We start from the raw sequence: 72,089 nt of genomic DNA, 5'->3' as shown, positions 1-72,089 counted from the left end.
TTTAACTCTGACTTTCAAATAAAATAAATATTTTAAAAAAAGAAGCTTCTATGTAGCAAAGGAAACTCTCAACAGTGAAGAGGCAACCAACATAATGGGAGAAAATATTTACAAGACACGCATCTGATGAAGGATTAATATCCAGAATATACAAGGAGTTCAAGGAATTCAAGAACAACCCAGTTAAGAAATGAGCAAAAGATATGCATGGGCATTTTTAAAGGATGAAATGCAATAGGCCAACAGACATATGAAAAACAGCTCAGGATCACTAGCCATCATGGAAATGCAAAAGAAAAAAAAAAAAGAAAATACATAGCACTTCTCTCCAGTTAGAATGGCAATCATCCAAAAATCAATGCATAACAAATGCTGGTAATCTCAGAGAGGAAAAGGCACCCTAATACGCTACTGGTAGGAATAGAAATTGGCACTACTATTTTAGAAAACAGAATGGAGTTTCCTCAGAAAACTAAAAATAGATCTACTAAATTACTCAGCTATGCTGATCCTGGGGATTTATCCAAAGGAATTAAAATCAGCACATGAAAGGATTACCTGCACTCCCATATTTATAAAGATCAGTTGACAATAGGTAAAATATGGAATCCACTGGATACAGAAAATGTGGCATACATACAGAATGCAATACTACTCAGCCATCAAATGAATGAAATTCTGAGATTTGCAACAAAATGGATGGAAATGGAGATCATTATGCTAAGTAAAATAAGCAAAGCCCAGAAAGACAAGTAACACATATTTTCTCCAATTCGTGAAAGTTAATATATTTAGAGTGTTAAGAATATATGAGTGTCCTATCATTTGGAAAAGCAATTCTCTGCAAATTATTGAAAAAGACTTCCAAACTCATTTCACAAAGCTAACACTACTCTGATACCAAAGGAAAACATGGGTTTCACAAGAAAAAAAATAGACAAGTATAGTTTTGATGCACATTTTGATGCAAAATTCCTGATAAACATGTATATATAATTTTTCCATAAAATAATCGCAAGCCAAAGCCATTAGTACATTGAAAATATCACTTATCATGATCAAGTATGATTTACCCCTGGTATGCAAAGATAGTTCAACTTTTGTAAAAGCAGTAAATGTTATGTCACAACAACAAAATGAAAAAAAAAATCATATGATTAAGTCACTAGATGCAGAAAAATAATTTCAAAGAATCCAAAATTTTCCTGATGAAAAATGTCAATCAATTAGGTGTGGAAGGAATATACCTCAATGAGATAAACACTATATAGGACAAACCCATACTGAAACCCAAACTTCATACTGAATGGTGATAAATTCAAACTTTCCCCTTTAAGATCTGGAACAAGACAAAGATGCCCACTCTTACCATTTATGTTCAATAGGATACTAGAAGTTCTATCAACAGAAATCAAACAGGAGAAATAAAGAAAAGATACGTAAACTGGAAAGGAACTAGTGAAATTCTCCATGCTTAAGATGACATGATCCTGACTGGTGCCGCGGCTCAATAGGCTAATCCTCCGCCTTGCGGTGCCGGCACACCGGGTTCTAGTCCCGGTTGGGGCATCGGATTTTGTCCCGGTTGCCCCTCTTCCAGTCCAGCTCTCTGCTGTGGCCCGGGAGTGCAGTGAAGGATGGCCCAGGTCCTTGGGGCCTGCACCTGCATGGGAGACCAGGTGGAAGCACCTGGCTCCTGGCTTCAGATCAGCGCAGTGCACTGGCTGCAGCGGCCATTGGAGGGTGAACCAACAGCAAAGGAAGACCTTTCTATCTCTCTCTCTCACTGTCCACTCTGCCTGTCAAAACTAAAAATTTAAAAAAAAAATTAAAAAAGATAGGATCCTAACAAATACAAAAATCAGGATTTTTTAATCAAAAATTGTAATTTATATATGTATCCATAAAGGTTGCAAATAGAAAGTAAACACAATATACTGGAAGCATTTTTCTACATTAAAACCAAATTTTTGGTCCAGCGCTTTGGTGCAGCAGATTAAAGCCTGGCCTGAAGTGCCGGCATCCCATATGGATGCTTGTTCTATTCCTGGCTGCTTCTCTTCCAATCCAGCTCTCTGCTATGGCCTGGGAAAGCAGCAGAAGATGGCCCAAGTCCTTGGGCCCCTGCATCACATGGGAGAATAAGATTAAAGACAGCACAAATAAATGGAAAGCTATTCTATGTTCATGAATTAAAAACAAATTGTTAAATTTCCATACTACCCAAAGTGATACACAGGCTCAGTGCAAAATCTATACAATTTTAATGCAATTTCTTTGTATCTAAAAACAATATTAAAAAACAGTATTAAATGCATATGAAAATTAAAAAAATACTAAATATTTGATGACAAAGTAGAGGAGCACGGAGTGGTCCTGTCGCAGACTGTGGGAGTAGTGCCTGGTGGCGCCAGCACGTCAGTTGTGACCAGTAGTGAGACACCGGAGAGAGGAAGGGGACCCATCACCTCATTCAGGAGGCGTTTGCAAACCAAAGCTGATTAGCAAGTCAAACAGTAGGAAATCAAAATCTCCCATCCCTGGGCAGGCCTACCTGGGAAGTGAACGGCCCTCTTCGGTCTCCTCTGTGCATTCCGAGGGGGACTACCACAGGCAGACGCCAGGGTGGGCCTGGGAAGACAGGCCATCTTCAACAGGCTCAACACAGTTCCCTTATAACCCCCTGACACTGCGGATGCTCAGCAGCACACCACCAACACCTATCGCATGTGCCCCCTCTGCTGTGAACCAGGCAGCTCCTCACCAACAGAACAGGATCTGGGAGCGAGAGACCGCCCCGCTGCTCTCAGCACAGTACGAGACACTGTCGGACCTTGACAACTGAACCACACAGACGGGGGACACGGCATGGGGAGGGGCTCGTTCTCGGGTATTTTAATTGCAGGTCAAAAACCTGCCCATATGATTTGTGCCCAGAGACTTTTCAGGAGAGCCAGGGCCATAGATGGTGGAGAAATGATGGAAATTCATTTGGAGCATCAAACGGGAAGAAACAGAAAATAGCCTTTGATACGCCGCAATTCAGTGGATTCTAATAGTGGAGGGTTGAAATGTAGAGTTTTTAAAAGTGGACAATTCCTGTTCCTACATCTGTTTGTAAAGAAAACCATAATGTCTTTAAATCACTCATGTAAATAGATGACCTTTAAAATTAAAGAAAAAAAAATACTAAATAGTGAGGCAAACATGAACAAAAAGGACAAAGCTGGAGGCAACTGATTTCAAATTATACTACCAAGTGGTAGTAACTGAAAAATATTGGTACTGGCATAAATGTTAGTGCATTCACCAATGACCCCGAATAAAGAGTGACAATAAGAAGAGTAAACAGAAAGTAAATAGAACAGAGACATCTGTTGTCCATGGCTCTTTTTCAAAAGTATCAAGAATGTATGGTTGGCAAAGGACAATGTCATCAATAAATGGTATTGCTAAAATGCCATATGAAAATCCATACGCAATAAGAATGACACTGGATCCCTATCTCTGATCATACACAAAAATCACCTCAAAATTAATTAAAGACTTAAAGTTGGAGGAAGGGTAGGGTGGAAAATCTCACTGTGTTCCTAAATCTATACATTTGAATTACATGAAATCTGTTTACCTTAAATTAAAAAAATAAAAATAAGCTATGAAAATACTAGCAGAAAACATAGGAAGAAAAGTGTAAGACATTGCTCTGACAATGACAGGATCAGCCCTTGTCTAGACTGTTGAGGAACAACTTACTATTTTATTCCTTTTAGTATTTTTGTTGTGGTGGTGGTTGTTGTTGCTCTGTTTATTCTACATAAGACCACTGGTTGAACTCTGTAATTAATGCACAATCATTCTTAGGCATTTAAAATTAACAGAAAAGTGATCTTTGTTAAACATAGGTTTTCCACTCCCCATCCAGTTCCCTGCTGACGGCCTGGGAAAGTAATGGAAGATGGTCCAGGTACTTGCATACCTGCACACATATGGGAGACCCCAAAGAGGCTCCTGGATACTGACATCTGATGGGCACAGCTATGGCCATTGTGGCCATTTGGGAATGCACCAATAGATGGAATACCTCTTTCCCTCACTTGCTCTAATAAATAAATATTTTAAAAAATACTCCAGACTTCTATATCAGGGTGCCTGAGTTTGATTCCTGGCTCTGTTCTCAATTCCGAATTCCTACTAAAGCAGTCCTTGGGAGGCAGGTGATGCCTTGGGTACTTTAGTCCCAGCTACCTGTATGAGAGACCCAAAGGCAGTTCTAGACTCCAGGTATAGCCCTGGCTGTTGAAGACATGTAGAGAGTGAATCAGTGGCTAGGAGACAGCAGCATCACAGGATACTGTTAACCAAAAGAGGATTTGTGCTTTGGATAACATAGTGACATTTAGTCATGGATGTTTCAATACCTTCTTTAATCTCCTACTTGAATTTCAATAATAGTAATGCTGTGAGAATGTATGTCAACATTGAGTCTTTAAGTCCTGATATTATTCCTTTAAAAAGCAGCTCATATAGTACAACCTCTAGGCTACCTCCATTCCTTTACTGACTTTGTCTTTGGAGTGGTGGAGAAGTCTTTCCGTTAAACCCTGCTAGAGTAATCAAGAATATCCCATTCTTCCTTCTCTATTTAGGGAGCTCCAAACTTGACTTGCTCCTCCACATCCTCTATATTACCAGCAAGTCCCCTTTAAAGGGAGATTTGAACAATCATAGCCAACACTGGAAAGACTGCCCCTGCAAGCCTACTCGGTGACCAAACCCAAGACCTCATTCTCTAACTTAGCCTCTATCAATAAATGAGATGATGCTATGGTCTCTAGTTATTTTTTTGTTTGTCAACCTATTCAAAATAGTGGAGGAAGGGGACTCCAGGGATCTTCATTAATAGCCATCCAGGATCCAGGCTCAGAGCTATACATTCCTTGTTTAATTTAACACTTCTTCTAAGCATGCACTGTTATTCCCATAGGGCTAATTGAGGTAATTCATGTTCATGGAATTTACCCAGGTATACCAGCTAGTGAGTGGCATTAGGAATTGTTATTGAGAGTGTGTGATGCCACCAATTTCTATGTTGATGCTGTAGCTCCTGGTGTGATAGTATATGGAGAGGGAATCTTTGGGAAGTCATTAGGCTTAGCTGAGGTTATTTTGAAAACAAGCTATCACGAGGAGATTAATGTCATTATAAGAAATCAAGAAGCTTGGTTCTCCTCTGTCCCTACCACATGGGGATAAGGCAGCCTTCAACAAATTAGGAAAAGGGCCCTCGTCAGGAACCCTATTCATTGGCACTCTGTTCTTGAGTTCTCAGGCTATACAACTTTGAGAACTATATAAGCCTCCCAGTGGGTAGCGTTTTGTTACAGCAGCCTACACAAGAGTCCACCTCAAGAGTCTATAAATCTGAAGCCTGCACACTTAGATGAATTATCTACATACAGATTATTCATGGATATAATTTCATAGTTCCTACTTAACAGCCAAGATCCTCAGAGAACCAAAGCTATGACCAATGTTCAGGAATCTTAATTCTTTTTTGACCCTTGCCTTCTATGTGACTTCTGAATTTTCATTTTCTTACTGGTCAGATAGAAATAATATTAATTTTGCGATTTCTTTAGGTAGCTTGCTATTGTACTGAGCACAGGAGAGGGTAGATGGACAGATCCTTTGGAGACCTGATGATTTGACAACTAGTTAAGGTGGTCAAAGTAACCATTACTTCTGTAAGAAGCAAACTTGTTTTGGGAATTGAATATTGAAGTTGTAATTATATTCTGTAAAAGTTATTTTTAAAATTGTTTTCCACTTATTTATTTTCATTTTATTTGAGAGTGGGAGAGAGGGAGGGGGAGAAAGAGTAGGTGAGAGATCGAGAGTAAGAAGAAAAATGAAAAGTGGATTTGAGACAGGACTTGAACCCAGGTGCTTCTATATGGAAAGTGAATGAACCAACTAAGTTTTAATTATTATGCCAAATTCTTGACCAGGTATTTTGACCCAACAACCTGACTACTGTTCTGTCACTTACTTCACCAACCTCAGCCCCATCAGTATCAATCTTTCTCTGTGATCAAAAAAGTGATGCTTTAGATGTGCCCTGAAAGCAACTGGAAGTCTGGACTTCGTGCCTTACAACTCTGCAACCTCCATTCAGATTCAGAAATCTATCTCATTTGTAAACTATAGATTTTTCAGTAACACAGGGAGTTCCATAGATGCTCAAAGAGAATTCTTATGTAACTAGTGCAGGATTTTAAAGAAGTCTCCATATATTCATTTTAAAAAGATTCATAAAACCAGAATACTCATCTTGATCATTATAATGAAGCCTGAAATTAGATTCTGAAATTGCAGATGGGTTATATGTCATGACTGAGGCTTCTGTATGTCACCAGAGAATAAAATACTGAATTAATTAAGGAGCAAAAATTAATATTAAGGCTAAATAGTCTGTTGATTTATTTAATTTTATCATCTTTGCTTGAAAAACCAAGTGGAAAAAAACTACACCCATGATGAAGACAAATTAATACTTAAACACAGTAAAATGACTCAAGGCACATTTTGAATAAGACACAAATTGCTCTTTAATTTGAACAAGGGGAAATATGTTACAAAAATATAACTGGCACATTTTGGTTTTGCACCTTTTAAGACTAAACTATTAACTTTTCATAAGCTGATTGCTTGTCATTTAATGCGATTTCACACATCTGATGACATTACCAATGGGCTACTCTTTCCAATGGAGCCTATGACACTCACTTTCCACAAGTTATCAGAAATGGAAGCATCAGAAATGGAAGTTTCCATTGCCTCAAGGGTGAGTTGAGGCCTACTTGCCCAAAACTATGACTTTGGGTGGGTGTTTTCTCTGACTTGAGAAAAGTGGCTCTGTGCCAGTTCCTTGGAGAGCCTTTAAGATACATCCTGTGGTCTTAGCCCAGTTGCAGCAGGTTCTGCCCTCTACCCTGAGTATAGCATGCCCCAGCACTGACTGTTTACTAAGAATTTGAGACATTGATTGTGGCATTGCAGGTTAAAATGTCACTTGGGATGCCCACATCCCCTAATGAAGTGCTTGGGATGGAGTCTCCTGCTGCATCTGAACAAACTCCCTCTTAATATTAATCCTGGGAAGCAGCCTTGGTGGATCAAGCTCTTCAGTTCCTGCCACCCATGTGGGAGACTCAGAGCTCTGAGCTCCTGCCTTTGGAGTGATCAGGCCCTGGCTGTTGCAGGTATTAGTGGCAGTGAACCAGTGGATGCAAGATCTATCTTTCTCCATGCTCCTCCCCTCATTCCTCACCCTCTCCTGCCACTCTTTTTTAAAAAAATAAATAAAACAAAAATTTCAAAAATTAATCATTTTAAATAATAACAGTGGAACATCAAACAAATACCAAACACAAGACCCTTTGTGACTATTCAGTTCATATACCTCTGAAAATCAGCCCACTTGAGCCGCTGACCTAATGCAATGTGAGCAGAAATAAAAGCTCATTGTTGCAAGTCACTAAAACTGTGGTATTACTGTCTGCAGCAGATTGTACCTAATAGAGCAGTCATCTAAAAGGAGTAAAGTCATCAGTTTTAAATGTTTGCTATCATGGTAAGCTGGAGAGCCCATGTGCCATTCAAGGAAAGGAGTACTACTTAGGTCCTGCTCATTGTGGTCCTGTGGGACTTGTATCACATGCAAGCTGTACCATTAGTGTGCCAAACTCTGTTTTCAACACTATGTAAAATTTCACATTTATGTGAAATCTCTCCATTTTTTATATAGGTAACTTATTTTTTAAAAAGTTATATAGACAAAATTATGTATGCCTTCTACATCTTCATTTTCATCATATTATGTTATTTTTTATGGTATTGATTATTGGTGTAAATACAAGGTAGCTCATATCTAGGAGCAACTACAGTTATTACTGTATCATATTCTCCCAGTCCACAATTGTGTTTCTCAAAACTCAGAGCTTACTATTCAGATACTGAAGTCATAGCGTATGAAGAGAGAATTGCCAAGGAAAATGCCATCTAGCAGATTTTTCCCTTAAATCCTGAACTTATGATAAAAGAGGCTTTCATGTAGTTTAAGAAATGCCAAGAGAACATAATAAAAAATGCCCTTCAAATGAGAACAAAGTCAGAGAAATCACTATTCCACTAAGTCCCCTCATCTCATTGTGGCTCTCACATAAACACAGCTGTGAATACACAAACACACACACACACACACAATTTCTAACGGATTTAAATTTGGCTTGAATTTTACCTTTGTCAAGATTCTTAATTTTCACTGTTTATCAGAAAATGATTGTTATAAAGCTATCCTTTAAGGTAATTTGAAGATTGTGCAGCTTCAGCATTCTGTCAGAGTAACTTCAATTATTATTTTTATAGTAAGGGTTCTATATTGTTTCAACCACAACTATTTATCTACCCTCTAGAACAGTGTTTATCACAGAATAGATATTTAATATTTGTTGAACAAAATAATGAATTCTGCCTAAAAAATAATTCTGCCTAATTGAGATCTTACCATTGTAAAAAATGCAGAGACAGCAAAGTTAAAGCTGTAGCAAATATTATTTCACCTTCTGAATATAGATTCAATATATTCAAATATTCTTGACTCTGTGTAATGGAACCATTTCCTCCTTGATTGCTAATAGAACTCCAATTTTATCCAGCAGTCGGGCAGATGGCAATGTGCCCTACAGAGATGTGCTCTCTCCCTCAGCCCTAGAGGGTGCATGTTGATTGGCTTAAACTTTGATTGCTCTACAACACTGGGTGATGATCTCATCATTCCACTTTACTAGCAATTAGTTTGGGGCAGGCATATGAATCAGTTGTTGCTAATGAGATTTTAGAGGGAATCTATGGATTAACATTCGGAAGAGAGTTTCTTCCTGTATAAAACACACATTTATACAGACAACAGATGTGCTTCTGTCCTAAGCTCTTCAAATTCTGACCTCTAGGGGCCAGCATTGCGGTGTAGCACATTAAGCCACTGCTTGCAAAGCCAGCAACCTCTCAGTGCCTGTTGGAATCTTGGCTGCCCTGCTTCTGATCCAGTTCCCTGCTAATGTACCTAGGAAAGCAGCAGAGGATGGCCTAAGCACTTGGGCTCCCCCACCCACACTGCTGGCTTCAGTCTGACCCAGACCTGGCCATCACAGCCATTTGGGAAACAAACAAGCAGATCCAAGAGTGCTTGTGCTAGTGTGCACTCTCCCTCTGGCACATTCTCTCTCTGCTTTTCAAATAAATCATCGTTTTTAAAAATGACCTCTAAGGAGGGGTTATTTGTAGCCGTGGTAACCATCCTTGGTCAGAGAGAAGGAAACCAAGAAAGCAAAACGAAACAAAATGCCAGGTTCAACATTGTAGAGCAGTTGGATTAAGTAACATAGGACCTCTGTTACCTCAAAAACTCTATTACATCAAGGGCTTGCAATACTGATTCAAGTCCCAGTCACTTCACTTTCAATCCAGCTCACCTGCCACCCATGGGGGAGACATGGATGGATTCTCCAGCTCCTGGCTTCAACTTGGCCCAGTCCCAGCTACTGCCACCATTTGGTGAGTGAATCAGTAACTCCAAGATCTCTCACTGTGTCTCTCACTCTCCTTCTCTCACTCTGCCTTTCAAATGAACCATTTTTTTTAGAAGTTCTACTAAATGAGATTGAAATGTTTTACTGTATATATCAATTTTATTTGGCCACTCTATTTCTTAAAAACTCAAAGCATCCTAACGTAATAATTGATGTTTTGCTAGAGCTGCGGCAATAGACATGGAGAAAAATATACCATAAGGTATCAAGAATTCTCACAGGAGGGCAAGGCTAAAATGGTGTGGCTGTTCAGAAGCACGTGCAGTTTTTCCCCCATTGCTTTGTCTTTGGTGCAGAAGTGGTAGAGGGCAGGGTCAAATGAAAGATTATGAGGGTTGTATGCTCAAGCTGCCTTCTGAGAGAAATCTGAATGATAGATAAAATTTCAATAGAGAAAGATTATGTCCTCCTTGTAGATGGAGATGACAGATGAAGAGCAAGATGTAGAGATCATAAAATATAAGTCCTGTGAAATAAATCCAAGGCTGCCATAGATATAATGAATAACAAGGGAATACAATAACATTTCACAAATGAAAAGTTAGTCTCTACCTTTCCAAAGGGATGATCTACTTCATATATGAGTAAAATTATAACATACAGAAAAGATGCTCTCTTTGTAGTTAGATGATACATGAGCAAGATGTAGAGACCATAAAATGCACATCTATTATATAAATTCAAGGATGGCATAGATAAAATGGATTACCAAATACAACAGTTTTTTTTTTAAATGAACAGGTAGTAACTAGAGTTGCCCTAAAAGATGATTTACTTCATGAGGAAGGAATAATCAATATATTTATACAGAAAGCATGGCATACTTGCACTGATGAGAGAATTCCTGTTTATTGGAATCACTTATATGAACTTAGGATTTAGACAACTTGGAATACATTATTAGCATTGAATTTCATGTCAAGGGAAACAGTTGCTATTGAACATTATTTCCACATGACAGGCAGAATCTAGGAACAACTTTCCTATTTGCATGATTTGGAAATTAAAAGTCAAGAGATGACAGGTTTTCTCAAGTTCTAATGGGCTTCTTTGGGTAAGGGCACAGTAGCCATGTTAAGCTTAGGTGCCCTCTATTGACTCTTCTCCTGCACCCAAACCACAAAAGGATTTGTAATCTATGTGATAAAACAAAGAACTGTATCAATAGAATGATGACACATTATTGACCACTATTGGCCTTATGGCCCAGTGGGTACATATTGTGCTTGGAGTTAAACTAAATTTCAAATCTTGGCTATATGTCTTTTTTTTTTTTAAACACAGGCAGAGTTAGAGAGAGATAGAGATAGAGATAGAGATAGAGAGAGAGAGAGAGAGAGAGAGGTCTTCCTTCTGATGGTTCACCCCCAAATGGCCGCTACGGCTGGCGCGCTGCTCCAATCCGAAGCCAGGAGCCAGGTGCTTCCTCCTGGTCACTCATGCGGGTGCAGGGCCCAAGAACTTGGGCCATCCTCCACTGCCTTCCTGGGCCACAGCAGAGAGCTGGCCTGGAAGAGGAGCAACCGGGACAGAATCCAGCACCCCAACTGGGTCTAGAACCCGGGTGCCGGCACCGCAGGCAGAGGATTAGCCACGTGAGCTGCGGCGCCGGCCGTCTATACGTCTTTTAAGTCATAGGACTTTGAATAATTTCCTTATCCTCTTAATAAATATTCAGCTGAAGAACTGAGAATGTTGACCCTAGCTTTTTCATGTAAAATAAAAATAATTTCTCTATCCATCCATCCATCCATCCATCCAATGCTCAGTGAGTAAACTCTAGAAAACACCCTAGGTCCTTACAAGAAGAATAGAAAATAATTCTGATATTTTCATGAATATCCAGATAATTAAGTTTTGTTTGAAAATGAAGAAGAAAAATGGTATCAGGACCTAGAAAAGAAAAAAATATTTACTTATTTCTGAAATAAAAAGTAACATTCTATGCACTGAGAAAATAGTATGGAAATCTTCAAGGCTTCAAAATTTGCACCACTCAATGTTCAACAGTAACACAGAAAAACAATGGGTTGAGGAGGAGGGAGAGGGGGAGGAAGAAGAGGAGGGGGAATGAGAGGGCTGCAGCTGACACAGTGTGAGCACACATAGCCCAGGCACTATGATGGATGACTCATGTACAAAACTACCAACCTCTGGAGTGAACACTATTACTGCCCACCTTTTATAAATGAAGGGAAATTAGGCTTAGAAATTAGCACTACCCCCGTGCCAAATAAACTACGATTCACAACTTATCACACAACATCTCCCCTACAAAGCCATCATAGAGTAGAGTGAGACCTGCATTTGTTATTTACAGCTCCCAACTGCATCCCTTCCCTTTGTAACATTCCATGATTCCCCGTATTTTAAAAGATAGCTCTCTGCTGCAAGTGCAGCTTCAGGTGCCAGATATTCTTCCATCTCCACGGAAACAGACTGAAAAGAAAATGTGTATGAAAACACATTTCCCATTTCAAATTTAGTCACTTGTGTTGTGCTTACAAATTGTACCCATCCATTATTTTAAGCCTAAATGAAAGCAAACCTCCAAAAACCGGGGAAAAGAGTAACAGCACTCATGTGCACTAAGACAATTTGTAAGCCAAAGTTACTCTGTAGGTGGTTACATTGCTATTTTAAAAATCAGTTAGTACCAGGCAGCCCAAGAAGAAAAAATAGGAAAGTGTGGTATACATAGATTCTTCTCTCCTCCCTATGGAAACAATCCTCTGAGCTGCATCTACTAATACAATTATTTATTTAAGCAGTAGATATGGACAAAGTCATTAAAAGGGCTAATAAGTTTGGGGACTTATTTGTAAAGTAATTTCACTTAAGTGTGCCAGTACTCGTAGTAAAATAAGCTTTAGAGTCAATCAGATGTAGATTTGAACCTGGCTCCGTTTGAACCAAAACTGTATGGCTTTGGCCCTAACTGCAAAGTGGGAATAGTCAGGGTAGTCCTGTGTTAGAGTCAATGCAGAGATTAAAGGAGCTAACGCATTTGAAGTTCCCACTCGACAGGGGGACTTGATGCAGGTTAACAGGCAGAAATGGGAGACCAGCGACTCAACGTTCCTGAAGAATATGTAGAAATCGGGGGTAAAGAGATAAAATGTACAAGAAGGGATTGCAGCAGTAAGGATGCCTCCTTCTTCAAGACTGGCAGGAGGGAAGTGCCAAAGGGTAGAGGTGCAGATAAGTCTGAAGGGAGAGGGCAACACCGCACACTTCTGAGGGCTTCATCTTCCTGACAATCATTAGACAATGAAGGGAATGAGGACTGAATGGGGACCTGCACTAAGAGGTCAACGTCTGCAGTAGTTGTTGAAATTAGTCAAAGAACAAGAAGTGCTAAGATTGGCTAGCAGAACTTGGGACTGATATGGAAAGGGAGACTTAGTTTGCCTATGGGTCAGTATCCACAAACAAGTGTTTCCACATAGCAAACCTTTGCTGGCTGGAGATGCAGACAGAAGTAGATACAAACATTGCTCCAAGACTAAGATACTCTGGGAAAAATTACTGAAGTAGGTATCAGCAATAAGACCCAGTAGGGTCAGAGTTAAACTGAGCCTTTTTTTTTAAAGATGTATTTATTCATCTGGAAGTGAGAGCTAGAGAGAGAGAGAGAGAGAGAGACAGAGACAGAGACAGAGACAGAGACAGAGACCCTCCATCTGCTGGTGTACTCCATAGATAGCCACAATGGCAAGAGTTGGGTCAAGTTGAAACCAGCAGCCTGGAACTCTACCAAGTGTCACATGAGGGTGCAGGGACCAAAAAACTCAGGCCATCATCCACTGCTTGTTCAGGCCATTAGTAGGGAGCTAGGTCAGAAGTGGAGCAAAATGGATCTCAAACTGGTGTCCATATGGGTTGCCAGTTTCACAGGTGGTGTCCTAACTTGCTATACCACAGCTCCAACCCCCAAATATTTATTTTTTTTTTTTGACAGGCAGAGTGGATAGTGAGAGAGAGAGAGACAGAGAGAAAGGTCTTACTTTTGCCATTGGTTCACCCTCCAATGGCCGCTGCGGCCGGCGCATCATGCTGATCCGAAGCCAGGAGCCAGGTTCTTTTCCTGGTCTCCCATGTGGGTGCAGGGCCCAAGGACTTGGGCCATCTTCCACTGCCTTCCTGGGCTGTAGCAGAGAGCTGGCCTGGAAGAGGGGCAACCGGGATAGAATCCGGCACCGCAACCGGGACTAGAACCCGGTGTGCCGGCACCACAAGGCGGATGATTAGCCTGTTAAGCTATGGTGCCGGCCATCCCCCAAATATTTTTATAATATGGACACAGAGATAAAGGTTCTACTGCGGCAGTGGAAAATTTTATTAGATGAAGAATCCGAAAAGTGACTAACACACCTAATGGCATACCTGAGCCTGTGAAGGAAGAAAAGCCTGCTCTGAAGAATGGTATTTATGAATCAACACCGCTGATAAGGAGTTCTCCATGGAAAGGTTTGTGAGAAGAACACCTTAGACTGAAGAGGCAGCAACTCCACAGGTCCCGAGATAGGGTTAAACTTAGCTGTATCTCAAAAGCAGGAAGAAGGAGCCAGAACTGTGGTGTAGCAGGTAAAGCTACTGCCTGCAGTGCTGGAATCCCATATGGGCGCCGTTTCGAGTCCCAGCTGCTCCACTTTCGATCCAGCTCCCTGCTATGGCCTGGGAAAACAGTAGAAGTCCTCAGGCCCCTGTACCCATGTGGGAGACCTGGAGGAAGCTCCTGGCTCCTGATTGGTGCATCTCTGGTCATTGCAGCCATCTGAGGAGTAAATCAGCAGATGGAAGACCCCTCTAACTTTGCCTTTCAAATATATATATATATATTTAAAGTAGAAAGAAGGCCAGAGAGGACTGAGACCAATAAAGTAAAGGAGTATGTGTTATATGACGAGATCAGATCTAGAGGAAAGTAGGAATTAACCGAACCTAAGACATGGAAAGAGATAATACAGAAATTGAGTATAATTCCAAATTCATTGAAACACTGATTAAGTTTTAAGAATAGGAATGCCATGCTATTCTGACAGATGAGTAGGGAATAGTCTTGGGTTAGGTCCAGGATTGTAATCAGAGATGAAAGTTTACAAAACGATTACTAAATAATCTTGGAAAAGATTAGAGAGATATGAACTAGAAATCAGTCACAGAGAACAAGTTAGGTGGACGGACACTGGAGATAATTTATAGGTTATGCTACAAGAACTTGATCATTTGATGGATGCAGAATGGAAGGGGATGAAGAATAGAAATGGAATTCTAGATATTAACATAGAGCAGCTGAGTGAATTGTTGTGCCCTTTATTGAGGCAGAGAGAAGCAAGGTTGCAACAGAAAAATTAAGGGTCCTCCTTTTTCATTGCTTAATTCAAGGTTTCCACTAGATTGTGGAGATGAATGTTAAGAAAGTGAACTTACATATAGGCCTTGAGTTCCAGGAAGAGTTCCATGGTTAGAGATGCAAACTCGGGAGGCAGCACTCAAGCGTTTTAAGAAAACAGTTTTAGGAACCAGTTTGAGTTTCAGTGCCAGCATTAGCTCCTGACTGCAACTTCCTGGCAGTGTAGACCCTGGGAAGTGATGGTGATGGATCCAGTAATTGGGTCCCTTGACACTCATGTAAAAGACTTGAATTGGGTTCGCTACTTTTTCCTTCCCCAGCTCTTGGGTTCCCTGCTCTAGCCCAACCCCAGCATGGCCCTCCCTCCAGGGAACATTGGAAATGAACCAAAAGATGGTGTCTGCCTCTTCCTCCTCCCAAATGTTATAGTAAATAAATGAAATAAAAAGCACTGTCCAGCATCCATCTCCCTGAATGCCTATAACTCAAGTTATTTCCTGCAGTTGAGTAACCCCTTTCCAGCCTGCATGGGGGTGGTGGATGGGGAGACAGAGTAGAAATGAGAGCTTCTATCTGCACATTCACTTCATAAATGCACTGCAACATCCTGGACTGAACTGAGCCAAAGCTGTGAGCCAGGAACTCAATCCTCTTTAAGTCCTACCTCTCGCCCAGCTCTCAGTTGAGAAGACCTGTCCTCCAGGAAATGTCCACTCATTGTCCAAGTTGGGCAAGGAAGCCCTCTGAGCTCCCTCATGGGACTTTACAGTCATCCCCACCAAGGCGAGGTTGTCACTTTGTACTTAATCTTCTGTATTTGACGCTGGACTGGAAGGTCCTTGAGGGAAGATTTTGTACTATGTTCATGTCTGGAGTTAGATAATTTCTTTCACATAGAAGTTCCAGGGTGAGAGGAAGGGAAACTCAAGGTCAAATAAATCAGGTCTACCTTTCTAATTCATGTTAAATTTGCTGACTCTGAAGGTTGGATATTTTCTCCCTCTATTTTTGAGGTCTCAGGACTAAGTTATTTGAAATTAGAAGGGTATAAATGTCGGATGAATCACAGCTGGCCATTCTTGTGGATCTATTTGCTTTCTTCATTCTTAATAGATATAAGGAGACCTCAATTACAATATATGCACACTGAGATAACTCCGTTATCATTGGCATACGTCTGTTCCCATTCAGTTGCAATGGAATACAATTCCAGCTTCCTAATTCACACACACATAATTGTACATGCACATCCACACACATAAACCCGGAAGGATATATGCCAAAGTGTCCACAGTGGTTAATTGGTTGGTAAGAGTTGATGTATTTCTAATTTTTTAGTCTTTCTTATTTTCTCTGTATTTTTGATAATGAGCATGTTGTTTTTATAATCAAGAAAAATAAACTCACCGTGGCCTAGGACTCAGAACAGATGGATCTATGAATCCAACTTTATTTCTACCACCAGTAGAATCTGAAGCAAGCCCCTTAATTTCTCTGAGAGTCAACACATTGACTGTACAATGGGAAGGCTGATGTTTAAAGACCTTCAAATAATGGTATGCAAGGCTTTCAAGGATAATGTATACTCAAGTACTTGTTCAACTGTCTCTAAACTTGTGGCTACACTATTGTTATATAACAGTCAATCACTTGGAAGCAAGAACAGTTTGGAAGCTCCATCCCGCTGCTGAATACAGCAGAGATTTGAGAAACAGTTTTCCTGAAAACAAATGAATACTTAAATTCAAGATTTTAAAATGATATGGCTTCCTCTGGGAGGTTACATAAGACTTTCATTACCCTAGATGTTTATTATCAGATGGATATCCCTAGAGACTTTAATGGGTATAACTATTATTGAGGTAAGGAGGGGTAGGAGAAAGGAATATGATGTACTTGGTTAAAACATCCTATTTTTGTCTAGATATAAAAATCACAAGACGTTGAACTAGCTTACAGAGGTAGAATGCCCCCCAAAGGGAAATATTAGACTTTAGAAGTGCTTTGTTAGGTCTATTTTTTTCTGATTCAAAATGTACATTTCAACCTCTTAATGTGCTGGGTTTTAGGAAAAGTAATGAATGATGGAAGAAGCCAAGCACATAAAGCCGAGGAGGGAGTGTTAAGGGGTTGGTTAGAAAGCATAGACCATCTTTTACGATACCCCATCTTTTTATCTAGAGAACAAAGTAAAATTTTTCTATTTTTCCCCTAAGAATAACATGTAGTAACAGTGAATCAGCAGCAAATAAGATCAAATTAATGGTTTACATGATAAATAAGCAAAATTAATAGTTTTCATAAAAGCTGAAAGTTATGTTAAGAATAAACATAGGCGTATGCATTTGCTGTGTGGTTAAGATTGCAGTTAGGACTCCTGCACCCCATAGTTGGGTATCTGTTTTAAGGTGGGTTCTAGTGGTTAATTTCAAGTTCCTGCTATTTGCAGACCCTGGGAGGCAGTGACAATGGCTGAAGCAACGGGTTCCTGTCACCCACATAGGAGACCTGGACTGAGTTCCTGGCTCACAGTTTCAGCCCAATTCAGTACAGTTTGTTGCAGCTCATTTATGAAGTGAATGCACAGATAGAAGTTCTCATTTCTTCTCTGTTTTACCCATTTCCCAACCTCATTTCCCAAACAAATAAATGATCAATTTTTGAAAAGTCAGTTTAATGATTCTTAGGGTTTTTCTCATGTTAGTGTCATAAATGGAGTTCACAGAAGCAATTCTAAGGATATGATATTCCTACCCTTCCTTTGTCTCCCTCCCCTTCCCTTTTTTCCTTCCTTCTCCTTCCTTGTTTTCTTTCCATTTTTTCTTTAAAATTTTTTGAGATAGAATATTTTTATTCAATATTATAGTCAATGTAATATAACGTAATATGGGAATATAGACTGGGCTATAAATATGATCGTAACAAAGGAAGTGAGTAACGAGTTCTGATACATGCTCATCCAATTATAGTCACAGGATTTACCACACTTTCAAGAGTCAAGGTCCACAGGGTGCCTGGAGATTAGGTTGGATTCCCCCAGGGCTGCTTGTCTGCTGACTGGCTTAGAAGCCATAGCCTATTATAAACAGGTGAACCACAGGAGACATTTCTCAGGACCAAAACAACACATGACCACTGCCTTCTAGAATTTTACAGATGGCCCTAAGTTTGGGTCCATTCTGAGGGCAGACCAGCTGGAGGCAGATGATTTGCCCAGCAATAAAACACATAGATTTCCCTGCTCCTACTGGTCTTTCTTCTGCAGAGTCCGATTCTCAAGGATAGGAAATCAAGATTGGGGAATCTCAAAATAAAGCACACAAGAAAAGACTCAAGTTTAAGATAAATGTGGCTATCTAAGTAATTGAAAATGAAAACATACTTCTGACCCTGGAATATACCACTGCATTTTAAGTTACTTTTACTACAGAGATAATCCCCAGGTTATAGAAATCTATAACCACATGCTATAGTTACAGTGTAATTCATAGACTTGAGAAAACAAAGTTGATTTTCCAAGACCCTGTGAAATATCTCTATATTTAGCAGAAAGATAAATAGAAGGAATATAAAATCATTCCTTATACACAAATGCATTTTCTGGTGGGATAAATCCACAAAATAATGTATGTTCATGACTACTTTTATACCCCAAGCCTCTACTTAATATCAACCACAACAAAAACATTTAATCACAATGGTGACTATACCAAAGAGAGAGAGCATTCACTATGTGCAAAAGCTATCAAGAGAAAAGCTATCACTGTTCTTTACATTTTTATCAAGTAATAAGAATTTTATAGTCAAGTGTTCTATCTATAACATTGTATTAAAATATAGAGAGGCAATTGAGGTATTAGTTCTTTTTATGAATCTTTCATTGGGTGTAAAATACACATAAAATAAAATTTTAAATTTTAACCATTTTAAAATATGCAACTCAGTGGCATTAAGTACATTATTGTGAAACCATTACCATTATCCACCTCCAGATTTTTCCATCACCCCGAACTGAAATTTTACATTCAGTTAATGACTCCCTGCCTCTGCTAACCAGGATTCTTCTCCTGTTCCTATGAAAGTAACTACGTCCAGGACATCATGTAAGGAGGCTGGTAGAATATTTGCCTTTTGGTGTCTAGCGTATTTTGCTTAACCTAATGTTTTCCAGATCCATCCATGTTGTAGCATGCATTCAAGTTCCATTCCTTTATATGACTAATAGATGTATTTCACTGTATCTACTTCCACAAATTATTCATCTGTAGATGGGTTTGAGTTGTTTGACAGTTTGGCTATTGTGGATGATGATGTAAACATGGATGTACAATATCTACTCAAGTCCCTCTTGCTTTATTCTCTTGGCTACACACAAAAAATGGAATTGTGGGTCATATAGTAATTTTATGGTTAGTTTTTCAAGGAATTGCTTTAGCATTTTTCATAGTGACTGCATTATTTTATATTCCCACTAGCAGTGCACAATGGTCCAAATTTCTCCTCATCCTCATCACTGATTATTTTCTTTTTTTCTCAGTGATAACCATCCTAACATGTATTAAGTTCATATATTGATCAAAGAATTCTGTTATGCCGAGTCTGTACCTGCAAGAAAATTTTCTGAGTTTTCACACTCATTTAAGATCCTGGACCAATTGCAATGGCCCAAACACTATTAAATATCAGAAGCTTCCTTCACAGGGCACCTCAGAGTCAGAGGAATGAGTCCTGAACCTAGTTTTGTCAAGGAGGGTTATACAATGTTAGAAAAATTTATCTTCTGAGATTTGTGATTATAATATGAAGACGTGATTACATGGCTTTTCTCTTAAACATCAACTATCCCAAAGCCATGTAGGATCTTCCCTTTTTCTCTCCAGGCATCAGCTCCAAAATACCTCCTTGTTCTGTTTCCAGTCCTTGTTTGTGTTTCTGTTACCTTCTATCACAAGGCATGTGCATCACATCTTCTCCTACCTGTGCATTTTCTTCTTTGTAATTCTTTTTCTCTTTGTGTGGACCTACTTAATTCCTATTATTCTCTAGATTTCAGTTCAAGCATCACTTCCAGGGAAGCCTTCTTTCTTTCCTCTAATCCATTATATATTATTGAGTACTGTACTATATTTAGAGTATATCTTTTAAAAACATATACTTACTACTGTACTTCCCCAGTCAATGCATTTGCTCTCTAAACCACCCATTTCATGGGGACAGGCATCAACAGTTGCTACCCAAGGAATACTCAGAGCCTTGCTCAGGGCCCAACAGATAGATGGCACCTTTAGCAATTAGACAAACATAGTTCCAAGTAATGAAAAATGCCACCCTAACTTGCTTATGGGAAGGAGTAATTTGAAGCTTACAGGTGATGCTGAGCTGGGTTATCTTAAAATGAAGGACACATTCAAGGGCTGTTTGCTCCCATGGAAGAATCCTCGTAAGCCTGGACACAGGGTTCCTCTGTGCCTCCTTAGCAACATACTGAAGGTCCTAGAATTAACTCCAGGAACTCAAGAGTAAGGCTCCAGAAAGATGTCAGTCCCAGCTTTATTTTATTAGCATTGGTGTAAGCACCATTGCACTTGAGAGCAAAACATGAACCCAACTGTGCAAATGTACACCACTGGAAAAATCAGAGAGTTCCTCTGCTGGGGATTAATGTGCATTGGCAGAGAAAAGTGAGGCCAATTTGCTCTGCAGAGAGCCTGCTTCTTTTCCTTCCTGCAGCTTGTAAAGTTAAAGAGGGAAAATGCTGTTACCTTTGAGATAAAGGAAAGGAAATCACAGGCTCTTTCATCTCCTGACTTCTGTATGTTTTCAGTTACTTAAACTAATATTTAAAAAATTAAGGGAACTTAGATTTACAGTTACTTTCATTCTCATATTTAGAAGGGGTTTCAACTGGGAACTAGCAACATGCTCTGAGAAACTTTTTACTCATTCATACATTGTTTTCACTACAATCATGTTGCCATCATACAATCCAAAATCTTGCTCCAACACTGTCTTCTAATGTCAAACCAAGCTCAATTTCATTGCCAAAGCATATGAGTTCCAGAGACCTATTGCTGTCCTTCGAAGTTACTCAACATGGTTAAATTAAGCTGATTTCTACCCAACAGACCGCGGTGAGATAGTCATGATCTGGATTCAAAGCTAAGAAAGGAGTTTTGAGATCTCATAGTTGATGCAAAATGAATATCAGACTCAAGTAATTTTGAGTTGGGCTAAATTATTTCCAAATTATCTTTCTTCTGCAGGTTTTTCATCTTCTAAAGGATGTCTTTAAGATTTGTGAGGCATTGAGCATTAGAATCTCTAAGTCATAATGGATGAGCTAAGAACTAATTAAATGTCACCAGACACAGTTACAGGTTCAGAGGGATACAAAAAAATACATCTAGTCAGTGATGGGCAAAGCACATCTTCTACCAGCTGCTCTTAAGTGGGGAGATTATGCGATATGTATGGCATAGTGCTATATGCATCAAATAATCTTCGTATGTCCTTCAGTCTTCACATTAACTCTGTGAAGTAGGTATCACATTCCCCATTTTACATACAGGACAGGGAGACTCAAAGAATTACCTAATTTTCTCATAGTCGTCATTGTCACAAGAGTTTCTACCCCACTCCAAAGGCTACAGCTTTCACAAATTTGATATATTCTCCCATTTGTATGGACAGCTACTCTTGTGGTGAAATTTTCCCCCATGTATGTGCTACAATACCACCAAACGATATTTATTGTGGAGTGCATTTTTGAGCTCTAGGGAGACCAAAAATAAAAGGAGCTAGGAAAGAGCTTCCTTGCTGCAAGAAGACCAGGCAATGGAAATAATGTAGACAAAAACAGATATAATGTCTATGTCTTATTTACACAAGCATTCATTGTTTTAAGTAGCGAAACCAATAAAACTCTAGAGAAGGAAACAGAACAGGAATTCCCTCCATTTCTCCATGCTAGCATACCCATATCTCACTCTGGGGTGCCTATAGCCACGTTATCAACATTTCTAACCAGCAAACCTAACATGTTCATGCAACAACATTGTGTTGCATACACTGACTCACAATTCACTGAACTGGACACATGCTTGTCTAACTCTGTGAGCCATTCTGTCAGTCAAAAACAAGTGACTAATCCCTTTGAGGCACTGGCCGGCTGCTGTCTACCTGGCATCAATGCTGGTGCTGCCACACAGTGCTCACTTTCCCACCTTGCTTTCTATCCCCAGCAACGTTCCCAAACCAGGGCTCAGGAAAGCCATAAAATCATGCCAACTTGTCACACCACTGAAGTGTCTTCTCAGCTACTCAATCACTGTGCGAGAAGGAAAATGCAAGGGTAAAAGCAGCAGCGAATGCTTCCACAGGTTCCAGGGAGATGAAGTACGCAGGCAGGTCCAGAAAATCATTCACTTTCCAATATGGGCTGCAAGGTTTAACCGAAAAAGGATAGTGAAATTTTTTCACCCTTCCCCCAACTTGCAAATTATTGGGAAGGCTGCGTTTATGTTTAATCATCCCCAATCACTGAAGCAGAACATGGATCTCAAAGTTTTGCTATAGACAAACCATGTCTTTGAAGGCAAGGGCCTGCACTTTCCAGGATTATGGGTACCCAAGAGAGGAGCATACAAACTCAGGACAACTCACCATCGCATTATTTCCCTAAGTAAATATGAGAGACAGGTTATCACGTTTTGTGAATATTATATGCCATGTGAAAAATTAATGTATTCAATTGATTTATGAATCTACAAATTAAGAAACTACTAAGACTGACACTAAATGCTAATATTAAAGATGCTCACGCCTTTGGCTGATTGTTTATGCCTGCTTTGTTTCACAAGGACCCTGTGAGTTAGGTGCTATTATCATGCTCATTTTACAGTCAGGAAATTAGGGCAAAGAGATGGAAACGGGCCAAAGTCGTTCAAGCCTATGTTATGAGCCACTTTTATGGGTTCTGTCTGTCCCCAGGAGCTCCACACTGATTATAGAAATAGGATGAAACAGAGTGTTATTTTAAAAGGATGAGCAGAGGTTCAGCACAACCCAAAGTAAGATAAAGAATTAGATGCTGGGGCCAGCACCATGGCACACTAGGTTAATCCTCCACCTGTGGTGCCAGCATCCCAAATGGACGCCAGTTCCAGTCCCGGCTGCTCCACTTCCAATCCAGCTCTCTGTTATGGCCTGGAAAATCAGTGGAGGATGGCCCAAGTGCTTGGGCCCCTGCACCCACATGGGAGACTGGGAGAAGCTCCTAGCTCCTGGCTCCTGGCTTTAGATCGGCGCAGCTCCGGCTGTTGTGGCCATTTGGAGAGTGAACCAATGGAAGGAAGACTTTTTTCTCTGTCTCTCCCTCTCACTGTCTGAAACTCTACCTGTCAAACAAATAAATAAAGTCTTTAAAAAATAAAAAAGAATTAGATGCTAAGGTAGTTCCAGGGATACAAATCATCTCCACAGGAAAATACAGGCCATGGGCATTCTGATGGGGCTACTGGCTGTGCCAGACAAACACCTCAGGACTGTCTTCCTCCCAGTGAGTGGGACACGGTGGAGCAGCTCGAAGTACTTAAAAGACTGCACATATGCAATGCTCAGCTCCCAGCATGAGTAGGTACCCAGTCAATTAGTTCACCCTGAATCTGAAGGGGTAGATGTGGCAATTCCTTCTAATACCTGAAGAGACAGAAAAGCAACAATACGTGCATTGGGCAGAAGGTCATATCAAGTAATTCCATTGCTTTTTGTTCCCATCCTTTTCTCTTTGCTTTTGTATAGAACACCAAACAAATCAACCAGGTAGAATCTATTGGTATGCAATCTCAGGTTCTACAGGAATGTGCATTCATCCACAACTCTGTTTTGAGGTTACTTGTAGATTCATTTTTGAGTTTTGTTTTTCCTACAGTAACACACTGCTTGGGAGACATGACACATTCCTAGCAGTAGTTCATAGTCATGAGTCTTTATAGGATATAAAGAGATGGGATGGAAAGGTAACAGCAGGGGGCCAGTGCTATGGCGCAGCAGGTTAATGCCCTGGCCTGCAGTGCCAGCATCCTATATGGGCACCAATTCTAGTCCCGGCTGCTCCTTTTCTGATCCAGCTCTCTGCTATGGCCTGGGAAAACAGTAGAAGACGGCCCAAGTCTTTGGGCCTCTACACCCACTTGGGAAACCCAGAAGAAGCTCCTGGCTCCTGGCTTCAGATCAGTGCAGCTGCAGCCATTGTGGACATCTGGGGAGTGAACCAGCGGATGGAAGACCTCTCTCTCTGTCTCTAGTTCTCTCTGTAACTCTTTCAAATAAAAATATTTAAAAAAAGAAAGGTAACAGAAGAATGGAGAAAGTAAAGAGGAAGGAAGAGAAGTCCACACAGTAGGACTAGTGCTGGAGGAGCATGCATGTTTGGAGAAAAACTTGACCAGGTTACTGCAGTCCTCCCCCTCAGGGTGGGAGTGTGCAACCCTCTTAATCAAAGTCTGCTTTAAGGATTCTGATTATAGTGTAGTAGTTCCTAAAATCTGGTCAGGCACACGGCTGGTCTACTCCATACTTTTCATTACCTGGAGTCAAACTACAAAAATGTTAAGTTTTCATAAAAGTAAATATTCTCTTTTCATCACTATCCTTCTGAGCTGGTTTATTTCCTACGTTTGAGATTTGAAAATTGCCTTCCTTTCATAAAATTCAGAGTGACTATAGATATGCCTTGTGTCATTTTATTGTTTCAACTTTCCACTAGGGGAAATATGTGGCTATTCTATGTCGGGGATTTCTTTGATCAACCATTAATAAATTTTATTCCTGAGATCCAAATATATGGGAACAAATCTCATTTTTAAACATTTTCCCATAGTTGCTTCAAATGTAGCTTTCATATGCATATGCATGTATACTATTTTTCCTGAAGATGGAGATAATAGTGTCACACAATGAGGGATTCATGACAATGACCAGAACATAGGAAGAGAATATTGGCATTTACATGGCATGATTCAGTACAGCCATCTTTATAACTATAGAAAATGATACAATACCCACACAATTGTTGTACTCTGTATATATTAAACTCCACAAGTAATAGTAAACACGTGATATTTGTCTTTCGGGGTCTGCTTTATTTCACTTAGCATAATCATCTTCAGTTACATTCATTTTGTTTAAAATGTCTGGATTTCATTTTTACATGGCTAAGAAATATTCTATCACAAATCTATCATTTTATTTTTCTCATTTATTTCAAAGGCAGTTACACAGAGGGAGAGGGAAGAAGAGAGAAAGAGGGAGCGGGAGAAGGAAAGCTTCCATCCACTGTGTTCACTTGCCCAATGGCTGCAAAGATCAGAGCTGGGCCAGACCAAAGTCAGAAACCTAGAACTTCATCTGGGGGATCTCTCACATGGGTTATAGGGACCCAAGCCTTTGGGTCATCTGCTGCTGCTGTCCCAGGCACATTAGCAGGGGCTGGATCAGACATGGAACAGTGAGGACTCAAACCAGTACCCATATGGGATGCTGGCAAGGCAGGTAGCAGCTTAACCAGCTGCCCTACAATGGAGGCTCCATACCACATTTTGTTTATCCAATCATCATTTGATGAACAGCACAGGCATCTCTTTCATATGCTGATTTCATTTCATTTGGATATGTTCCCCAAAGTAGGATAACCAGGTCATATGGTAGATCAATTTTTAGTTTAGGAATCTCCATACTGTTTTCCATAATGGAGTTTCTTGAGCTACTTATATATTCTGAGCATTAATCATTTCTAAGGTTTTACCTGCCTCTAAAGAGCAAGGAGTAATGGACTATCACTTAACAAGTGCCTGCTATATACCACATGTTATTTAAATGTTTCCAGTGAGCATCTCAACTACATATTAGGTGGCTACTATTGTATTTGCTTCCATATGTAAAAAATTGAATGTCAGAAGTTCAATACATTTTTAAGACTGGACTTAAACCCAAGTATTTAATAACAATTAAATTTTGGAGATTGTTGAAAATTATCTTTCTAAATGAGCTAAGGAGCTCATGGTAGCCATTTCCATATTAGTACAATAGGGCTAACAGGAAGCACAAAATATTTGGTACTATACCTAATACAATAATAGTTACTGTATAAAATAGTGCTACAGGGGCCAGTGTTGGGGCACAGTGGATGAAGCTGCCAAGTGCCGCGTTCCTTGTCTGTCATGTGGGAGACATGGATAGATTTCCAGGTTCAGGGCTACAGCCTGGACAGCCCCAATTGTTAAACTCATTTGGGGAGTGAAGCAACATGAACCTTTTAGTTTTTTAAATATTGTTACAAGATAAACTTACATGTGTATAGAACCCTTTATCTTGTAAGCAACAGACATTGAAGGGAGGAAAGGAAAAGAGAAGCCCCGAGTCCCACCTGAGTTCTGCCAATGGCATTAATTCAGCTCCTTCCTGTTCCCTCCACTCCACCCAACCACTTAGTCCCACACACGTTAGACCTAAGGGAGCACTGGTTAACAGTGCAAGGCCTTGGATTCCAGAACTGTGTAAAATGATGGGCCCAGGTGTCAGGAGGCTAGAGTTCAAGTCCAAATTCTGTCATTTAATACCCCTATAACCTTGAGCAATTTATAGAAACTCTGCAAACCCCAATTTATGGAATAAGGATAGTGGGGACTCCCGAATGATAATCTACATGAGCAATTTTACACCATGCCAAGAATATGGTTCTAAGTGATCTCCAAGTACTGGATCTGAATTCCAGCAATTTGCCAGCTCGGTGACTTCCATTTCTCTGTGCCAAATTTTCTCACAATAATAATGAGGTGGGTACTCTAGGGTTAATTGTGGGGATTAAATAATATGTGTAAAGCAAATGCTTTAAGAGTGCTTAGCACTGAAGAAGGGTGTAAGGTACTATTTTCTTCTAATTTCCACTTATTTATGAGAGAGAAAGAGCGCGCGCGCACGCGAGCGCTAAGACAGCGAGCTTCCCATCTGCTGGTTCACTCCCCAGTGTCACAGCCTGGCACGGGTAATGAGGATCTGTGTGGAGAGTCAGTCACACTGGGTGAGGTACATAACTAGTCAGAGCTGGGGAGAGAGCCCAGCATTAGGAGTTTGGGACACTGTAATATCCAAGGCATTAAAGGAGCACAAGAAACTTAAGGCCTTACCATGGAACAGCTCTTGTGTCTAAGTACCCATACAACTCCAGGTTTCTCTGCCACCTCTCCCTGTATCTCTCCCACTGCCTTTGCCTTTGCCCTCTGGGTTCCTCCTTAATGCCACCACTCTCTGTTTATAGCTGTTTTGCTTGAGAAAAGCAGACAGTGCTTCTCCTGCTCGCATCTCTGCCTAATTAAGGGGAATTGAGAAAATCTTGGAGCATCATTGAAATTGCTGTCAATCTCTAGGGAACACTTGTAAATTGAAACACCCCTCAGATCATCACTTTACACGACTAATGTCATCATTCCACTGCAATGCACCTCCCAGTCGTCATCATAGCTACCTTGTTTGCTTTTTAGAATAATTATGGAACAGTGGTTTAAGTTTTAAAATTTATTTTAAAGGTACAGAGACACAGATTGCCCATGTGCTCATTTCTTCCTCAAAAGCCACAACAGATAGGCTGTAGCCAGGAGTGCTATCTGTGTCTCCCTTGTGGGTGGCAGGGACTCAACTACCTGAGCCATCTCCTGTTGTTGCTTCCCAGGGTACAGAGTAGCAAGAACATGAAATGCGGAGCAGAGCCAGGACTTTAACCCCAATACTCCAGTACTGGCTGTGGACATCCCAAGCGGCATCTTAACATTTGTGCTAGATACCTGCCGCACAAAGTTTTTATTTGCTCATTTTTGATAAATTTCAAATTATCATTTTTAATTCCATAGAAAATGGAATTCAAAGTTTAGTTTGGTGCAAAAAATGTAGATTCATGTTTCTTCATCATATGCATTTTAACAATTTTTATTTGAAATGTCAGAGTGTTGTCAGGGATAGCAAGAATGAAAGCAGAGGATCTTATCTGCTGGTTCCCTCCCCAAAGGCCCACAACAGGTAAGGCTGGGCCACACAGAATCCAGGAGCCTGGAATTCAATCCAGTTCTAGATGTGGACCGTCCCCTGCTGTCCCAAACAGCATCCTAACCGCTACTCTAAGCATCCATTCCTCATAATACGCATTTTTCAACAACTTTTTTAATACCCATATTTGTGGACTAAATTTTTTCACACCATAATAAACTTGGCTGTTAATTTTCTTTTCTATGAACTTTTAAAATTTCTGCATCTGCTTTCCCTTCCAGGGGTGGGAAACATTTTGTCTGCCAGGGGCCACTTGGATTTTTGTAACATCATTCACAAAACATACGAAATTATCTATTTAAAAATTAGCTTGCTACAGGTCAATTGAATTTTCAGTCCTACATGCAGTTGCTTTGGCAGGGCCAGAACAAATTATTTTGCAAACCTTCTACCGTCAGCAGGTGGGGTGTTCCCCACCGCTTTGGGCCTAAAGCTTCTACGAAGAATTGAGAAGAATGGTAACAGAATTATGTTTGGAAACAGTACATCACCTGTCAAGTCCTCTAGGCATTCCTCAGCAGTTCTGACCCTTGGAATCAGTGGAGAGGAGCTGAAGCAGTATTTTTAGGACAGACTGCTATCTCTGACCAGTGTCTTTTCCTTCCTGTTTCTCTTTTGGCTCCAAGAGACACAAGGGAAGGTCACGTGGCACTCCCCTTGCTGCTCATTTTAGCATCCTCTCCATCTCAGAGCAGTCTGCTCTACCAGAGACCAGCAAATACAACCCAGCATTAAATGGGGACACTGGGGCTCAGGGAAAGGCGTGTGAGCTAACTATGGTGATCATGGTAAATGCTCAATGTTGACAGTGTTTAGCAGAGCGCCAGACCTCAAGCCAAATACTTATAGCTAGCTTCATGTTGGATCGTGAGACACTGACATGTGGCACGAGTTATTATTCCCACGACACTTGTGATAAAACTATGCCGCAGAGACTGCCAAGGGACTGGTCTGATCCATAGCTAGCAAATAGTACACTGATTCATTTGAAAGCTCCTAGCACTCCCTCCCATATATCTTAGATCACTTGTGTGAATCCTTTGTACTGAGTTCATCTTTGAATCCTCGGTATAAATACTGATTTTTAGGTCTAAGAGAAGCTTCTTTTAGCAAGTAAAAATGTGTCTCCAAAAAAAATTGAAGTCCTAACCCTGGTACCTGTGAACATGACCTTACATGGAATAAGGGTCTCTGCAGCTTTAAGCTGAGGTCTTACCAGAGCAAAATGGGCCGTAAATCCAGGATGAATGGTATCCTTATAAGGAGAAATGAGATAAAGTGAGAATCACACAAAGAGGAACATCTTGACTAGTCAGACTCAGAGGAAAGGCCCTCAGGTGACAACAAAGATTGGACTTCACACTGGTCCAAGCCATGACAAGAGGACTGATGATGATGAAGGGAAGCTAGCAGAGTGATGGAGCAAACACATAAGCCTCAGCCATCTCTCTCATTGCCCAAAAGATAAACAATGGAATATATTTCTTGCCTTTGAATCTCAATTGGGTCTCACACCCCATTGCCTTCATACCCCAAACCCACATTCTTTCCAGGCTCCCAAGGCCCAGTGTGGTCACCTCAAAGGCCAGTTCCAGGAAATCACCTCCACCTGCTGCACCCCCACCCGTACCCCCATCCCCATCCCCCCTATAATATAAAATGGTCAGGCCCTTGGGGTCCAGGTCTTCTGCCACATGCTCCATCAATGTGCATGCCAACCCACCTGTGTGAATTTATATTCTCTGAATAATTTCTGTCTGGCTGTAGATTCATACACTGCCTCCTCTCGATTCTGCACCTCTTTTCCTAACATTTTTGGTGCCTCAAGAGGAGTCACCAACCTGCGCCTTTTTTTCTAACACAGAACAAGTTTTGGACTGGAGCCGTGTGTATTTATACTGCTGTCCTAAGTCACTCAGTTCGCAGTAGTTTGTTGCAGAAGCCATAAGCACTTGGAGAATGTATTCTGAAGGATCTCAAGTGCTCCTAACGCAGTTTTGGTAAGGGCTGTGACAGCAGCATCCCTGGCTCACCCTGGCATCACCCTTCTGCCGATGATCTCGCTTCAGGCACAACTCTGCGTGCGTGTCCAGTTCGCAGTTGGACGTCATTCCCCTGTGTTATCTGATATCCAGGAGGGGTTAAATAGAGGGATTCTATTCCCTGAGGAGTTAAAGGGGACAGGGACTGCTGGAAGTCCATTTAACCAGCAATGCACCTTGAAAAAGTACTATCCACAATGAGAAGAAAACATTCACCGTATGTTTTTAAAATTGTCTCCTTTCTGTTCTAACTATGTTAACAATTGTCTTGTATTTTTATGTATATATCAGGTGCTCTTGGTGACCTGTCAGAAGTTGCAGCTTTGTCAAATCATACTTGCAGCCTCTTCCAATGACTTCCTTAATTGTCTAGCTTCCCTGTTGGCCACTAGCTCCTGTGGGATAAGACCAGCTCATCTCTTTGTGTGCTGCACAAAACTTACACAAAAGATGTATTTAACTTTAGGATAAATGAATTAAGGGATTCAGTGAGATAAACATTCAGTGCGGTGGCTGTTAAAGGCAAAATAATTCCTCTAAGAACATCACAAATTGGGACTACTGTCTAGAAGAACAATGCCTGAAATGGCTTCAGAAAACCATCTTCAGGATCAGTGCTTTAGATCCCAACAAACAGCTGAACTTAGAGGGAATCCCAGAACTTGGAAGCTCTGCTCTCGCTACCACTCCCACCCTAAATGGAAAACCCACGTCTGTCCATCCCTTTGTGGATCTGACTCATTCACAGGACTATATATGGTCCTCAGTAGCAGCTGAAGTGACTTTTTTAAAGTGGGCCAATAGCTGACAGAATTTGCAAATGTAAGTTTTGTGGTGGCCTCTGATTCTATTGACATGGATCAAAGTGGCCTTAAGCTAAGGCACAGAAGTAGAAAAAGTGGCCCGTTTCCTGGGCAGGGAGTGAACCGCAGACAGAGGTTCTGGAACAATGCCTCCAGCCTTTCCACTGCCATTCTTTAGAGCTCTCTCCTAACTTTCAGTTTTAAAACAGTAACTTGACCATTGAATTTTTTTAAGAGTGGAACCAGGGAAGGGCTGTTTGTGCTTTTAGCACTGCTGTGTGGAATAGGTTCGTGAGCACTGGGAAGATAAAGCACAGGCTCCAACATCGGCACTTATCCAAGCGTCCCTCCTGCAGGCTTGGCAGTACCTTCTGGAGGAAGATGCAACTTGGGGGCATTTCTGCTAAAGCCAGGCCTCCTGTTCGTCTCCTTCAAGTGTGATGAGATGGGTAGAAAGAGTAAATGGAGAGTTATCTGTTAGTTCCTGTAAACAAGGCTAGAGGATCTTCCCCCAAAGTTCTCACTGGACAGAGCAGGACAGAGACCACGAGCTGAGGAGGGTTCGCTCTGTTTACCACAGACTACTAAGACTCATTTCTGAAGCTTGAATGTGCCTAACAATTACTGCAGATCTTTTTAAAATGAAGATTTTAACATAGTCTTGGCTAACAACTCAGATTCCTTTTTTCTGTAACCATGGACTGGTCCTTTGCATGACACCTGGAGTAACAAGAAGTATGCATCAAGTTCTCACTTGCAAGAGGATTCATGACGAGATTACTTTAAATAAGTGTATTCTTCACGCATTTTTTAAACAGTTCTTTTTATCGAATATACTACTTCCTCATGATCTATAGTCATCTCACTGACCTATGAAACACCAGACCCATTATAATTACTGCACTGTGTTTTGGGACCTATTATTCTATCTCCCCTGTCATCATTTTCCCCCCTTACTGGTCTCCACTTGGAGGGATATATCTGAAGGAAAAGAAATTGCCATATGCAAAAAATACCTGCACTCTCGTGTTCATTGCAGTGCTATTTATGCCAACATGTTCAAACCATAGCCCACTAAGTTCTGTGTTCATAGGTTGTCATGTGGAAGCTCCACCTACTCATATTTCTTCCTATCTTTTCTAATCTCATCTTGATTCCACCTCTTTAAATGCACCTTACATTTTGATACCACCTTCAATCCCTTACCTTTAGATACCTTTAGTCATGTGCATGTCATCCCTCAACAAAACCACACCATCCTCAGCCCTCTGAAATCTTAGTTCACAACAAAATTCACAGCACATGTACTACTTCCTCTGTGAAGACTGCTCTAACCCCTCCCTGGATTTGTAATATATATTATACTTCTTTCTGGATATATAATGTAGTTTTCCTACTTTCTGTATTATCAAAGACTTTCTGCCTCTTCTAATGGTCTCTTTTGGGTTTCTGTTATATTCAATGATTCTCTGAAATACTCTTCTCTACTGGTTTTATAATCCTCATGGACAGAAATCACCTCATTCATTTCTTCTTCTATTCCATAGGTAATCTAATGTTCTACAGAAAGTAAGTGGGAAAGTAAGAAGGGGAAAGGAGTGTATGCACAGAATTTTTACATTACTGACTTCTAGCAAATAGTGGCTACTTTTAGTTTAGGTTGACGAAACTACATTCAAGGTTTGAACACTTGTGTAAATCATGGATTTTTTATTCTCTTTATGATATCTTATACACAACGCAGTCAATAACTGGGAATGGGCAGACCAAGAACAATGTGGGTAATCGCCAGCAGCTGAACACCTGACTACAGTGCACTCACCCGCTCCCTGCGCTGATTCTGGTATTACTATCTATATGGCAACCCTTAGGTAACTCTTCTGTTCATTGCTCATTTGAAAGGCTTCCTAGGCCCTTCTTCATTTCATGCCACCTCAGAGGCTAGTAGGTATCTCCTTAATGTATGCTACACACACTAACCTCACCAGACTAACGGTGGTCTCAACAGCTGAGAACAGAACAGGACAATCACTTCCCATGCTGGGGTCACTATGCCTACTCCCAGGCTGTACAATGCTTGTTCAGTGCAATGCTCAGCATGATTTGTGCTCATGGTTTCCCAAAGCATTTGATTAAAAAAAAAGAGGCATGCCCTACATGGTAGTTTTAACAACCACAGGTACTACATAGACTGCCTGCATTCAAAATTGCTCTTCAATGACTGTGTGTGACTTAGACCATTGCTTTCTAAACATTAATGTACCTATGAAACCTGAGGGACCTGTTAAGATTTAGGCTGCCAATCGGTAGGGCTCTGGCAGGCCTCTTGGTCTGCATTTCTCACAGGCACCCCAGGTAATGCTGATGCTACCATTCCATGACACTGTCAGTGCCCAAGGCCCCAAGCCTACATTTTGGCTTCATGTTAGAATGACTAGGGAAGCTTTCAGTATCTCCAAAACTCTGCTGGATGCCATAGTCACCACATCACAATATCTGGCTCAGACTCATGTGTCACCATCTCAATTCTTCACTCTAAAATGCTCTTTTAACAATTCCCCATGTTTGTCTTACCAAGTGCACTTGAAATGCTCCCTGGACCATGGAAAATGCTGCTTATAGTAGCTATTTTGTTTAGAAAAAAGTAAATGGAGTCACGTCTTGCAAAAAATTTTTGTCCATGTGTTTAAGAATTTTCTTAAATAAATTGTCCCATGATCAAGTAAGTTTTCTAAGTACTGCACTTGATTGCCTACTCCTAGAGTGACACAAATCACCTAAGCATCCCTGAAGATCTATAGAAATCTATTTATTGTTAATAAATGCCAGGCTAACTAAACATCAACTACCCATAAGCCTTATTATTACTTAGTAAAACCCATTCTAAATGAAATCATTTATTTTCACCTAATTGTTAACACATATGTGTTTTAAGAATATAAAGAGATCCTATACTCACATTAACCAGTTTACTCATGAGAATGTCTTTGAAAACTATAGAATAATATTTCACTCAAGATAGTGACATTGGTACCTCCAAATACAAACATTTCCATCATCTTAACAATTACTTGTGTACTTTTATAGACACAGCCCACTTTTCTCCTGCCAGCTACCCACTCCTTAATCCTTGGTGAGTGCGAGTAGGTTCTCTTTCTAAAATGTTGTCAATGTTACACAAATGGAATCATATTTCAAAATTGCCTTTTTCAAACTCAGAATACATTTATAAACATTCATCCAAGCTGTTGTATGCTTCGATAATTTGTTATATATTGCAGAGTAGTATCCCATGGTCTTGAATATAGTGCGTATCCCTTGTCCACAGCCAATTCATTCTAACACCACCAGTAATTGCCTGAAACCAAAGACAGTACCAGACCTCATATGTACTACTATTCCCATACATGCACATGCACACACACCCCTATGATGAAGCTCAATTTATAGTCACACATAGTACGAGACTACTATCAAACAAAATATTTATAATAATATGATAAAATGTATTTAAAACTTACAAATTCCAGAATTTTTTCATTAAATAAATTTGCAGCACACTTGATCATAAATAACTGAAACCACAAAAAGTAAAAGCAGGCATAAAGGGTACAATTGCACCATCATTCATTTTTTAATCATTTACCCACCAAAACTGGGTTGTTACCAGTTTGGGTTACTATAGCTACTATAAACATTTGTGTACAGGTTTTTGCAGAAACATGGGATTTTATTTCTTTGGGATAAGGCCCAGGAGTGGTCATAGAGAGAGTACAAGTTTCATTTTTTGCAAACAACCACCTGCCGAAGTGTTTTCCAGACTGTTTGTCCAACTTTATATTACCATGAACAATCCAGTTTCTATGTATCTTCATCAGCACTTGGTGATGTGCCAATTATTCATTTAGCCATTGTGTTATTAAGTGTGTTATGATATTTCAATGCAGTTTTAATTTGTGTTTCCCTAGTGAGTAGTGATGGTAATCACATTTTCATGGGCCCGTTTGTCATCTGTAGACTCTCTTCAGTAATATTTCTCTTCATATTTTTTCTATTTTCTCATTAAGTTACGTGTTTTTATACTATGGAGTTTCAAGACTTCTCTACATATTCTAGAGATGAACTGTTTATTGGACATGTCGTTTGCAGTATTTTGGGGGGAGAAACAGTGAGAATTACTTTACTTCATCTTCCTGGATGCTAAAGTCTCAATGTTTAGTTTCAAAGAACTCTACAGTTTGGAAGAACTAGATGAACCCACTCAGAGTATTCCTTTGCATGTAATGACAAAGACAAGTAACAACTTTGCAACAGTGCAATTGTTGGTTCATGTAAAGGCTAGATGGGTGAGGATATACTCAAGAAAGAAGATAGTATTGAATCACTCTAATGCATCTCTTTGAAACTTAAAGAACTACATACTTTTCTTAGTCTGTTGGTTATGTCCACAAAATTTCTCAATTTCTAATTTTTTCTTTATATTACCAAAATATGCTTTTGATAGAAATTCAGTTATTCAATTCCCTAGTTCCAAAAGCACCATACTAAAAGGAAGCATAAAGATCAACAAAGTACTTCACATAGTCACTGGAAAGCCCTGAATGTCCTTTCTGGGCTGGAATCTGGAAGGCTCAGACTTCTCTCAAGCTGCTGAGAGGCACCAGCCTCAAACACTTTTAGGTTCAAGTACTTACTTATATCCCTTTGGAAAGAATAATTTACACCCCAGGGTTACTACCCACAACCGTAAAATGGGACTGATACAATTTACTCACAGGACTCTGTAGATTAAAACAGAGAGGATGAGGCTGGCACTGTGGCATAGTGGGATAAGCCTTGGCCTGCTGCACCAGTGTCCCTATATGGGTATCGGTTCATGTCCTGGCTGCTCCTCTTCTGATCCAACTCTCTCTGATCATGGCTGGTCAAAGCTGTGAAGAGCGCCCCTACAACCACGTAGGAGACCTGGAAGAACCTCCTGGCTTCGGATTGGCCCAGCTATGGCGGTTGTGGCTATTTGGGAAGTGAACCAGCAGATGGAGGACCTTTCTCTCTGTCTCTCCATCTCTCTGTCTGCACTCTACCCCTCAAATAAATAAAATATTTTAAAAAGAAAGAGGAGGAGACGAACTAAAATACAGGTCCTTTGCAAAATTCTGACTGGTAAAGAAGTACAAGTTATCAGAAACGATTTCCAGCAGCAGTAACTCTGCCTTCCCCTAGAACTTCAATTTGGGCTGGATGGGGAAGAGATGCTAAATAAGAAATCCTTATTATTTACTTACTTCTTGTAAAAATATTAAATCCCTTAAAGGTTGATTAGTCTTTGATCAGTCATTAACATTTTGGTATTAAGTTTCTATGAAGTCAAACTGGGATTTGAACGACTGACCAAGAAAGAAGTTTTTGTTCTGATCACGAAGTGGGTGGTGACACTGGAAACTAAAAGGTTTCAGTGAGCAAAACATACCCTGCCAGACTTAACAAGGTGTCTCAGGCTGCCCTAAAGCTACCTTGGAGTACTGCGCAGCGTTAGTCATTGATTCCGATTAGAATTATTCACAAAAACTAATACTTCTGCAGCACCTACTATGTGATAGGTACAGTTATGGCTCTGGACATGCAGCAGTAAATCATTAAAGGCTACTCTTCCAAAACTTAGGGAAATGAAGATTCTTATATAGATACAAAATGAGCTCATGTTAAAAATTTAATTCAATTCATATTAATGAGGAACCAGGCAGATGTTACATCCAGTAAAGAAGAGCATTCCCCAAACAGGCATATTGATTGATTGATGGTAATTCAATTGAGGTAAAAGTAGATGCAAAACTGGATTTTTCCACAGGACAGAGGGAAAAATCCACACTCTATATACATATGTGTGTATATATATATATATGCATATATATGTGTGTGTGCATGTGTGTGTATTTGTGTGTGTATGTATGTATGTGGTGGGGTGGAATTTTTATAATTTTGATTTGCTGACTAGAGAAGCTCTGGAAAAGTCAAGAAACTGAGAGAATAAATCATTTTATGGATCCAGGTGTCTTTCCCTATAAACTTAAGAGACCAGACTCCAACAAATTTTGAAGTCTTTCCAGCTTGACTATACAATACCTCTGTAATTTTATCCTAGTGTTTTAAAGGTTATCTTGAAACATTTAATGTGATTCCAGGCTCTTCAACCATTTGGTCTCAAGGACAATGGCTAGCGATCCTCAGTTGGTGAAGAAGTAATTAACAAACCATGACACAGGGTTACCCCAGATCTCCAGCTCTGGAGAAACTCTCAGAATCAGAAATGAGACCTTGAAAAACATTCCTTACATAACCCATCTATCATGCCAGAATCTGTTGCTCCTGCTTATTATCTTGTCTACCCACTCATCAGGGGATACTACGTCCTCAGCTCTGAGAACGGCTCCGGGTAGTCATGTGGCTAATCATAACTTCCTGTGGATTTGGTCCCTCACGGACAGTAAGAAGGATGCCAATTCTGATCCATTAGGAAAGAAAGTATTTTTTCTACAGGTTTTGCTAGACTAGTAGGACAGGAATCTGCAAACACTGAGAGCTGCCAAGTTAGAACTGACCTGGGTATAAAACCAGCACATCAGAGCTAGGGAGAGTTCTGATGCTCCAGGTACTTAGATATAACCACAGCTGTGACTAGCAGCACTTACCCACAAACACCTCTACCCTCCTACTTGAGCCAACAAATTCTCTTTTTGTCCTAGACAATGTTACTCAGGTTTCTGTCACTATAAGCTATTCTGTAACGGTATGTGTCTACAAATAAGGTGAAGAAAAAGTCCTAATTTTGGAACAAATGGATCAATATATATAGCAATGTGAAATAAAACTGAAAAGCCAGCTGGCATAGGAAGCCTTGGATAGAAGATCAAATGGTATGAGCCTCACTCACAAGCAGTAATTCTCCAACTTTAGCATGCATGCATCGTAATCAGTGGGATGGCTTATGAAAATACACATTGCTGTATCACATCTTCCAAGTATGACACCAAGCCTAACAGAAACCAGTTCATGATATGGGTGGTGATCCATGGTACAGACTGGCACTGGCACAACAAGATGAGCAAGAGCCATAGGCTTGGGGTGGGCATTTGGCCTAATGGTTAAGTCACTGGTTAGGATGTCAGCATGCCACATCTGAGTGCCTTAGTTTGATTCCTAGTCCCAGTTCCCGATTCCAGCTTCATGCTAAGGCAGACCATGACAGGCAGTAATGAGAACTCTAGCAACTGGGTTTCTACCACATACTAGGGTGACTGGAATTTTGTTCCCAGCTCCCAGAAGCCCTTGTTATTGTTGGCATGAAGGGAATGAACAAGCAACAGATGAGAACGCTCTCTCTCTCTCCCAGTGTTGCTCCTTCTCCCTATCAATTAAAAATTCTTTAAAATAGGCTTTTCTCCCCTTGATGGTGAGAATAGAAGTAAATAGTTAATAAGGCAATTGGCTGGGGGAGCTCTAGTCAGCTGGTCTAGGTATAGGAAGAAGCCACAGTGGCCCTCAGAACACACAATGCAATTCTAGTCTTAAAATCCTTCACGCCAAGAAAGCAAATATTATCAACATTCCATGTCTCAGGTCTACTATTTACTATGAAGGCTTATCCTCAGGTAGGGTCCCCATCAAATCGTGCCCAAAAAAGTCACCAGCAAGGCTAGGTTCTTCACAGTTCAGCCATCAGAGCACAAAATTGGCTCTTCATTCTATTTTTAACTAAATTCCAATATGGCATCTTATTGGTATAGCTCAGGGCTCAAGCCTATCCTCAAATACATCATTGTTATCAGTGAATATGACAGCCTCATTGTCCAGGACATCCATCCACCCTCTGAAGTCAAATTTAAATGAATTTATCAAATGTAAATGAATCAAATTTATCTGACCCACATGACTCTTCTAAAATTTATTTATTTACGAGGAGTAGGGGAGGGAACATTCCCATGTGGTTGTTTACTCCCCAAATGCCCACAATGGCCAGGCCTGGCCCAGGCTCAAGCTAGCATCTTGGAACTCAGTTCTTCTATGCGGGTGGCTAGAATCCAACTACTTGAGCCACAGGAGCCCTTGGCCCTGTGATATGGGATTGCACTTGATATGGGATTGCAATCATTTGATATGGGATTGTAATCTTATCAACCCCTAAACCAAAACCTGCGTCATCAATCACATGTCATCAGAGTAAGGATGAGAACAACTTTTATCAAGAAAATAAATTCTGAGGAGGCAAAACCTACAATTTCCGCTAAATGTATGACCCAAATTGCATGCCCTCTCTCCTTGGGCCTTCCTCTATCCATGCAGAAGAGCTTCCTTCTAGGTTGTCATGTTTTGTTTCATTGGAGCAACATAGTAGTTAAAAGTATGCAGCTGAAACATCCACCAGAGGAGTAGCTAACTGTTAACAACGGACCTATCTAAAGGGAGCATCAATACTAACGCAAATTCAGAGATGCTGTGGAAAAGACAGGGAAAGGACAGCAGGTAAGGGAGGGAGAGGATGGGCAATTCCGAGAATGCCCAGGTAAAAGACTAACCTCCTGTAATGATGCGTTATTAGGGACTTGTTCTTCACTTCAGAGTGCGTATGAAGCCAGTGTGAATGTGCGGTCTCTGTGCCACCTCTACTTCTAATTATACTTTGACCTCAGCAGGAACTTCATTCCCCAAGACACCAGAGAGTGTGAGAAACCTCAGCGTTCTTGTGGTGTTTCTTTTCTTCCTTCAAAGCAAACACACTGAAGTGAAAGAACAGGGCAGTCAGAAATCCTGGAATTATTTTACAAAGGCCAGGATTTGAAGTATGGAGGTAGTTAGCATTAAATGACGTGAATGTTAATTTTCTTTACCAAGCATCTGTCTCTCCCAACCCAACAAAAAAATTTCCAGTCCTCTTGTATCTTGAGATCATTCCTCCTTTCTTCTCATTTCCAAGGGCTATTATCTAAAAATCATGAAGCTTAACTTTGTATTCTCATCATATTAAAATGTATGTCACATGTATTTTAAAAATAACCATCATACTCTCTTAAAAATAAATAAGGAAAGAAATAAAAAGTCAATTGTGTTGCCTCACTTGGTTCAGGAGACATCACAGACCAGACGACCCAAGTTCACTGCTATTTTGATGCCAGTCTCTAGGCAGCAAATTACTCAAGGACACGAGAATGACTAAGACTGTTTTCTTTTTGATGTGGATAGTTAACTCAATATTTAAAAAAAAAAAAAAAACTTATGAAGGAACTAAATGAGGACACAGCTCTTGTCGCACCACAGTCCTGCTCCAGTTAATGACGCCTATACCATCAGAAAGAAAGAATACTGGCCATAAGAAAGCCTGAGAAAAAATGATTTTTCAAGCCAAAAGTACAATATTAGATTTCTTTCATAGAAATTCTATCTACTGGGACTGATGAGGTAGCAAAGTAAGTTGGGTCTCTGCCTGTAGAGTCAGCATCCCATATAGGTGCTGGTTCATGTCCCAGCTGCTCATCTGATTCAGCTCTCTAATGGCCTGGGAAAGCAATGCAAGATGGCCCAAGAGTTGGATCCCTGCACCCATGTGTGAGACCCAGAAGAAGCTCCTGGCTCGTGGCTTCAGATTGGCCCAGCTCCGGCCTTTGCAGCCATTTGGGGAATGAGCCAGCAGATGGAAGACCTTTCTCTCTGTCTCTTCCTCTGTAACTGCCTCTCAAATAAATAATCTTAGAAAAAATTTTATCTACCTAGACAACTCCCTTTGATCCTCAAAATCCTACCTCAGCATCTCCCCACTGGTGATAATTTCCCTAGACTTCTAGAGCCTTTCGAGTCTTGGATGTAGCTCCTACAAAACCCAAGCCTGCTTCAATTCCATGTTTATGTAGCCTTCACCCTCGCCAGATCAGACATTTAGTTACCACTTGAACTCCCACTTGTTCTTGTTTCCCTAACAGAATGTCTGGCACATAGGCCATTTTCCTGTCTTGACACTGTCATTCATCCAGGAAACATCTTGAGATGTAAGAGACAATGCTGCATTTTCTGGGAGATACATAACCCAGGTGGATCTCAAGATCTTCATCCACAAGTCATGGATAGCTGTTCCTACTATAGTGGAGTTCATGTAAAGTCTACTAAGGTAACTAGCTGTGTAAAAGCTTCATTAATTGCCAAGTCCCATAAAGGGTCAATATTATTGGAAGCTACCTGGTCTAAACTCCTACTTGAAGACACTTCCAAGTGAAAAGGGATTGGAGAGGAACTGGAACTCACTGTATTTTTCATTTTTACACCAGAAGGCCTTGAAGTGAGTTTTAACAAAATGGACTCTGAAGCCCCATTGCCATAAATTGCTCATGCTATATTCCAGATATGTACTTTTCCAATTATCTCATGTTTACTGTGCATCCATACAGCAAGCCAGACCCTGTGCTAGGTATTGAGTGTACAAGGACAAAGTAAGGAAATGAAGTCTTTCTAGTATTCTGAAGCATCACACATGTATTACCTCATTTAGTTCTGATAATAATTCAGCAGGGTTCCTTGTTTCTAACTCATTACCTTGTACTTGAATGCCCTATCATGGATCTGGTCCCCATCATTGCAATTTAAGGTCTTTCAAAAGGAAACTTATCACTGATTCTTGACTCCTGGATACAGTGCCTGGAACATGGCTTCACAAAACTATCTGCTAAATGAATATTCCCTAATCACTGCCATGAAAACACACCTGAGCCACCCTCATTGCCTCAGCTCTGTTGGCAGTTACCCACCCTCCTTAGCTGTGTGAAGCCAGGAAGAGGTTTTTCAAAAAGAACCTTACAGCATCAGACATACCCATCCACATAAGGTCAAACTCTAAACAGTAAATTAAAGCAACAAACATGTGCTGTACTGAGTCCTTAGAGATGCCAGATTCAGTTTCAACAGGTTGCTTTCTTATTTTTTTACAGTATCCTGAGACAGGTACTAAATTATCATTCATGTTTCAGAGATGAGAAAGCTGAGGCTCAGTTTAAGATTTTTTCCCTATACCAATAGCTAAATTAGTGATATAGCAAAGTTGACAAGTAAACTCAGGTTTACCATACAAAGAGCCTGATCTATTAATCATTATAACATACTATCTTTCTTTATAGCTAAGGTTCCTCAAAATAAGCCATGAAAATTTGTTCAACGTATGTGTCTTGCTCTTTCTTTGGTTCTGTTTTATCTCAGTTAATACCCAGTAATTCTGGGTATTTGAGTTTTAGGTTGAGCTTAAGCTTCAACTCCAACACTTATTTCCTTTTTTTTTTTTTTTTATTCTACTTTCCTCTGGTTGCTAACATTGAATTCCCTGCCACTGTATTACGTCATAGTTGAATGGCAGATGTAGTGTACAAAGCAAACCATCAATATCTAGGAGAACCAATAAGTGCCACAAAAAATTTTTGGATAAAATTACAAAGGTGCAAACAGCAAAATAGGAAAGTGGGATCATATTAAACTAAGAAGGTTCTATAAAGGGAAAAAAGTCAATATAGTGAGATTACCTACAGAAGGAGATAAAATGTTTTCAAACTACCCATCTGACAAGGAGTTAATATCTAGAATATATGAGGCAGGAGCCATGGCTCACTAGGCTAATCCACCTACAGCGCTGGCACCCCGGGTTCTAGTCACAGTTGGGGCACTGAATTCTGTCCCGGTTGCCCCTCTTCCAGCCCAGCTCTCTGCTGTGGTCCGGGAGTGCAGTGGAGGATGGCCCAAGTGCTTAGGTCCTGCACACACATGGAGACCTGAAGGAAGCAGCTGGCTCCTGGCTTTGGATCAGCGAGGTGCGCTGGCCGCAGCGCACCAGCCATAGCGGCCATTGGGGGGTGAACCAACGGAAAGGAAGACCTTTCTGTCTCTCTCACTGTCCACTCTGCCTGTCAAAAAATAAATAAATAAAATGGAAAATATGAGCAACTCGACACAATAGAAAAAAAAAGCAAAAATAATCTGGATTTTAAATGTCAAAAGAGAGTGTATAGATAACCAACAGTTATTTGGAAAAATGTTCAATGTAACTAATGCAAATCAAAACCACAATGAGATACATGTGGTTATTATGGGTATCTATCCCCAGTCCATAAATCAAAGTGTGAACTATTCCGAAATTCCAAACTTTTTCAGAATGGCTATGACACTGTCACTGGAAAATTCCACAGTAGGCGTCATGTTGCAGTCTAAATGCAGGCATGCTGAAATACTGAATAAGATTATTTCTAGGCTATGTGTATGATATGTATATGAAAATATTTAATTTCATGCTCAGGCTTGGACCATAGCTTCAAAATGTCTCATTATGTGTTTGCAAATATTGCAGAATCTCAAATTCCAAACACTATTGGCTCAAAGCTTTCAGATAGAAGATACTGGATCGTTAGTTATCACCTCTGAGTAAAATAGCTATTATCAAAAAGATAAAAAGGTGTGGGCATTTGGCCTAGGGGTTAAGACACCAGTTAACATTCCTATGTCCCATATCAGAACATATGGATTTAATCCCAGCTGTGCTTCAACTAATGTAGACTTCAAGAGGCAGAATATGATGGCTCAAGTAGTAGGATCCCTGTCACCCACATAAGAAATCTTCATTAGGCTCCCCATTACAAGTTTTGGCCTAGTCCTGTTCCACCCACTGTGGATATTTGGGGAGTGAGCCAGCCGAATCAATCTGTGTTTCTCTATTAAATAAATGGCTTTATTAAATAGACAAAAATAACAAGTGCTGGTCAGGATATTGAGAAAGGAGAACTCTGGGGAAAAAGTATAAATTAGTATAGTCATTACGGAAAATGGTATGGAGTTTGCCCCCCCAAAAAAAAAGAAAAAAAAAAGAATGACACTATTATCAAGTAATCCCGTTACTTGGAATAAATACATTCAGACAGAATGAAATCAGCAGGTCAAAAAGACACTATGAATTCCCATGACTACTATCGCACTATTCAGAACAGCCGAGATATGGAATCTATCTAATTGTCGATCAACAGACTAAAGGATAAAGAAATACATAAAGAAGTACATATTCACAAAGGATAAAATGTAAAGGATGAAATCCTGTCATTTTTCATCAACATGGGTGAACCTGCAGGGTATTACGTTACGTGGAGTAAGTCAGGTACACAAAGCAAATGCCACATGACCTCACTCATCCATGGAATCTCAAGCAGCTCATTTCACAGAAACACAGAGTAGAAGAGTGGTTACCAGAAGTTTGGGAGGGTGGGGAGATGGGGAGATTGGTCAATGAGCATAACAGTGCAGTTAGATAGGAAGAGCAAGGTCTGGGGTTCCATTGCTCTGTAGTGATTATAGTTAACAATAATGTATTATACATTTCAACCTAACTAGAAAAGAGCATTTAGATTATTGTTGCCACAAATAAATTATAGATATAAGGGATGTTGAAGATGTTAAACACCCTAGAGGATTATGACACACATATACAAACATCAAAACATCATACTGTTTCCCATAAATATACAATACTACACAGAAATTGAAATCAGAAATTTAAAATTATGTGCCACAATTTTTCTCAAATGTAAAGAAGAAAAAAAAAGACCTTTGTTCACCCCAGACATTTTCAGAATCAGTAATAGAAGACAAAGAGAAAATTCAGAGAGGCCAAGACCAAATCACATCAGGCCAAACCTTCCTATCTGTGAATAGAACCCCTAAGTCCTCAATTTCAGTCCATGGGACTTCTCAGGAATCTGTATTGTGATAAATAAAGCCAATAAATAACATGGTTTGCTGAATCCAAAACCTGTTATATCTCTGTAAGAGATTTTCCTGGGAGACTGGCTGTGGAGCAGGGCTAGGCAAAGGGCCCACACCGGTCTCGCCCACTTGAATCCATGGTGGGGTGTGGAGAACAGCAGAGAACAATACCTCCTCCAGCTCTGTGCTCCTGCCCCACAGACAGCTCGGGTGTTCCATTTCATCAACTGTAATACGCATTTCTTCCCTCAGTTTTCACTCTGTTGTAGAGATTATATATTACTTGAATAAGTCTTAGTGAATTAGAAATGAACAAAAAGGATTCACTTAAAGACTTCCTTGGGAGACTTGCTTTCCTTGTGAACTAAATCTTCACATATTATGAATCAACTAAATTCTCCCTTGTTTATGCCAAGAAAAATAATGACATTTCTGTAATATATTTAACTGTAAGACCCCCATTTTAAGAATCCTTAACTGGCATGATTTCTTCAGGAAGAGAGCACCTGTGGTGGAAGAACACGAGATGCTGATGCAAATCATTGCCCTGTTTGTTGCCAACACTCTGAGTTCTCCAGGTTAGCCTGTGTCAACCTGATAATGAAGTTACAGACACAACACCCAGCACTGGGATTCCCCAGTTGTTTCACTAACACAACCTCCCCTCCTTATAATACCTTGTGAGCACACAAGGAGTATTACCTTCACGTGATCAACTCATTTGGTTTTCCCAGGTTCAGATCATTAATTCCCCAAATCCATGCTTGTTAGTACTTTGGCTGAAACTTCTATGACACTTAGAACTTTTTCAACTACAAGGAAGATAAATAGGACAGCATTTAAATGATACAGATTTTATGACATAATGTAACTGGAAACCTAGAGGAATGGCAGACTCATTGGGCCCTTGAGGCAGTCTTGTGGGGAAAGAGAAGAAAATGCAGAGAGGGAGATGTGATGAGCGGGTGGTGTGGGGAGTTGGGGGCTGGGTGTTGGACAGGAGGGACACTGCAAAGAATAAAGGAGGGAGAGGAAGTCATGGAATTTAGAGTAGAAGCTGAGAAGACAGATTTCTGAGTGTAACTAAAGAATGGCATGCCTGGAATAGGGCTAGGACCTCTCTGTGGAAACATGGGGAAGTTCACTGTTTGGAGTCAAGTGCCTGGTAGGTGGAAGGCATGGGAAATGAAGGCATGACCATCAGGCATGGTCAGTAACCAAAGGGTCTGCAGTAGACATAACCACAACCTGCCCTCCTGGATTCTGCTTGGACAAGGTGCATTTCTCCGTCTGGAGAGTTCAAGTTTGTCCAAGCACTTCAAACAGAATTAGAGCAGGCAGAAGAGCAGCAATAGATTTAGTGCAGACAGCAAGAGAAATGAACTCATGGCTGACTTTTCCACCCTACAGGAGTGATAAGAGTCTTTGCCTTTTAAAGTTCGAAGAGACAACCATGAGCAGGTCTGCTGTCGGGAGCCATCCTGGCTGGCGCTGAGGCTATGACATGGCTGGAAAAATCTCTGAATGCCGAGAAGTGCCAGCTATGTGCCCCTCCTGCTGCTATCTGCTCCATGTCCTCTGGAGCCTGCTGGAAGATGCCTGCACACGCTGGGCCCTGCAGAGGTGACACACACACACACACACACACACTTCCCTGGCCTTTAGGAGACCCTGTGGATACTTTTTCCTTTAAAAAACTAGTTATGAACTAATATTACCACATAGGAAGGTGCACAGAATCAGAGACTAATGAGAAAGTGCTGCCTTAATATAAGAATTTAGTATTTTTCATTTTTACTTTGTACTTGAAAAAAAGTGCTACAAGTTCAGTGGAATTGGCTTCCCCTCTCCTGTCATCACCATTTCCCATCTCACTCTGAAGAAATGCACAATCCTGAAAAGGGGTATATCCCTCCCACCCATGATGCTATGCTACTAGATACATATATGCTCCTAAGTAGCTCAATGTACTATTTTGTGTATGTTTCAATTTTTCAATTTTTCATCACTTTACCACTGAGTTTTCAATGCAACCTATTTCAATTCTGTGTTATCACCTACACACTAAGATCACTTACAAATGCCATATCCAATTGTGTTCTATCAATTTTTTTTTAATTTGTCAACCCATTCCCTGATTAATGGACATGTAACTTGCTTCTAGTTTTCACCATGGCAACAAAGGAACAGTAGACTTTCCTGGTCAAGTCTTCTTGTGCACCATGCACTAGTGTTTTTTAGGATACATCCTAAAAAGTACAGTATCTGCAAGGCAAGGCATGCTTATTTTCATCTTCACTAAATATTGCCAAATGGCTTCAACTCCCAATACATCAGTATCACTCCTTTTGATGGAGGAAATAATCCTCCCACCAGCATTGCCTTTTTTTTATACAGAAGATCAGTTTAGTATATATTAAGTAAAGATTTCAACAGTTTGCCCCCACATAGCAACACAAAGTGAAAAAATACTGTTGGAGTACTAGTTTTAGCATTAAATAACAGTGTACAGCACATTAAAGACAGAGATCCTACATGATATTTTTAAAAAATTAGTTTTCTATGCAATTTCCAATTTAACACCAGGGGTTTTTTTCATTTTCAATTATCTTTATAAACAGAAGATCAATTCAGTATATACTAAGATTTCATCAGTTTGCACCCACACAGACACACAAAGTGTAAAAATACTGTTTTAGTACTAGTTATAGCATCGCTTCACATTGGACAACACATTAAGGAGAGATCCCACATGAGATGTAAGTACACAGTGACTCCTGTTGTTGATTTAACAATTTGACACTCTTGTTTATGGCGTCAGTAATCTCCCTAGGCTCTAGTCTTGAGTTGCCAAGGCTATGGAAGCCTTTTGAGTTTGCCTACTTCAATCTTATTCCAACGGGGTCATAGTCAAAGTGGAAGTTTTCTCCTCCCTTGAGAGAAAGGTACCTCCTTCTTTGAAGGCCCCATTCTTTCCACTGGGATCTCACTCGCAGAGATCTTTCATTTAGGCCAATTTTTTCCCCAGGGTGTCTTGGCTTTCCATGCCTTCAATATTCTCATGGGCTCTTGAGACAGATCTGAATGCCTTAAGGGCTGATTCTGAGGCCAGAGTGCTGTTTAGGACATCTGCCATTCTATGAGTCTGCTGTGTATCCCGCTTCCCATGTTGGATCGTTTTTCCCCCTTTTTGATTCTGTTAGTATTAGCAGACACTAGTCTTGTTTGTGTGATCCCTTTGACTCTTAGACCTATCAGAGTGATCAATTGTGAACTGAAATTGATCACTTGGACTAGTGAGATGGCATTGGTACATGCCACCTTGATGGGATTGCATTGGAATCCCCTGGTACATTTCTAACTCCACCATTTGGGGCAATTCCAATTGAGCATGTCCCAAATTGTACATCTCCTCCCTCTCTTATTCCCACTCTCATATTTAACAGGGATCACTTTTCAGTTAAAATTTAAACACCTAAGAATAATTGTGTATTAATTACAGAGTTCAACCACTAGTACTAGAACAACAACAACAACAAAAATACTAAAAAGGATAAGGTATTACATTGTACATCAAGAGTCAGGACAAGAGCTGATCAGGTCATTGTTTCTTATAGTGTGCATTTCACTTCAACAGGTTTCCCCTTTGGTGCTCAGTTAGTTGTCACCGAACAGGGAAAACCAATTATATTTGTCTCTTTGGGACTGGCTTAATTCACTCAGCATGGTATTTTCCAGATTCCTCCATCTTGTCAGCATTGCCTTCTAATCAGAAGCACAGCAAATTTCTGTAGGAAGTCTAGTGCAGGTATTATGAGGTAATTTTACACAGACCTCTCTTCTGCCACTGTGTCCTTTGTCTACTACTTGTGTGACCTTGGGCAAAATAATTTATTTGCCACACTTTTCCCTATGTATAGTGAAAATATGACTCTTGCCACCTATGAGTTCCTAACAGGATTGAAGGGAGTGAGGCATACACAGCACTTGGGCACACTGGCACCAAGCACTCAACAGGTGTCTTTTTGTGTCTAAATCTCTGTCCTCCCTGTTACAGAACCCAAAGGTCTTTTGAAATGGTTCAGGGATTCCAGAAGGAAACAGAAGATGAAAAACCAAGGGCAAAGTCATTTGTCAACTTTCCTCCCATGTGATTAGTTTTCACAAAACAGTAAAAGGAAGAAGCAGTCTGGGAAGCACCAGAGGCAACTGCAACCCATCCCGCTTAATTCATGCTCCAGGATCACATGTGAGCTCTTTGTACCCCTTCCATTTGTTTAAAAAAATCCAAAGAACACATCATAGGGCCTCTTTGAGAATACCCCAAGGAACTCAGTGAGGCAAAGAAACCTGAAAGGCAACACCTACTGCATTGCATTAAGCTTCCATGAGGTTCTGACGGCCTTTCAGCAAGCTGGCTGAAGTCCCAGCACCCATTCAATGGTAGCATGTGACTTCAGAGGCCGTAGGAAGGCAAAGCAGAAAGGCCCTCTCTAGAAGGTAAGCAAAAAATGGCAGGACTTAAAACCCGAGTGGGAGGAGACCCAAGAACTAAATGGAGAGAGAGAGTGAGGGAAACACAGCAAGCAGTGACCAAGCAAAGGAGATGACTGAAAACCGATGTCGGTATCTAAATAGGGCAACCTGCGGGATACTCCTTTTCTGAAAAACAAGTAATGGATCCACTCTGCCAACCAAGCATCCCTCCCCTTTATTTTTACAAGAAATAAAAGCACATTAAGTGGATACCCAGAAGTGCAGTTCCTTAGGAGTTCCGGTTTATTTGGCCATGAATAAATGTACTGGAGGCTACGCACAGGAAGGAATTGAGGAATTGAGAACACGAGAACAATCCTGTGAGTCACGGGCTAAAGCTGCCGACGCACCTTCATGTCCAGGACAGGGGAATACACGGTGAGTGAAGATTCTGAAGGCAAAGGTCAAAATAAGCATTGCAGGTACTGTGCCCTTTTGGCCACCTCTCATCCCTCTAAGTCCAGCAGGATCAAAGGCTCAGGCCTAAAACTGAAGACCAATTAGCAAGATGGATGGGAAGATATTAAGAGAAATGTTCCCTTAGTTCAGTAAAATCTCATTAATTTAAATCCCATTTGATAAGCCGAACATAAGCTAGAATGAAATTTATGAAGCAGTGCAGCTGTGAGAAGAACTACTTCAGGAAGAATGACTTATCTGTCAATTTCTCTAAGCCTCAGTCTTCTCCCATGTTTGTTTATTTGCAAGTCAGTTACAGAGAGAGCAGAGAGAGATCTTCCATCCTGTAGTTTACTCCCCAAATGGCCCCAACGACCAGGGGTAGGGCAGGCTGAAGCTAGGAGCCAGGAGCTTCTTCTGGTCTCCCACGTAGGTTCCGAGGCCCAAGGACTTGGGCCATCCTCTGTTTCTTTTCCAGGTGCCTTAGCAGGGAGCTGGATCAGAAGTGGAGCACCCAGTACTCAAACCGGTGTCCAAATGGGATGCTGGCACTGCAGGCAGTGGCTTAACCCAACACACCATAGTGGCAGCCCCATAAACATAGTTTAATGATCAGGCAGGCTGTGATTAGACTGACCAGGGACTGCTAATGCTTAGCACACTTCCAGCATAGAGTGAGTGTTCAGTAAATTGGAACTATGATTTGTATTAATAGTAATCATTGGATTATCTCCAATTACAGAATTGTCTGAGCCCTAGGAGATCTTAGCCATCACAGGGGGCAAGTTTACTTTTCCTAAGAATCAAAAGGGGCCTAGAGAGGTTCAGTGACCAATATGAGGTCACTTGCCACCTGCCTCATGTCTTCCAGGTAACCCCAAAGACCTCTGCCACTCATGAGTCACAAGGTATTAGCACCTTATGACAGAAAAAAAATAGCAGAAACAACAAAAAAGCTGTCATTATAAAGTACTTAATGTCTTCATTAATCAAAGCCAGAGTTCTAATAGAAGCACTTGATGAGCAACCAGTTCAAGGTATTACTTCACTTAAACACAAGTACTTTAAAACAGAATATGAAAGACACACACACAAAAAAGCTAATCAGACTTGCTATTGCATAGAAGTATTTTTTCTTCAGCAAGTCCACCAAGATAGTTTGTCTTCTACTCAGTTTTTGTATCTTGTGAAACTAACTCCACTGGGGGAAGATAAGAAGTTCACTTTTACAGAAGGTGAAGGCAGGAAGTAGAAAGGAGGGAGAAAGAATGAGTGTAGAAATTCAAGCCCAGAGCCTGGTCAAGAATCCAGCTGTTGCCAGTACGGTGGCATAGTGGGTAAAGACACAGCCTGCAGTGCCGACATCCCATATGGGCGCTGGTTTGAGACCCGGCTGCTCCACTTTCTATCCAGCTCTTTGCTATGGCCTCAGAAAGCAGTGGAAGATGACCTCGGTCCTTGGGCCCCTGCACCTGCGTGGGAGACCCAGAACAAACTCCTGGCTTCGGATCGGCACAGCTCTGGCTATTGCGGCCATTTGGGGAATAAACCAGCGAATGAAAGACCTCTCTCTCTCTCTCTCTCTCTCTCTCTCTCTCTCTCTCTCTCCTCTCTCTGTGTAACTCTTTCAAATAAATAAATAAAAAAAAAAGAGTCCAGCTGTCTCCAGTGACAGCCATGGAAGCTGAGGCCTAGGCAGATTCAGACTATGGTTTCAACTTGTATAGTAAGATGCCTACTCAACACTCCCACTCCAGATAAATGCTAAAGCATTATATATGCAAGTATACAATTCAGCATTAATTGACTGAATTGCTCTTTTATGAAAATGCTTCCTGCTTGACAGAATTACAGCTCCTTTGTGCTTCAAATTTTTAACATTGTTATTTAAGGGAACCAGATGAACCAATGATATTCTTTTTTTTTTCCAATAATTTAGTTTTTAATGGGTTTGTTTTGTATGTGTGCACATGTATTAAAGTTCTTATAATTTGATTTTAACTCAAAAACAGGTTGGTTAATTTCTATGTTTTATTACCTTAGCAAAAAAAAACAAAAACAAAAAAACCAAAAACTACCACTTTTTTTCTTTCCTCCCTTCATTCTCTTCCTTTTCCTTCTTTACAAGGAATTTGAAACAGTTTGAAAATGTCTAATGGGAAGGGACTTGTTATGTTGAAGGTGGGAATAGGTTTTTTCTTTCATTTTTGAAAATCCATTCTTAGCATACCTCTCTATTCTGTTCCCTGCTCCTGCTCCCTGCCCCAACCATCAGAAAACAAAAACCAGTGTTTTATTAATGCCTTTTTTCCCTGGCCTGACAGCCACCATGGACAGTCAGGCCCCAGTTCTGCTGGGCATTAGTCTCCACATTGCTTGCCAGCCTCTGACAAGCTGGACTGCTTGGGAACCTGAGAAAAGGAAAAACAAATGCAGCTAATGAGCCGGAAAAATAACACACTTTAAGAGTCAAAGGATTAGCTGTTTCCTATTCTTAGAGGAAAAAAAAAGAAGGAATACCTTCCCCCACCACCTCCCAAACATTCACTACACAGTTACTAGCAATCTGGGTTTTTTTCTCCTTCTCTCTGTTCAGCAACTAAGCTTTGGAGAAATAGGGTAGCATTCTTTTTAAAATTTTCTTTTTAAAATTTGTTTTATTTATTTGAAAGACAGAGTTACAGAGAGAGGTAGAGACAGAGAGAGGTCGGTCGGTCTTCCATCCGCTGGTTCACTCCCTAGATGACTGCAACGGCTGGAGCTGCACTGATCTGAAGCCAGGAGCCAGGCGCTTCTTCCAGGTCTCCCACGTAGGTGCAGGGGCCCAAGGACTTGGGCCATCTTCAACTGCTATCACAGGCCATAGCAGAGAGCTGGTCCTGGGTAGCATTATTTATCCACCCAGGAGAACCTACAGTCTAGGCTTTGCCAAGGTGAGGTTTCTGTATCTTAGAGGCCATAGGTGGTTGGAAAAGAGAGAGAGAAAGAGAGAGAGAAAGAGAGAGAGAAAGAGAGAGAGAAAGAGAGAGAGAAAGAGAGAGAGAAAGAGAGAGAGAAAGAGAGAGAGAAAGAGAGAGAGAAAGAGAGAGAGAAAGAGAGAAAGAAAGAGAGAAAGAAAGAAAAGCCTTCTCCTGGCAGCTGCTATCCACATGCTTGCACAGACATCGCTGTTCTGTGTACCTTTTTGTTATGGTTCCTCCATTGGTGAAATAGCTTTAATCCAATAGCAGATGTTTAAGGAGTGACATTCAAGGAGGCCAACAGCAAGATGAATTCCTAACAGAGCAGCTGGGGAGCAAAGTAAAAGCATGCTAAAGCAGTCACAAATTAAAGCCCAATCTCTTGACAGCTTCTGGACTCAAGGGGTAATATGCCAGACCAGAACAACCAATACTCAGTAAATGTGAGTTACCTTTATTTACCTAGTGCATCAATTCCCTAGGGTTGTGGTAACAAACTGGTACCTTCAAACACTAGAAATCTATTGCTTCACGGTGCTGGAGGTAGAAATCTAAAGATCAAGATGTCAGCAGGGCTGGACAGTTTGCTCCATTTTTGTCTCTTAGCTTCTATGAACTCCAGCAATCCTTTGCATTCCTTGGCTTGTGGGTGCATCCCTCCAATCTGTGTCCCACTTTTGGCTTGCACTTCTATAGGTGTCTTCTCCTCTACTAAGGGCATCCATCACTGGATTTGGACTCATCCTAATCTAAGATAATTTCATTTTGAGGTCTTTATCCAAATTTTATCCACAAAGACCCTTTTCCCAAATGAGGTCATGTCATGGTTTCCAGGTAAGGAACACCATTCAACACATACTCCCAGGATCTAGTCTCCTGTACACTGGTAATGTGAAGGTACTTCAAATAGTTTGTTGAAAATGTGTACAACGAAAAAAAAAACAAAAACAAAAAAAAACCTATGAATAGATTTAAAAATGTATACCAAAATAAAGATCTTTTAATTCTATTTTTTATGCATGCTTTAATAAGTACCTGTGTGTACCAGTGGGATTGGGAAAATTAAAGGAAAGTCACTTTTGAGGAAAAGTGTAACTTTCAAGAGAAGACTCTGGGTATGGGGAGAGAAAAAAACCTCTTGGATCCACTTGTGCCTGAAGGCATCCTGGGAGTTTGGTTATACATTCCACTTAAGACCCCTTTCCACTTCACCCAGTTTGGCTGGGTTTATTTCATTTCCAAGAGATTTTTAAAAATCTGACGAATGCATTCTTGTTGATTCCACCAGTATTTGCCTGCTAATGATGAGCTATACATGACAATAATGAAAGATAGAGCACTTACCTTTAACAAGTTTATAGTCTCATGGGGATTCAGCAAGATGTTGTCATAGGATTTCTGCCGTGAGTAGGAGGGAAACTTAGAGACTGCCTAAAGTTTGATCCCAACTTTTCCCACAGGCACAGAATATGAGAGTAAGATCCAGAAATGAGAGGAGTTTGAGGTTTTTCTCATTAATTTGCAAACTTTCAAAACAGTGTCATCACTCTCAACACTCTGGGGAAAGACAAAGGTGTGGAAAGGCAGGATAGACAGGAAGATTGATGGCCGCTCAGCTGGTCCTCTGCAGCCGGAGGGAGCCTGCTCTCTTCCCCAGGTATTTTTAGCTCTCTATTCTTAGAGGTGATCACTGCTCCTCTGGAATTGCTGGGCAGACCAGGATGCAAAGGCCAGCGATGCCAGGACAACGCAGATCTGGGGACACCAGGGAAGAAGTGGCTGTCTCAAGCGAAACTCCTGTGACAACTTCTCCACCAGCTCATTGTTCTGGGTAAACTCAGTCTTGACTTGTGTAAATATTTCCTATAGACAGTGGTTATGATTTGCAATAGCGCAGCAGAGGAGTACTTTCTTCATGGTTATCTATCTCCAGTGAAACCGCAGGTTCCTGGAGGATAAGAGCTCCAGGGCACCTTGCTCTTTCTTTTCGGTGTTTAATATCTATAGCTACTTCTTGTATTAGGGAATCCCATGCTATGTAAAACCCAACCTGAATTCCTCCATAGGAGCTTTAAGGTCAGATACTCTCTCTTCCAGCCTTGATTCTGTCTATAGCATGAGGACAAGGCCCTGGCTCTTCCAACCAGACCTATCAACTCCCAATGTAGAATAATGAATTAATGCACGGAACGAGTACAGCCATTGTCCTATGGATCCCTGTGTTTATGGGTACAGGGTGCAAGATCCCTGGTTACAGCATTACAAAGACAGGCATCTAGTGCCCAGTGACAATAACATCTTATCCATGATACATGATTTTCTATCAGGTTGCTGGCTGCACAGCTACTAAGCCTACTTCTTCAGCCTTTCTAGAGATTCGTGTCTTCTTTAAAAATTCCTTTTCAATTTAATGAGAGAATTTCTGCTATTTGCAACAGACAATAATGACCTACCTAAATATGCTATCCTCTTTGACACTCCTGAACTCCATGCTAGTTTTGCCAGGCATGTACCATTTTTTTCATTTCTTCCCTCACCCCACAGATTATGAATGAAAGCTGGAAGAGCTAAATGAGCCGCAAAGTCACATGACTGGCAATGAGTAACTCCTTTCCATACTACATTGGGGGATACACACATTGTTGCCTATGAAGGAAACTAATAAAAATGATCAGGACATCTCTTTCTGACTCAGATGTCCACTTTGAAAATCACAAAATAAGGTTGGACTCGCCCTGCACTCCTGCTGGCACACTTTAGAGGCAGGCTGACTGCTGTCTCCAGACAGAGTGGACCACAATCCCCAGTTCCCTTGTTGTCTCATACTCCATGCTCTGCATTCTGTCGTATTCTCTACCTGGCCACTGAACTGCACCATTTTCCCTCCAAGGAATGCAGAAAGCCAAGAAAAGAATTGTGCATTTTTTATTGCTTCAGCACTACAAAACATATTCTGGGCCAGATCGCAAAGTCCCAAAACAAAATGCAACAACTTAACAAATCAGGATTCTGGTCAATGGGTCAGGATCTGATGAGGGCCACAGGCATAGCTGTGAGGGGGTGAGGTGGGGAGAGGAATCAAAACTCTTGCCTTTGTTTCATGTTTTACTCCCTGTGTGGCAACCTACAGTCTGCTGAACATTCAACTCAGATCATGTGCCGCACTTCCTTTTTTTTTTTTTTTTCCATCACAGCTATATTGTCTGATTACAAAAGTATTCTCACAGTGTGACTAACTTAGAAAATAAAAAGACCAAAGGAGAACCCACAACATACAATCTACACAGTTTCGGAATCCAGGAAAAAAGTCATTTTGGATTCTCATGAAGCATTCTAAAGTTCCCCACAAAGGTGTTTTTCTAATAAAATGTTTCACATCCAGTGTACATCTCCTACCAGATAAGAATTTTTAGAGTCTACAGACCTGGTGTCAAGACAAAAGAAGTGCCCTGGCTATGGAAGAATCCCTTAGGGGATAAGAAACAAGGGGAGAGTTAGAGTTTCCCAGCAGACTCCAGAGAGCAGAGTCTGGCATTCTTCTTGGTAGGCATAGGCATGCAATCAAGTGGAATAAGTGCCTCAGAGCTTGGAACTTTAACAGGCACCCCCCACCCCTAGAAAGGAAATATGGAGGTAATGAGGCATGAGGCAGCCAAAAGAATCATCTTCTGAGGGCAGGAGAATAAATATAGCAAACTAGATCTGCACCCCAATTCCAAACAAGATGACCAACAAGATGGAAACATGATTGGGTGGTGGAGGAATCAAATATCCCCAGAAGGCAGACAAGTAACATAGATTAATCAAGTAGACAAAGTATGAGGAAAAGATATAGCAAAATTTTGCTGCAATTTTAAGTACAATGGAATATTCTCTTACAAAGTGTTCTAACTTTAGAAACATGCAAGCTTTCTCATTTATCTTTCATTTTTGCATTAGAGGACATAGCAGGTAGGATACAATGATAGGTGAAAATTGACAATGGATTTTGGTTACAAGTATTTCATTGGACATGCGAGAAAAATGAAAGTCTGGGAAATTCATACCATCAGAAGGGATACGCCCTGGCTAACAAAAATAAGACTCAAAAACAGTAACACCGTATTGCCATAGTTTCCAGTTTTCCAAGATAAGCCAGAAAGAAACAGGCTTATATGTATTTTTCTGGCTTTTTAATTTGGGCCAAGGTTTGCTTTTAAAGACATTTATTATAAATGGATTGAACAATATTTGGGGTCCAAATTCACATACATGCTTTAAATCCTAAAGTCTTTTGTTAATAGTTAATGGTTAACTATTAACTATACAGCAGTAAAAAACAATGAAATCTGGTCATTTGCAACAAAATGGAGGAATCTGGAAAACATTATGCTGAGTGAAATAAGCCAGTCCCAAAGGGACAAAATATGTTCTCCCTGATCAGTGACAACTAACTGAGCACCAAAAAGGAAACCTGTTGAAGTGAAATGAACGCTATGAGAAATGGTGACCTGATCAGCCCTTGTCCTCACTGTTGATGAACAACTTAATACCTTATCCCTCTTGGTATTTTTTTGTTTGTTCTACTTAATACTATTGATTGAATTCTGTAATTCATAGTTATTCTTGAGTGTTGAAACTTAACTGAAAAGTGATCCCTGTTAATTATAAGAGTGGGAATAAGAGAGGGAAGAGATATACAATTTGCGACATGTTCAAGCTGACTTGCCCCAAACTGTAGAGTTAGAAGCATACCAGGGGATTCCAATTCAATCCCATCAAGGAGGCATGTACCAATGCCATCTCACTAGTCCAAGTGATCAATTTCTGTTCACAATTGATCATAATGATAGGACTAAGAGTCAAAGGGATCACATAAATAAGACTAGTGTATGCAAATATTGATAGAATAAAAAAGGGAGAGGACGATCCAACATGGGAAGTGAGATACATAGCACACTCATAGAATGGCAGATGTCCTAAACAGCACTCTGGCCTCAGAATCAGCCCTTAAGACATTCGGATCCAGCTGAAAAGCCCATGAGAGTATTTCAGGCATGGAAAGCCAAGACACTCTGGCAAAAAAAAAAAAAAATGACCTAAATGAAAGATCTCTGTGAGTGAGATCCCAGTGGAAAGAACAGGTCAAAGAAGGAGGTACCTTTCTCTGAAGGGAGGAGAGAACTTCCACTTTGACTACGACCTTGTCTAATTATGATCAGAGTTGAACTCAAAAGGCTTCCATAGCCTTGGCAACTCGTGACAAGAGCCTAGGGCAATTACTGATGCCATAAACAAGAGTGTCAATTTGTTAAGTCAACAACAGGAGTCACTGAGCACTTACTCCTCATGTAAGATCTCTGTCTTTAATGTGCTGTACATTGTGATTTAATGCTATAACTAGTACTGAAACAGTATTTTTACACTTTGTGTTTCTGTGTGGGAGCAAACTGTTGAAATCTTTACCTAATATATACTAAACTGATCTTCTGTACATAAAGAGAATTGAAAATGAATCTTGATGCAAATAAAAGGGGAGAGGGAGCGGGAGAGGGGAGGGTTGTGGGTGGGAGGGAAGTTATGGGAGGGGGAAGCCATTGTAATCCATAAGCTGTACACTGGAAATTTATATTCATTAAATAAAAGTAAAAAATAGTTAATGGGTTAAAACAAATGGCTGATGGCTTTAATTACTTTGTCCCAAGGTGTGGTCTTTGGGCAATGATTAGACTGGATCAGGTTGCTAGGGTGGAGCATCATTACAGAATCATGATGGACTTATAAAAAGAGACACAGACATGGGGGAAGAGTATACTTTATGTGCCATTCTCTGCTTTGTCATTCACCACGTGATCCTTCCTCTTTAGACTGAGGTTGAACTGTAAACAGAACTTTAAGCCTCAATAAACCACCTTCCTCCCTAAGTGGCTCCTCATAGGTACTTCCATTAAAATAGCCACACACTTACCAATACATATTTTAAACATAGTAAACATGTCCTTGTGATCCTACAGGTCCCAAGAATTGCCTTTCTCAATCTCATACCACGGAGAGACAGCCACCTGCAATTCAGTTTGATGGGTATCTGTGATTTTTCCTTCTCCTATACATTGAGAAATAATACTTTGTCACTCTGTAAACTACAGATGGGGCTGGCACCGTGGCTCACTTGGCTAATCCTCCACCTGCAGTGCTGGCATCCCATATGGGCACTGGGTTCTAGTCCCAGTTGCCCCTCTTCCAGTCCAGCTCTCTGCTGTGGCCTGGGAAGGCAGTGGAGGATGGCCCAAGTGCTTGGGTGCCTGCACCCGTGTTGGAGACCAGGAAAAGGCACCTGGCTCCTGGCTTCGGATTGCCGCAGCGCCAGCCATTTGGGGGGTGGACCAACAGATGGAAGACCTTTCTCCCTGTCTCTCTCACTGTCTAACTCTGTCAAATTAAAAAAAAAAAACAACTACAGATGAAGGGGGACAGTGACTAATTCAAACCCAACTAAGTGACAGGAAAGAAACCATATGTAGTGCTATGAATAAATAATATGGTATAAGATAGTAATAAAACAGATTACTGCTTACAATTGTACAGTACTTTCTAATTTACATGGTATTTTCATCTCTACTATAGCACTGGAAAGAATATGTGATTAATTCCAAAGGTAAGCCCTCAAAGGTATATTAATATGATAAGAGGTGTTGATATGAGGTGAGAAGGGAATGGGGATAGAGAAGAAAAAAAGAATTAATATGAATTGTGTCTCAGAGGTTGCATGATTTGCCAATATCATCATGAAAAGACACTGAAAAGAATAAATTGCAAAAACATGAAGACAATGTCATGTTGACTATCATGTGTAGAAGATACAACAAAAGTAGCATTTTTCCCCCTCTAAAAATATTTTTACAAAAGGATTAAATTCAATAGATTATAAATGGTTAGGGCAAAGCAAGTGACAGAAGATTTTTGTTTCTTGAAAAATTATTCAGGCTTTGAAGAATCAAAGCTGACATCTGTATTTCATAAAAATAATTCATGATTTTTTTCTTACCTTTCAACATAAAAGGGTATAGGGTAATATTTTATGTCAATATAAGGAATATTTCAACATAAAGAGCAGCTCACATAAAGAGTGTGACAATAAGAGTCTAGATAGGTTTTAGAACCAGCACTGTGCATCATCTTAGCCAGGCAATAGTCTGCTGGGCTTCAGCTGCTTCTTGGTAAATAAGATACAACACCTGGAAGTGAAAAAGGCTAGGATACTCACGAGCTCACTCTCTCTACAAATTGCTGAGCTTTTCACAGACATTCACAGAAAATATGGTAGGCTAAAATGAATGAAAATTTAATGCATACAAAATATTTAAATTCAAGCTCCTTATTTTGGAGTTAGAAGATATTATGACAGGTGGACCAACTCTATACACTGAACTCCTCCCCACCAGGTCTTATCCCAATCACACTATACCCTGTAACACGAAGCATTTCCAGCCTCATGAAGAGGAAATCCATTGATATCTGGGGTCTCTGTCCACTAGCTAAGCCCCCTTGCTGCTTCTCCTATCCATCCCAATAGGCATTCTTGCCTGCTACTCTACAGAAACTCCATATAAATCGTGTTCCCCCTCTACTACCACTCAGATTTAACATGTCATCAATTCTCTACCCAAACCCTCCCTGCCCTCAGAAAGGATCAAGTGCCACCTCTCCAAAGTCTCTACATAGGCCAGCGCTGTGGCTTAACAGGCTAATCCTCCGCCTTGCGGCGACGGCACACTGGGTTCTAGTCCCGGTCGGGGCACCAGATTCTGTCCCGGTTGCCCCTCTTCCAGGCCAGCTCTCTGCTGTGGCCCGGGAGTGCAGTGGACGATGGCCCAAGTGCTTGGGCCCTGCACCCGCATGGGAGACCAGGAGAAGCACCTGGCTCCTGGCTTCGGATCAGCAAGATGCGCTGGCCGCAGCGGCCATTGGAGGGTGAACCAACAGCAAAAAGGAAGACCTATCTCTGTCTCTCTCTCACTATCCACTCTGCCTGACCAAAAAAAAAAAAAAAAAAGTCTCTACATATCCAAAAAAAGTCATATACTCCTAGAGAAAAGCAATAGATCAACCTTTCTTTAAAATCCAGCTGTACAAGCTTACCCCCTGATTCTGTTTCTTTATCTATGACATTGAGATCTTAAGGCCTACTTTCAGAGGTTGTTTTATATGTAATTAAGGAAGGTTAAATATTCTTTAGTGGCCAGCATAAAGAAATTGTCCAAAAAATGGAATATACTATTTGATTTTAATACGATTTTTTGGTATTACATTGAAAATGCTATACAGAGATTTCTTCCTGATGAATGATCAGCTAGTTATCCCTTGATCGTTCAGGGCTGTTTAACAATACCCAGTGTCAAACATGTGCGTCCCATAGCCATCACAACTCTTATTGAGTGGGCTAGACACTTATATTCTGAAGAGAGATATCCAATCAGGAAGTAAACAAATAATAAAGCAGTTCCTAATAGGTGGTGGGGATTTAAAAAAAAAAAAATCAGGTGATGTGATACAGATCTGCTGGGGTTGGAAATAGGTGCAGCTCCATGAAACAGAGGGGGTGAGGAATGGCTCTTTGAAGACGTTAGTACTGATCAATGAAGTTAATTGCAGCCACAAACAGATATGGGTAGAGAAAGCATTACAGGCCAAAGAAGAGTATGTTCCAACATCCTAAAATAAGAACCCACTATTTGCCTAAGGAATAGCAGGGAGAACAGGGAAGCTGTATGGGGTCAAGATTGATAGATGATACTGGAGAGAAAGGCAGAGTCCATGTCAAACACAACTTTAAGAAGGGAAGGGCTCCAAGCAATCACCTTTAATTTCACCACCAAACCATGCATCATTTCATGCATGGCTGAGCGTTAAGAATAATTTTCTGTTTCCTTTCATTTTTGTTTGCTAACATTTCTTCCATGTCTCCCTTGTCTGAGACCCTTGTAATAAAATACCTGATGTCAATCACACATGCTCATTGTTTTCCCCTGGTCATCTGAAGAAGCACAGTGCCAGACAATGGACCTCTGACCCATTTTACAGTCCTCTTCCCACAGCCATCAGCACTCCTCTCAATGTGACAGCACAATGAGGATCTCTTCAGCCTACATTCTCCTTTCTCTGGCATTTGGGAAGTTGGCTCCATTGCCTGAGGGAGAAATTTCAGGAGAGGTTTCCATAGAAACCCCAACTTTCTCTCCAGCTGCTCATGTAGTTTATCCCTTTATTTTTAAATGTACATTATTTTTTTTTCGTAAGCTTTCTTGGGTTCACATAGTACCAGATCTCTAGGAACATAAGCTTTCTCATTCGCCATGCAACAATCTCTGCTAATTGTGCTTCCTGAGATGACAGGAAGGCTATAGAAGTTTTGTGGCATAATTAATCATTTCTCAGATTTACATTCACTCTTCCTGTCACAATCTCTTAGTGGATTAACTCCTATTCACCAGTTTATCACCGATAGATTTCACTCTATGTGAAAACTCAGGAAATCGTGGTTCCGCTTCTGCCTCTTTCCACAGCCTCTTAAGACACGGACCTCCTTCTTTGGTTCAGTATACTTCAAATATAAGATCATCTACATCATTTCTTATTGTTATTTTAAAGGCAGAGCATCAGAGGGATATAGACAGAAATATTCCATCTGCTGGTTCACTCCTCAAATGGGTACAAGAGCCAGAGCTTTATCAAGCTGAAACTATGAGCCAGGAACTCCATCATGGTCTCCCATTAGATGGCACAGACCCAAGTATTTGACCATCATCTGCTGCCTTGCCTTGCATGTTAGCAAGAAGCTGGACTGGAGGTGGCACCTCTGAGAAAATAACTGGTACCCTGATAATGAGACACTGGCTACAACAGCTTAACTCACTCCAACACAACACTGGCCCCTGATATTGTTTGTTGGACAGAAGATTGTCTTAGCTATCTTGGGGTGCCATCTGCTCGAGTTTCCTATCTCCCACTCAGTAATTTTTTAAGATAAATTTAATATATTAACTTAGAAAGGCCAAGTGATAGAGAGGAAAAAATAAAGATCTTCCATTTGATAGTCCACTCCCCCAAAGGCTTCAACAACCAGTACTGTGCCAGGTCAAACCTAGGAGACCAGAACACCATGCAGGTCTTTTGAAAGGATGGCAGAGTCTTAAGTTACTTAGGTCATCTGCAGCTACTTTCCCAGACATGTTAGCAGGGAGGTGGATTGGAAGCAGAGCAGCAGGAACTAGAACCAGCACTACGTTAAAGGATGCCAGCACCCCAGTCTGCTACTTAACCTGGTGTGCCACATCACTGGCCTCACCTACCCATTATTACTTCATGTTAAATAGCACTTCTCAAAGTCAACATTCTGTAACCTCTGCAAATCAGGTTAGATTCACCTTGAAGATTTCCCTATAATATTCCCATATTACAATAAAATCAGTATTTTTATATTAGACATCTGCTGAGTCTATTTATGAAAATCAAAGTGTGTAAAGCAACTATGTTTTATTAACTTAGATGTATATAACATCTAGCAGTGTTTTCTGAAAAAATAACTTTTAGGGAAATAGTAATACTTAGTTACAAGGATGAAGAGCAATCAAACAGCTAAATGAATTCTGCTTTGTACATTTATGAACCAGAATGTGTTTTTCCTAACAAACAAGAATATATGTCACCTACCGTGAAACAAGCGGGAAAAATAAGTCTGTTTTGTTTTTAACAAAGACAGCATTAGATATGGGACAGATCGAAGGAAACTGAAGCCTACCCAAGAGCTGTTCACAGTGATTGTCTGTGGGATTAACAGACTTCTGCATCTCCTAGCATACAGTTGAGTAACAGGTAAGCAGGACTAGGGAGGGGGCTGAGAGAGGGGGAAGAGTATAGGGGAGAGACAGAGGGGAGAGACAGAGGGGAGAGACAGAGGGGAGACACAGATTCTCCATCTGTTGGTTCATTTCTCAAATGGTCATCACAGCTGGGGCCGAGAGCCAGTAGCTCCATCACAGTCTTCCACATAGTTAGCAGGGGTCTAAACATTTGAGCCAGGATCCATTGTTTTCCCAGGCACATCAGCAAGGGATCATTAGTAAAGCAGTGGGGACTTGAATGAGTACTCTGACTTGGAATGCCAATGTTGTCAACAATGGCTTAACCCTCTGTGCCATAACACTGGCCCCTCAACTAATGTTTGAAAGGAAGAGAAGTTTATCAGGAAGAAACTAAATCCCTGTGAGGAACTAATTTCACGAGGATTTAACCTGGTATTTGTTACAAACTGGATTGAGTCATGCTGTTTTTCTTCCTAAAATGATGCAGTGATTCTTTGTTGTTTCTAGATGAAACAGTCTTCACCATGACCTTCTGTAGAAGGCATCGTCTAGTCTCTGGCGACTTCTGCAGCCATATATGGTATTCTGCTCCCCTGATTCTGGCCCCTGGATGTGGGTTTTTCTCTTCCTGTTCGGGTGCCACACAAGTGAACCAAAGACTTCCCAAAAGATCATCTGCCTTTATGGAATGCTCTATTTGTTCTTCACCTGGCTTTAGGAGACTTAAGTGTTCAAAAAAAAAAAAAAAAAAAAAACCCACAAACTTTTCCAGGTCTCATGATATAATCTAGGTCCGCTGTTTACTTTTTTTTGGTTACACCTGGCACCCTGTCTTCAGTTTGCAATATCACAATTATCTCTGCATATTTGCTCATATGGTGACTTCCCTACTAAATAGTAAAATCTGCTTGGGCAGAGTTCCCTCTTATTCAGTGTGCTTCTGAAGCCAGAGACACTGCAGGAATCTAAGAACTCCAATGTTGCTATTGTTGTTGACTATGACATTGACTTTCATTCAGGAACACTGTGGATGAAATGTTCAGAATGAATGAGGTAGTGAGCTGACCAATGAGGACACTCCATTTAGAACTATGATGTAAGCCAAGAGCTTTGCTTGCAATATTGCTTCCCACAACAAGAAGCAACTTAAAACATTCATAATAAGTATCATTTGAAAAATGGTAACTGCCCTGCACAGACCTCCCCCCAAACCCAATTAGACACACATTGCTTTTCATACCAGTGTGTTATTACTCTACCTGACGGGTTTCCTATGTGCTGTGTCCATGCACATTTGTTTTGCATCCATTCCCTCTTTTTCCCAAATACAAATCAGAAAGCCAATGCCTTAAAAAGCCAAGCCCTCAGCTACCATTTGGAAAATAAATTAAAAAAAAAAAAAAAAAAGACAAACACGATGAGTCACCAACAGTATTAGCATGAAAACCATCTCTGGGTTAGACTGAGTCCAAGTCTTCTTATACTCATTAAGGTGTTTGCACAAAAATGATTTTGGTATCAAAGTCCCAGGATTTTCAATTCATGTGGGACCTCAAGTCTCAGAAATGGAAAACTACAAGAAAACAAAGAATATGTTATTATGCAAATAACTCGAAACACTAAAACAGAGAAGAAATGAAAAGATAAGCAAACCCCAGACTGCATAATGCTACCTGGCTTCTAAAATAGTTTCCTCTTAAAGTCTGAATAGGTGTCAACTCATCCGAAACAGCGATCTCTAATCACACAGAAAGTGGTTTACTCAAATGATTTCATTTTCTATTTTGGTGACTCTTCCAATGGTGTGATTGTTTTTTCACAGAAAAGAGCACCACGAGACCTTGGTTGTTTTCCTTGTATTGGGACACATTTCCTTCTCTTCTGTCAAACAACAAATGGGAAATCAGGCTGCACTGTCACATACCTAGTCAGCCAGCATCAGCAGTGGGCCTGGAGTTGACAGTCTTAGATGAGCATGTGCGCAGCTTACCGTCTTAAAGATGTTTGCCTTGTCATTAAAGTGTTTAGGGGCCAGTGACACTGTGGCATCATATGTTAACCTGTCCCCTATGATGTAGGCATCCCATGTAAGAGTCCATTTGAGTCCCAGTTGCTCTGCTTCAGAACCAGCTCCCTGCTCATGTGCCTGGGAAGGCTGTAGAGGATGGCTCAAGTACTTGGGCACCTGCACACACATGGGAGAGCTAAACTGAGTTCCAGGCTTCTAGTTTCACCCTAGAAAATCTTCAGTGATTGCAGCCATTTGGAGACTGAACCAGAGGATAGAAGAACTATCTTGTTCTCTGTTCATTCTCTCTCTCTCTCTCTCTCTCTCTCTCTCTCTCTCTCTCTCTCTCTCACACACACACACACACACACACACAGCCTTTCAAATAAATGGATGTCTAAATAAAAGCATCACAGCATTTTTACTTTTATCAGTTTCCTACATATACAACACTTTTTCACATCTTCTCCTAACCATACAGGGATAGAATGGCTATTAACTTTTTTTCCTTTTTAAAAATGAACACAAAGCTGTTTGCAAGTCATATAAGCCAAGATAATAAAATAAGAACTTTACAAATATTTAATACACATAACGCATACCCATTGTTAATTCTTACAATAAACTTAATTATTTCCCACTTAAAAATAGACCAATAGAGGTTCATAAGTTGAGCAGCTTACTGTAAAACAGTCATTCATCTAAAATGAGACAAAGATTTGATTACAAGCAATGTGGCTGAAGAGCTGGCTTTCTGCCACAGTAACATACTGTCAAGATAATATAAACTGGTCCAATCTCTCATTTTAGTTTCAATAGCTACCATTATGATTAATTTGAAAATGAGAGACTGAAGCTCAGGGACGTAAAGAGCCACATCTAAGATTATACAGCCTAGAGTACTGACATTCAAGGAGAGCCTAAACCCCTAATACCTAAAATGCACATCAGTTTTCCAAATGGCCAAGGGTTTGTTTTTGTTTTTGTTTTTTTTTTTAATTTTTGACAGGAGAGAGACAGAGAGAAAAGTCTTCCTTTTTTGCCGTTGGTTCACCCTCCAACGGCCGCTGTGGCCAGCGCACCGCGCTGATCCCAAGGCAGAAGCCAGGTGCTTCTCCTGGTCTCCCATGGGGTGCAGGGCCCAAGCACTTGGGCCATCCTCCACTGCACTCCTGGGGCCCACAGCAGAGAGCTGGCCTGGAAAAGGGGCAACCGGGACAGAATCCAGCGCCCCAACTGGGACTAGAACCCGGTGTGCCAGCGCCGCAAGGCGGAGGATTAGCCTATTGAGCCGCGGCACTGGCCGGGTTCTTACCTCAGTATAACTTTACAAAAAATCTCAACGTTGATTCAAGGTCAATGAACCAAGGTGTACTCTCATACTGGACCAGGACTTCTTCAACACTCTTTAACTAGAGTATTCCAAAAATCAGAAGGCTTTGTGATATCTAACACTTATTAGTTCCAGAGTCTCTATCCCTAGACAAATTTGATTTATGCTGATTCATCAAAGTTTACCTGTCTAACAAGTTTGACTTCAAGGGCCTGGGGCTGTTGCACAGCAAGTTTAAGTTGCCGTCATCCCATAGGGGCACTGGTTTGAGTCCCAGATACTCCATTTCCAACCTAGCTCCTGGGAAAGCAGAGGAGGATAACCCAAGTCCTTGGGACCCTGCATCCATGTGGGAGATCCAGATGAAGCTTCTGGCTCCTGGCTTTGGCCTGGTTCAGCCCCAGCCATTGCAGCCATTTGGGGAGTGAACCAGCTGATGGAAGCTGGGAAGATATATGTCTCTCTCTCTCTCTCTCTCTCTCCCTCTCCCCTTCAAATAAATAAAATAATATAAATCTTAAAGAACAATTTGACTTCTTATTTTTTCTTTCCAAAGAAAGATACTAGGAGAGCCATTCTAATTAATAAGATCATAAGATAATAGGAGGTGCACTAGGGTATAAGATAGTGTTCAAGTGACAGAGAATAGGTACTTCAGCTTCAAGGCAAGAGGAAGTCTACGTCATCCATCCATGTCCCCCCAAATTCATTTACCACTTGGTATTTTACCAGGGTTAAGTTTGGAGGACAAACAAGACAGAAATGGAGTTTATGATCCATTACATTATAAATTATAGCTACTGAAGGCTTTCTAGAAGAGAATGAAATGAATAGAGCTGTCTCTTCTACAGATTCAGACACAGTCAGAGTTCAAAGATATTTCAGAGGTTACAAGTACCTTTCCCCAGATCTCAGATTCAGTGAAAAATCCCCTGTATAGCTGCACATCCCACTATGGCCACTGAGCACCTGAAATATGGCTAGCCCAAATTGAGATATTTCCTAAGTACAAAAACCACATTGTATTTGAGTATTTACTACAAAGAAGTATAATCTCCTTAAGACATCTTATACTGATTACACATAGATGTGAAATTATTTTGCATATGCTGGGTTAAATCTTACTAATATTCATTTCACTTATTTCTCTTTAATATAGCTATGAGAAAACTTAAAATGGATTTGGCTTGCATTATATTGCTTGTAGACTATACTATTCTATTGAATTCATGGTAAATATTCATACTGGTTTTCCTTTATAGCATTACCTGGACCTTGAGGAATTGTATTTTGTTGCTTAATTACTCTGGCTACAAGGAAGCAGTTCCTTTTGTTAAGCCACAACCTGTGCTTCTACAGACTTTCCACATACGGAATCACAGTACTTAGAGCGTCCTTCCAGCAGGCATCTTCAGCTGTCTTTGTTTTTCTCTCTTCTGCCCCATTTCTTCCATCTTTCTCTTCTAAACACCTCCAGTTAATTATAGTCTTTCAACAGTATGTTTTCCAGGTCTCCATGATTATTATCACTCTTTTTCACATGCTCTCAACTATCCATGACCCCTTAGAGGCAAATAAACATTTTCATTGGAAGCAGCAGGGTATAGTGCAAGACCCTTATTAAGAATTCAAGGTGAATTTGCTTCTTTCATCTCCCAACAGTCTACAAAATCATGAATGAAGAAATTTACATCGTTTATAAAAGCATATTAAAAAACCTATATAAAAGCAAGTAAGTAAAATCTGGGGGAGGAGAGCTCCACATGCAAGTCTCTGCAATGAATCTTGACATAGATGGAGGAGGGGGAGGAGACAGAGAGAGAGAGAGGGAGGGAGGGAGGGAGGGAGGGAAGACAGAGAGGGAGGAGGTGGGAGACGGGGAAGAGGAGGGAGAGAGAGAGAGACAGAGTGCAAGTTCACTCCCCCAAACAGCTGCAACAATTGGAAAAAGTACCCTTTTTGATCCAGGGTAAAATGAGGAGCCAAGAACTCCACTGGGGTCGCCCACATGGGTAGCAGGAGCTCAGGTACTTAAGCCATCATCCACTGATTTCTCAAGCCCATTAGTAGAGGGCTGGATGGGAAGCAGAGAAGCCAGGATACTCCAATACAGGACGTTTGCATAAGTAACTGTTTTAACTTCTGTGCCACATTCCCACCCTGAATCTTCTTTGTAACCAACCAGCATGCCTATCTCCTGCCCAGAGAACCCATTCTCAAGTTGTTTCATTTTTGCTATTGTTGAAGAGAGGAGAAATAGTTTAACCTTGAATTTTCTGTTTCCAGGAAGACTAAGGCCAGACCTAGAGGTAAAGTCACAGAAACTGTGTTAGTACCAAGCAGGGTACTCAGCTGAGGCAAATCTATTGCATAAGAGAGGCTACCAATGGAGAAGGCAAAATTAAAACATACTGAGAATGGTGGAGTATGGATAAGACCTCATCGAACAATTCTCCTCACTTGAGCCCCTGCTATAGCTGTGCTTACAGTAATACTACAGGGCTACAGGAAGTTTCTTGGAAAATGGAATTAAAAGATAATAAAGTTTCCCAAGAGTTTAGCAATACTCCCTTGCATACTCCTTGGCTTAAAAGAAAATTATAAGTTCCATGTACTGCCTAAGCCAGTTTGAGTTTATAGCGAAGAGCCTTGACCAAGGCATTGTTGTTGGTCACTGAACACTTCCAGTTCTCTTACCTTCTTTCAAGCCCTTCTGTTTTGTCCTCTATGAACCTGTTTCACAAGCAGTCAACACAGAAGCATAGCCATAGCCATGTTAAGTTGTCAGAAGGCAGGGATGTCAGGCACGTAACTCTCTGAATTCCTGTCCTTTCCTTTTCTTAAAAAAAAAAATTATTTATTTATTGAAAGATAGAGTTACAGAGAGAGGTAGAGACAGAGAGGTCTTCCATCCGCTGGTTCACTCCCCAGATGGCCCCAACAGCCAGAGCTGTGCTGATCCGAAGCCAGGAGCTTCTTCCGGGTCTCCCATATGGGCACAGGGACCCAAGGACTTGGGCCATCTTCTACTGCTTTCCCAGGCCACAGCAGAGAGATGTATTGGAAGAGGAGCAGCCGAGAGTAGAACTGGCGCCCATATGGGATGCCGCTGCTTCAGGCCAGGGCTAGACCCCTCCTTTCCTCTTAAGAAACAGACCCATCAATCAATCATTCACCCTTGCCATGGAAAAACCACGAGACCAACACTTCATTTATTCAAGTTGTCATTTCACATTAAAATGATACTTGTTACATTTTTCCTCTGGGCTATGTGAAAAGTAATTAAATAACATGACAACATGCCTTGTTTTAAAAAAATCAATGTGTATAAAAGTAAATTGATTTTCCTTAGAATTCCCAACATGCATTATCTGCACTTCTGATTGATCTTCAGTAGGCAGCATTCACCAACACTGAGGACTCCTCATTCTCTTCTCTCTCCCATGTCCAGTGACAAGCAGGTTTTATAGTTCACCCTCTAAGTAGAGAGACCCCCTAAGGCAGCCCTGCACTGTGACTCAGAGGGTTAAGCTGCCGCCTGCCATGCCAGCATCCCTTATAAAGGCCACCTCAAGTCCCAGCTGCTCTGCTTCCAATCCACCTCCCTGCTGATGCACCTGGCAATGCAGCACAACATGGCTCAAGTACTTGGGTCTCTGCCTCCCACATGGCCATCTGTTGTGGCCGTTTTAGGAGTGAACCAGCAAATTGAACATCTCTTACTTGTCTCTCCCTCTTCCCTGTAACTCTGCCTTGCAAATAAGTAAATCTTAAAAGAAAAGAAAGGGCATTCAGACACGGCTGCAGCATATAAAGAGTTCCAAAAGACAGGAAGTGATTCAGTGACAATAAAGATGAAAACAGATTCTGTACTAGAGCTTAGTGTTCCTGAAATACAGTATCACACAGCACCTGTATTCTAAATACAGCCCCCTATTTACAATCTTTTTTTCAGTTATGCAAATCACCTTCAATTAATTTTTTCCTAAGACCAGATTGGTTTTCATAAAGAGAAGCTATCTCAGTTGGGAAATACAAGTTATTATTTACGAGTAGCCACCACTATTTATGCACCAGACACCTGCTACATACTTTCCAGGCACTATCCGACTCAACCTTCATATATTTTTGAGGTTGGTACTATTAATATCCCCCTTCCGTAGAGACAGAAGCTGGGATTTAGAGAGGCAATATACTTGGTGTAAATCAGACATCTGATAAATGGTAAACAAGATTGATTCAACTATCAGTTCTGACTCTCCAGCATGAGATTTTAACATGAATATTCCATATCCTTGGGTAGATTAAGCAAACTTTTTCATTAGAACATTTCTGAAAATAGAAAAGACTTATATTAAAGGGATCATTCCCCGAGTCCTTACTGACCTGTAAAACTTCTCAATATATTACCCGATACGCTCAGGAGCACTGCTGTTTGAATCCTTTGATCCATTTTCAATGTACAGTAAGTAAAGATCCATAGCTCATGTACATCTGTGCTATATGTTTACTAATTACATCATTTTTACAGAAATTTTAATAGAAATCATATTATCGAATAGGACTTCTATTGTTCCAATGAATTTTGTGACACTTTCATTTGTTCACCTGGATGTTTCATTTTCCATAAAGACTGATCCTACATTGTCCTGAAATAATGCACAAGTTATTTGCATAACACATCATTCCATAGCTTAACACAGTAAAATTATTTACATACTTTTGCAGGAAATTCAAGGGATTTAAGGAGCAAAATAATGTTAAAAAGCAAACCTAAAGTTTGAAAGCTCACAACTTCTAATTTCAATATTTACCCCAAAGTTTTAGTAATTAAGACAGTGAGTTATTCACGTAAGATAAGGATAGACATGTAGATCAATGGAATAAAATCAGGATCCCAGAGCTAATCCTTAATATTTAAGAAAATGTAGTTGAATCTGTAACTCACACTAAGTTTATAAAAACTTAGCATGTATCATCTAAATATAAAAGTCAAAACTATAAAGTTCTTAAAAGGAAACACAGGGGTTAATCTTCATGACACCGAAGTACAAGAATGAAATAAGGCATAAACTTGAAACACAGCAGTTAAAAACTTCCATACTTTATCAGACACTATTTAGAAAGTGAAGATAATCTACTGAATGGAAGAAAAGTTTTACAGATGATAAATATTATAAAACAGTACGCATATAAAGAACTATTGCCACTCAGTAATAAGAAGTCCAATTAAAATCTCAACAGGCAAATCTCTAAGGAAGATACAAATGGTCAATAAGATCAACAAGAT

The sequence above is a fragment of the Lepus europaeus genome, chromosome 4, assembly GCF_033115175.1.
Source record: "Lepus europaeus isolate LE1 chromosome 4, mLepTim1.pri, whole genome shotgun sequence".
Classification (NCBI taxonomy): domain Eukaryota; kingdom Metazoa; phylum Chordata; class Mammalia; order Lagomorpha; family Leporidae; genus Lepus; species Lepus europaeus.
Note: the sequence above shows the minus strand (reverse complement) of the source record.